The sequence below is a fragment of the Cupressus sempervirens genome, chromosome 8 (assembly GCF_028749045.1).
Source record: "Cupressus sempervirens isolate cs-2001-9-10 chromosome 8, ASM2874904v1, whole genome shotgun sequence".
Classification (NCBI taxonomy): Eukaryota; Viridiplantae; Streptophyta; class Pinopsida; order Cupressales; family Cupressaceae; genus Cupressus; species Cupressus sempervirens.
The window spans coordinates 12529762-12601850 of NC_143125.1; positions in this window are offsets into that span (position 1 = coordinate 12529762).

Sequence of the window (72089 nt, forward strand, 5' to 3'; positions counted from 1 at the left end):
CTTCTTTACATACATGTTTGACTGACATGGATTGTCTCATTTTATCTCCTTCCTTCCGACTTTGGCAGTGGCTATGATTACTCTGTTTCCATTTCTTGCCACATATCTTTAACTCCTTACCATTTGATTTAAATAGCCTGTACCAATTTTGGTATAATCCTTCTTTATGTGTTGATCAACACTTCCTATCCTTCATCAACAATTTTCCCTTGGGTAAGGTTTTATGTGGATGAATAAGGTTAGAGTCTGCTGAGCCAATGAAATGTAAGAGAACTTATCAGAAATAATTTCCCTAGATGCATTCATAGTAAAGTCAAGTCTTCTGTAACCAATTTCCAATGTATTCCAACATATATTCTTTTCTATTGTTCTCTTCTCTGCATTTGCTGATTATTTCTAATAGAGAGACAACAAGGGTATCAAATACAATCCCTTAAGAAATATTAATAAGACATCTTTAATATCAATGTACTACGATTCCTATCTTCTGCTATGTCTTTTGGCCCATCTTGTATTTATCTCTCAAATTCGAATCTAAGATTTTTGTAGTCTATTCTTAATCATTTTTTGAATCTTGGGTGGGGAAAATCTCATCATGTCTGGTCTCCCTGAGTCCCTTTTGATTCTTATTCAGTTCTATGTCTTCTCTACTTGTGATTTGTAATACCCCACCTGGAGATCCTTGGAAACAAGGATGAAATACAAGCCAAGAATTTTTTTTTTAACAAGTATGAATGCACATGACATCATCATACAAGGATCACAATGATCGCAACGGAAGACTTCACCACAATTCCAACAACCAACGAATCTCCAAATGCCACTACCAAACTGTCACACACAAAAAAAGCCAACAATGACAAATGCACATGATGAGGGCTTAAGAAATGACTACTCATCAACACAACACCAAGTTGGGGTAGAATGTAGAAACCTAAAATTTGGCTAAGTTTGAAATCCTGAAGCCCTGAAAATTGGCTAAGTCTGGATTTCTAAAGCCCTAAAATTTCATAGAATCTTTAACTTATCTCTGACAGGTCTAAAACCCATCTCAAAAGATTCATCGCATATATTAAAATATATCTTAAGTATAAGAAATTAAACGATATATTTTAAACCCCAAGAAACTGAATACAGAAACACACACAATGGAAAACAAAAAACAACACCAAGGGATTAAAGAACACCTAAGAGGGTACCTCGAACCATCCCTCAAAAGTTTGGATCCGACCAAAAAGTGCCCGTGTAGGTTTCATAAAAATTGTGTGACACTTTATCAGCACTGTGCGATACTTTACTAGTGTTGTATGACATTTCTCTAGAAGGAGGGCAACACAATTAGGGGTTGGGTGATACTTCTCCAAAGGGCATGCGATACTAGAAGTGTATTGTATGACATTTCTTCTAAGGGTGTGAGATACTTTAAAGTATCGTACGACATTCCTCAAATGGGCATGCGACACTATATTGTATCGCACCATGCTAACACACAGTCACCCAAGGAAAAAGAAAGAAAACTCAAAGGACAAACAAAAAGCTAAAACACAGATAAAAACCTCCACACTGGGGAGTACCAGATCCACGTAGATCGAGGAGTGAACACTCAAGTGCATAAGTAACAAGATGCCAAGATTAAGAAGGAGATACATCTATCCATCTAAAACTACAGTAGAAAAGAATGTACTGAAAGCAACATCACAGCGAACATAAGCAACATTGCAATGCACAGAGATAATATCACAATTATAAAACAACAAAATTAAGTACATGGTTCCTCCCAATTGTCAATAGCATCATAAGACCATCATGGATCCTAGCCATCCCCCACACATAACATCCCAAGCCACCGATCAGATCGTCAGTACTGTCATAATAAGGACGTCACTACTAAAACATGCAACAATAAAAGCATAAAGAATCTAACATGCTAGTAGAAAAGCATAAGATAATCCTACAATAGATAACATCACCTATCACATGCTAAACATCAATAAGCAATAGATATGCTACTACAAAAATTCACATCATCTAATCATATGCTAAACATCATAATATGGGAATGTGTCAAGTAAACTAACATCATCTAAACATGATATCCAAGAATTCCAATGAAAGCATGAATCACAAGAAAGCATACTCTAGAACTCGAAGTATCAAGTGAAAACATCCAACAATGGTCACACTAGGACAAAAGATCATCTCTGTACACCGGTCCCTAGTAGTGGTGAAGGTAGCTACACCTCCCAACCACATGGAACCCATAGGTCCACACCCACCATGCTGATGGAGATAATGATCCAACCACAAACACACATAAAGCACAACATCCAAGGCTAACACTCATGCTAGACAGTATGATGGCTACAACCAAGAACCTAAGACAATGCAAGGAGTACAGGTACTGGTCAGACACTCAATAGGCTACCAAGTAGGAGCTAACATCATGGAGAGTTGCTTGGCATCAAAAAGCCCAAGCTCAGATCATGTGTCCTTAAACTTAAATGGGTGCTCACACATTGTGTCCTCGAACTTAATCGGGTGCTCACACATTTTATTATCTTAAGTTTTATTACCATTCACACATTTTTTTTAATTATCACTTATTTAAAACTTCCTCTGCCAACCCTATGGGACTAAGGTCACCAGGCTGCTAGATAGAAGCCCCCTCCATGTGCTACCCTACCCTACCCATGCTCATCCTACAACAAGTGCCCATGGGCATGCATACTCCCATCCCAACCCTAATGATTATAACTTCCAGAAGTACCATGGAAGATTAGGCCTCGACAAATGTATGTGCACGTACTTGTGTGTGGCACACCACCATCACAAATATCATAACACAAGGATAGGATGAGATCACAATGCAAAACAAAAAACCCAGTCAAAAGTAACTCAAGAGGATAGATTCTACTGGAATCCCAAAGCCAATAAAACCATACATCATAAAATCACTCAACCAGCCTTAATCCAAGAGTATGGATTCTACACGAATCTCAATGATGCAACAACACCAAACATCATGAACTCACTCAATTGGCCTCAATCCAAGATTATGGATTCTACATGAATCCTAGTGCTCATAAAAAAAAAGAAAAGATCTAAAAGAGACAATAACACCAAATATAAAATCACTCAACTGAACACAATGTTGGGAGTATGGATGCAAGATGCATCCCAATGCAACATAAAAGTGCAATAGTGGTTTGACTGATATCCAAATGGATCATCAAGGTCCACGACCCACATTGTGCCAAGAAAACTCGAGAAAATAGGGCGGTACGCAAAATGAGGTAAAAACCCAAAAATTTGAAAAAAATGCAAAATTAAAACCCATTTGGCCTTTGGGCACAAAAACTCCAAAAATCCAAAAATAATCAAATTCAGACACCGTATGCAAAAAAAACTAGCATAACGGCATAAAACCCCAAACCCTCATCTCAAAAAATAAGGAAATGTTCATACCTGCCCAATTGGGTAGAACTAACATACAAAAATGAAGGGGAACACTAGTTTTCAGCCTCCAAACAAATGGCTACCAAAAATAGAAGCAAAAATAATAAAACAGGAAAGCCCTACCTCATAGACAATAGGGCAAAACAAGAATTTGAACCATAAAATAAATATCCCACAGAAGTAGTTAAAAATTGCGGCAATCCAAAGTTTCCCGGAGCTGGATCCAACGAGCCCAACTTCGCGACGATCCCACACTCATAGCTCCCACAACGAACAAAACAGTAAATCCTCATGAAGAGGATTTTGGGTTTTACTCTCCAACTTTCTAATTCAAAAGTGAGAAGTGAGGAATTAAATTCTTTTTTGGATATTTATTCACTTTTCGAGTGAATAATCGATTAGGGAAAATAACCAGCCAACCTAGTTAAACCTCGAATCGACCCAAATGAAAACAAGCTATTCCTATAAATAGGAATTCATCTATGGCAATGCTGCCAGAAATTAAAATAAATTAATTAAAAAGCTCAAAAACCCAAAAACACTTAAATTTCTTCACAACTATCATGACAATGCGAAACTCTAAATGCACAGACATGCTCACTGGTCAAATCACATAATGCAAATGAGTTTAGATTTAATAATCACCGAAAGGTTTAAATTAAACATTTAATTAAGGATACGTTGACCATACAAGGATGAAATTGGTAAAATATGAAAGGCTAAATCACTAACTCCATGTACCACTGCCACAGATATAAATCTTGCACACTAAACAACAAGATCAAGTGCAATTGCATATAATAACATAGTCGAAGCAATAAATGCATTAAATAACCTAATTTAACCATTTATTTAATTATATTAAAATAATTTATTTACATCACTCACATTCGCATAAAACATAACAATGCAAGAATGAAGTAAATAACCATAGCATTAAATCCACCACCTAACATAATCAGAGGTATGTCCAAATACCAGATAACTAGATACCATCATAAAACACACTGTCATCTCAAAATGGCATCATCATGCAATATGATCAACTAAACATCATAGTAGTGTAAAATTTATGATACTGAAATCAAAGTATAACACCTGATCCTTGGGTCGTCTCAAATGTAAAATATTACATAAGTAACAGGTATCTCATAGATCAAAATATAACAAGATAAATGTCTGTAACACATAACCAAAGAATCCAACATGAACAATCCATTTCTAATTACTTAAGCATTAAATAATGATTGTTTAAAGAATCAACAAAAGGCACTTAAAACACATAAGCAAACATAGTCATAAACATGACTAATCACTACTATAGGAACCTAATCCAGTGTACCATGGTAAAAAGTACACAGTGCAATCTCTACACACATCTCAAGGTAATCATGAAACAACCTCATGATACCACATAGATCTTGGTAACCACTAGCACAAACCTCAGTGAACCAAAAATCACATCATAATCTCATAAATTAGTCAAAGCATAAAAAAAGCAACTGATACAGAAACATAAATCCAAACACCTCAATGGTGTAGACCACTCATGGTCACAATCATGACCCATCACAACAAAAGATTAGCAAGGTTGCATCCATTGGGATGACTTTTAGAAGTCAAATGGGAGAGGCACTACATGATTTCCCACTGCTATGATTATATATTTTCTACTTGTTTTCCCAAATAGTCTTTAGTTGTGAATGAAACATCGACTTGCTGTCTATTGATATTTCTTGCCTCTATTCTCATGTATTTTGTTTTTGTAATAATCCCTATTTGTTCCTTATTCTGAATGGTACCCTTGCATTAGTGAGGTCTTATCACCAAATTGTAGCTTTCATAAATCAACATATATTAATTCTCCCTATAGAAGAGGTTAAGTTTGATATTTTTCCAATTGTATTTTTCTTTCTATCACTTTATCAGGCAAATTTGGGAGGGAACATGTAAATTTTTTCATCACTATTGAATCATGCCTTTGAAGATGGTAATCACTAGTTATCGTTGAAGTCATGTTCAAATATTATTTTGCCCAAGCATGAATGACGTTGATTTGCAATATCAATTCAATCAAATTTGGTGCATCCTAAGATTCCCATATTTCTGGTGATCATTGCCTCTCTTTTTTTGTCCATTTCTAAGTACTTATGCCCTAACTCCTCTATCTGGCTTTAGTCATTGCTCAAGTCTACCCACATTCTAAGTCAGATGCTTCAGTTGGAGAACTATATATCTGCCTAGATTGAGTGCAAACCCTTTTAGCAACTTTTCTTCTATCTATTTTTGCATATAATTACATTTGTAGTTGGCTCTGATACCATGTTAAAGTAACTAAGATCATTTCTACAAATGTACTTTCATTGCCATTGTAATTGATGATTTCCAAATGCAAATTTGGATCTCATATATGTATAATGTGAGAGGAGGAGACATGTCTCTATAATTAATCACCATTTAGTTTATAAATAACTATATGCATAACTCATCTTATATATATAATATTAATATATTAACCATATATGTAATATAATATAATAATATTATATTATTATTTAATAATATATAATGCATAATATATAATACATATTATATTACATATATCATATATATATTATATATATAAGAATCAACAATAGCAATTTATCTAAAAAACATAAACACAGATTAATATATCAAATAATCAATTTCATACTTCTATTGACACTAAAACATTAACAAAAAGGGCATGGTATGACCAAATATTATAATGCAAGTATTACTTGATTTGAGTAAAATAACATTCTACAAAATGGAAAAAGTACAAATAAATGATAATTGGACTAAAACATTAGACATCTACAAAAATGACAACAACATGGATAGTATGAGTCCTAATGATTTTAAATCTCAAAGCGAATCTGAAATTGACAATCCTAGTGACACACTACAACATGGGTACATAGATTCTAGGAGTATCCACAACATGCAGGACAAAATTATTGAAATCACTCCTACCCAAGACTCTTATCCAGTTGGAATCTTCAAAGATAAATATGCAAAGGAGATGAATTTTCTAACACTTTTCTTCGATGAACCATGGAATTCTAACATTATCCATAAATTTAATTATCAAAAAATTACACAATGGGAGCTATTACATTATCATCAGGATTTAGCACTCCATAAAATAAAAAAAATTTCAAAACAATAAATATATCGATACAACAAGTTTTATCAACAATGTGAGTTTGAATTAGAAAAGGACAATTAAAAGGCAGGAAGTTGGTTTCAAAGGATGTTAAACAAAAACCAAACTTGGAGAAAATATTAAAATTCAATATTGGATATATTGATTTCAAAAGAATAAGAATAGACCCTAGACTATATGAACCAATTGAAAAAAATGTCTTTGCAATAATATGACAACTTGGACTGCCTACATTTTTTCTCACTTTCACTAGTGCTAAACAAAAATGGGATCCTTTAATGACAATTCTTTGATTCTTACACAAATTGCACCAAGAAAGACTACAAAAAAATTAAATAGGTGAATGCATAGGCATTGATGATGACTTATTAGTCAAGAAAGACCCAATTACATGTGCAAGATATTATCAACATAAGATGAATGCATTAAGAAAACTAATACTCATTGAAACTTCTTTCTTTCGAAAAGTTAGAGATTATTTTGCAGTCATAGAATTCCAAAATAGGGGTAACAAACATGACCACTTGCTTATTTGGGTTGAAAATGTACCAATTTATGGGAGAGACAGCAACAAGGAGATTGCAAACTTTTTTAACAAGCACATAACATGCAGTACTAACCACTTACAAGCACATCTAGCTCTTTTGCACAAACACCACCATACCAGACAATGCAAGAAATCAAGGAAAAATAAATATAGATTTAATTTTCTCATTCCTCCACTACCATATAATATATTTTAGACCAACTGTCTGATAAGGAAACCATGCTAATGACCAATGCTTCAAACATTATGGCACTTTTGGAAAATGGACAATATGACAACTCTTTCACTTTTGAAATGTTTCTAGACGAAATGCAAACAACAAAAAGACACTATATTCTCTCTCTAAGATCAACATTGGAAAATGCCACTCTTTTCCTCGAAAGGAAACCTTCAAAAATATGGAACAATAGTTTTTGTAAAAATATCCCTAAGCTATGGAGAGCCGACACAAATGCTCAGTTTGTGTTGAATACATATGCTACGGAGATGTATTGTAGCTCATACATGGAAAAGATTGAAAAGTCTATGACATGTGCTTTCAAAACAATAGGAGATGATCACCAAAGAGAAAATACAAATGTAATAATGATGATATTTAAACTAGGTAATGCTTTGTTAAACTTGTAACAAATGTCAGCTCAACAACCTACTCATTTAGCTCTATCACTTACCCTCAACAAAAGTTCACAGAGATGTATTTTCATTGATACATGACTAGATGATGAACACATCTTTATACTGAAATCACCTACAAAACTAAAACAAGAACAAAATGAATTAGAAAATGCAATTGTGAAATCCATAATAGAGTACTACAAAAGCTGACCAGAAAGTATCATTGACATATGTTTAGCAAAATATAATAAAAAGGGAATTCATAATAAGAAAAAGAAAAAAGAAAGTATAATACGCTTTACCAGTTACAATAAACATAATGATGTAGAAAACTATTGTAGAGAGCAACTACTTCGTTTTGTACCATATATAGGAAATGAAACTCATCTTAAACAAAATTTCAAATCTTGGGAATCAAATTTTACATATCACAAGGAAAAAATAAAAAAGAACCATTCCAAATTCTTGTACAAGACCAATAATGCATGGGTGACATTGATAAAGAGGCCAATGAGATCAACATGTGAATATTATATAACAATGGCAATAATGAAACAATGAATACATACAAGATAGATGATCAATATGACATTGTAGGAACAACATATGACAAAGTACTAAACACATCATATTCAAGATTCAAAATAGCAAAGCACCCAGAAATACTTGACAATGTGGAATACTTCAAAATTAGACAATTGTTAAACAAGGAACAACAAACAATAGTAAAAGACATTGTTATGAAGAAAACTAAAAACAACAAAGCTCCAATTAACCTATTTCTAACTAGATCAGGTGCAAGTACTGGTAAAACCTTTACAACAAAGTCCATATATCAAGCACTAGTATGCATATACAACAACACTATAGATAATGATCCTGACAAACAAAAAGGAATACTTACAACATACATAAGGAAAGCGGCATATATTATTAGCAATGTGACTATACATTTAGCATTTCATATTCCTTTAACAAATTAGAATTCCTACCACTGAATAGTGACACACTGGACAAAATGTCAAAGCATTACAATCAACTTAAAGCTATTTTGGTTGATGAGATATCTTTAGTAGGTTCAACTTTCTTGCATTATATAGATAAATGTCTATGAGAAATTATGCATACTCGAATTACTTATTTTAGAAACCTAGACACTTTTTTTGTGGTGACCTATATATGGCCCAACTAGTTTTAGATGCTAATGTGTTTGAAGATAGGCCTACAAATAAAGATTTAATGCCCTACAACTTTTGGAAAGACAATGTCAAATGTTACACTTTAGAAATGATAATGTGTCAAAAAGATGAAACCTTTGTTCAAATTCTAAACAAAGTTTGCAAGGCAATTCAAAAAACATAGGATATAAATTACCTCAATCAAAACTGCCTACGACCATTTCCAAATGATCCAACAGTCCCTTTTTTGTTCTATAGGAGAAGCGATGTAGGTGCTCACAACAACAAAATGATAGCAATTGTGTCTAGATAAGTTATTGTTTAAAGGCCATAGATGAATATGAGGACAACATAGGTGGAATATGACTCTATCCCCATACAACAACTCGACCAACTAAAATAAAAGTGAAACCAAATATGCTTATAGAGTTATATTCAAGAAACAATAATACTAGTGATTGTTTAGTCAATGGTTCTGATGGAATCTTCAAACATTACACAAAACATGACATGTTGGATATTGTCCGGATTAAATTTAATGATCCTAATATTGGATACCAACAAAAAATAAAATATGCATCTTACTACAACTAATCTATTCAAAAGATTGGATTCCTATTCTATGAATTGCAAAACCAATACAAAAAAATTCAATGAGTAAGAAGATAACTATTAGAAAATAATTCCCTATACAACTAGCATGTGCATGCACAATTCACAGATCACAAGTACTAACAATGGAAATATTAGCATTTGATCCAACAGCTATAATGCAACATGGAATAACATACATAGCATTATCACGTACAAAAACAATAGAAAATCTATTTCTGGTAAAACCTTTGTTGCAAAAACATTTCAGAGTAAAGCCAAAAATAAATATAGAAATGGAACACTTACAATCAAATGCACAATTAAAACTTGATAGTCAAGCTACATGCCCACAATCCATAATACATTTGATCTTGTGCACATTAAATACACGAAGTTTGCATGCTTATTTAAATGATAATGAAATTATATCAACTGACATAATATGCTTACAAGAAGTACATATGAATCCATCTCAACAGGATGTCCTATTTCCAGACCTTAGTACACATTTCATCCACAGAATACATGGGATAATGACATTGATACATAATAAAATCATGGTAAATAAAAAATCATAACAAATTTTAGAATATGTAAAGGCATTACCAATAGTTGTATCAAAATCAACCAATTGTATCAACATATGTAATATCTATGCGAGGCCAAATACTCTCTTCAATGAAATTAACAATGCCTTGGATGAAATAACAAGATCAATTGACCCAAATCTAATCACTTATATTTCTAGAGATTTTAACATTGACATGACATGATCATTAAACAAAAACACAAAATACTTAAAAACAAAAATTCAAAATCTTCACTTTAACTTCCTCCTCAATGAGACAGAAAACATCAATAAGCCACTTATTGATCACATCTGGTCTAATACAACATTAAATGTATGTTTTGTCCATAAATCAAAAGCATATTGGATAGAACATTTTACAACATTCTTACAACTACATTTACCAATATGAACTAGTTGTTTCATATACTCACACTTACTTTGACTAATTACAAAACAAATAGATAATATTTCTAATTTAATGTACCTACAAAACATTACATTGCTAAAACATTTTACAAATTATGTGAATATCTTGAAAGAAAGCATTTACTCATTCCACACTATAAATGATTTCGACAAAAAAAAACTTTTTTCAGCAAGTTCAACAATCTACTTGGAAATTAAAAAATATAATTATTTATTTCTACAAATCCAAAAACTATTCATATGTTTAAACAATATATGTTGACATTATCCTATGTACCATTGCAACTAACTAACCACAGTGAACAATGAAAGCAACAAAAATAGAAGGAAAGGCTTCACAAGTTAGGCAAGAACAATCAACAAAAAGGTAATCTATATATACTTTCATGTATTCTTTCAATGCTCATTTTTACATGAAATGGGCCCTAACATAAATGCAACCATAGGAAAAAAGTCAAAACTATTGGCCATCACAATTGAATAACTAAATATAATAAAGACAGGAACCGCATTTGAAGGTGATGTTTTAGCAATTTACAAAGTCAATCTTGACAAGGTCAATAATACATGTGAAGTGCTAAGGGCAGATCTAACAGACCACAAGGAAAAAATTACAATATCTTTGACTGTTAATAGAAACTCTATACAACAACATGAAAGCAAAATAGTACCAGGGATGGGTCTCTTCATAATAGGTTTTGACATTACACCAAGATCAAAATTCGATAGAGGTGACTGTCATTGTATTCTTCTTCTGATAGAGGCAAGCATAGTATAAACAATCAATTGCATATGCAAAAAATATAATTTCATTCCAAGCACTACAATCAAAAGCCTCCTAACTAGCACAAGCAATTTCCCCATTGGAACAATAGGTGCATTAGTCATTGGGACACAAAAATAAGGCAATGTCAAAATTCTTGAAATAAAGGATGGTATGTCTGAGGAGGATGGAGCCCAAGTAAAATAATATCCATCTTACGACTACTCTTATAACTATTGCAAACACACATGTACATTGAAATGTTTATTTCTTATGTTACATTAAAAATCTTTTTTTGGTATGCTTGTTGTAGCTAGAAATACATCCCAATTTTCACCATCATTATATTTCAGTAGAAGAACAACTGGCCAAGAATGAGACACCAACACTACTTTTCAAGAATATTGTTACAAAGTATAATAGAAGAAGAAGACACCGAATAGGGATATCCGCATTCATCTACAACTTAACTGATGAAATAACCCTAAAAATGCTACATGAAATAATGCAAAAGACCACTGAGGTAATGTTGAGTAATTTTTAACATATAAACATCTCTGCACTGCAGTGTAAGCATAACTTACAAAATAAACTTTGCAACAGCTTCATGGAGTATTGGAAATAGCAAATCCATTCTCCAGCCCATTTAGTGCCTTTTGTCCAAAATTCCACCACAAATTTGAAGGTTACAGGGTACTAGATGAAGAATCTGTCCATTGTTCTAGATGTAACAAGGATGTCAACTATGTGTACAAGCTCCATCTAAAGACAATGCTAACTTTTTGAAAATAAAAAGTCAATCCAATACTCTATTAATGTCTCAACACTAATATTTACCATTCACATATGTACTTCTACTAAAATAATATCTACCACTTGAGACAATAAGAAAAGTTCAAATTCACATGTACCATCCATAGAATTGATCCTAAAGACTTTATACATTTTACTATTGTATAAAATTCATATTATTTTTTTCTATTGGCAAGAACTAGATGCTTTGCATCCTTGTTATGTTTATATAAGAAAGCTTAATAAAAAATGTTATTAACAATGTTAAAAATGTGTAGTACTTAAAAAAATGGCAGTACTAAAGTTAATGAAATGAATGTAGGGCTAAGTGGTGCTTAAAGATAATGAACCAAAAGAAGCACTAAAAAATGTGCTAATGGATAGTGAAAATAGAGGCGTGAGTTGACAGGAAAGGAGGGAGTGAAGGGAATGAGCTAGGTAAACTTGTGGATGGAGTGAAATCTCACACGAACATAGCCACAAAAACCCAAAAATGAGGAAGCAACTAAAGAGGAGTTTTGCTTGGAGCATGAGCTCAATATCCAAAGCAAGGGAATGAGAATCACTACATGTAGGAACTAAGTATTGCTCCTAACATTAATATTATTGTAATGTTTCCAAGAATGCTGAAAGGTGTGAACAAAAATGTTATTGTGCTACAGGTTGTGGACTGAGATATAGACAAAATAACATACTCACGCAGGGGAAAAGATAGAGCTAAATAAGTACGTTGGTCATTGGGTGTGGAGCATGAGGGAAGAAAATAAAATCTCTATTTGAAAGCTTTGAAAATATAATTATGTGTTGAGCACCAATATGATGGATTATTTGATTAGTTGCTCAACAAAAATAGAGTCTTTGCACCAAAAAAAACTTTGAAATATGATACATAGATTATTTGTATTTTAAATTTGTTTTAATTGAAGGAAAAATATATAAAACATTTGCAACAATAAATAATAAAATATGAACTAATTAATATTGACAATGAAATAGATTTCTTGCAAGAGCAAAGTTAAATAAAATAACAATATAGCAATATGTGATAATATTAGTTTTTTTTTATAATAAGAGCTTCAAATAAAATCAAAGATCTATAAATAGAATGTTGGAGAATGAGAAAAGTTTCTCTTGTTTTTACCATAAGCCTTTCAAATCAAGAGAAAAAAATGGGTTTTTTTCCAAGAAAATAAACCTTTGACAACAAACCTTCCAAAGGGGGTAGGGTGAAATAAGAAAAATAATAAAACCTACACACACAAAGTGTTGGAATAAGCTTAAAAACAATAAACTCTTATGTCAAGAGTGTCTCCAAATAGGTGAGCTCCAAAGAATGACAACCTTCAACACTATAAACTCAAAACAAGGATTTGCCACCAAGCATCTGCAAAATAAAATATTGAGAAGCCAAAAAATAAAGAGTAAAGAATTTTTTTAAAAATCAATTTATCAATTACTTCATGTTTAGACCTAAAATTCCTAATGTAAAATTTTTTTCCTAGGGTTTGAGTGCCTCTTCCTCTCTTCTGTAGCTCTAAAGAGAATAAATTATCCTTAGCTCTTGTATAGTTAGGAGTTCTACCACAACGAGATCTCTCTCCTTGATCTTAAGTATCATCCTTTGAATGCATATAATAATTCCATCCATGGCCTCTCCACTAGGATCTGAATAAGAATCATTGAACCTAAACCAAGGGTTGAGGAAGTATCAAAATGCATGAATGGGTTGGTGGAGCATATTGTCTATTTCCTATAAATAATTTCCTAAATGTGATCATATTTGACTAAGGTGATTTTAGCCATTGTTGACTCATAAAAATCTACTTCAAAGAAGTCAATGCACTAATATCTATTTGCAACATCAAGAAGATAATTGTAAACCTTGTGACATTAGATCTCACCAAATGTCTCCCGTGAGTGTGATCCTGCATTGAATGTAGAACCCAAGGGTGATTATAGATATATTTTATGATTTTATATCCATCTTTCATATGTGGAGTCACCTAATTAAGTCCTCTTATGTATGAGCCAAAAGAAGCTCAAGGACATGTGCTACACAAGGTGTCTAAAAAATAGTGGGGTGCTTATTTTGGGGAATTCTATTTGTTGCCACATATGGTTTTGCATTATTTGTGATTATGTGTATTACATTTTGTACTCCCATCTCCATGCCAATGAGGATGCATTTTCACCCTATTGGAGGCATCAATTGATTTTGAGAAAACCACATTGTCCTTGCATTGAAACCACAAAATTAATGGTGTAGTTTATTTTTTCATTTGTCCTCCTATAAAAAAGAATGATCATCCATATTTTGTCTATTCTTTTTTATGTTATTCCATCATTGTTCCTGCCCTATCAATAGTATTTATGAGCAAGCTACAAAAACAAAGTGGAATTAAGTCTTAGTACAAAATATTAATTTAGTAAATACGAAAAAGTTTTTTTTTTAATTAAAAATTAAATATGAGTTTTTTGTTTAATAGTTTGTCTTCTTGATATTTTGGTTTATACCTTGACTCAGATTAATGTGCCTGAAGTGGTGGAAAACAAAGTAGTTAACAACAGAATGGGTCAATTTAGCAATCTATTAGAGACACCTAAATTGAAAGCTATAGTTCCCTTGTAGTGCAACTATTTGCAATGAATTTGTTTTTAGTAGATCAATTAAATTTTTGGGTTATGCTCTTAACCAAAGAGCAAAAGATGTATGACTAAATTGCCCAACACTTAACACAATCGAGGCAAGTTTCAAATTGTGACTCGTAATCACCATAGGTATGAATGCATATGAATCATTGTTAAGCTCATCTAAGCCCCTAGAATGCAATCTATTCTACCTTCTGAATGTAAGATGCAATAATACAAGACTATCTACCAAAGCACACTGCATAGGAAGGAGAATATGGTCAACTAGACAATACCCAAATTGCCCAAGTTACTGAGTTTTGACAATACCGAAATTGCTTCCTACTGAGTCCCTTTCATTAACCAAAACCTAGACTTCTCACACATTAATGAAATGCATATGAACTAACTTTCATAGAATATCTAGGAATTAGAATAATACTATAAATGGGAAGTAAAGCTTGTAACAATTAAAAAGAAAGAAAGAAAAACCTAGTTTATTTGCAATCTTACAACTTTCATCAACAACACATTTCATTCCAAGCACCATACAAGAACTAAATGAACAACAAAATCATAATACAGATGCAGAGTCTCACACTATAGTCCTAGCTACGGGGTTCTCCCACATAATGAATTTTTCAATCTTATTTATTTCTAAAAAAATTACATTTATAGGCCTCTTAGGAATGGCTAGTTACATTAATGATTACGCCATAGAGTATCTCTAAGTCATTCTAATAATAGGACTGGCAAAAGGGTCATTAGTTACAAAACTTTAGCCTTCGAGAAGAATGCCAAAAATGGCTACAGTACTAGAATTTTAGAAAGAGGAGAGGTGACATTTGTCAAAGAGAGTGTCAGAGCATCAATTTTTCTTTGGAGTCATAGCATTAGCTCTATATGCTCTCATTTCTTCAATTATATTATTCAATTCATTGACACTTGGGATGATAATGTTATTAGCTCGAATGATCTAATAATCATGCATCTTTGTCAACTCTTCAACTCTAGCAATCTTTGATTGGAGCTTCTTCAATGCATGCCTTAGAATGTAATTTTCCACTAAAAGTTTCTAGATCTTCAACATCTAGAAGTTTGATGGATCAGTGGCTTCTTCTATAAATACTAGAAATTTAGCTTTGATTCGCTTAATGTCAACCAATTAACCATTATTGGTGACATATGATTCAGTATGCAACACCTTTATATGTTCAAATATCTTATTCATGACCATCTGCACTAAATCATGTGTATCCTTTAGCTCATTTCCAAATCTCATTGAGCTCTCAACTATGAATAACACTGATTACTTCTAATGAAGCAATAGTTCTTGGCCTATTTTAAGAATCCCATTGATCATAGCACCAATAGTTTTCATATCAATTACCTCCTGCAATAAGGCCAATTACTCTGTCAAATTCTCCAATTCTTTGCACATTACGGTTTGATGATTAGACATTACTTCTCTCAATTTGTTAGTTTCTACCAATAGGTTTCCAAGGTTCTCAATGAGAGGAGGAACTTGGGCCTTCAATTGATCAATCCGTGCATGACCAATTTGACTGAGTTGCCTCTCCTTTTGTAGCTTTAGTAGAAGATTATTTTTTATCTTATGCACTTGGGTCAAATGTGCTTTTAGAGGTGCTTCCAAGTGTAGCCTTGATGTACTCCATCAGTTCTTTATTTAAGGCTTTGATTACCTCATTTTCTACCCTTAATTCTTCTAGTCTATCTTTTATCTTCTCATTCATTGATTTCCATATGTTGACCATGGAATCATGCACAAGAATATCAATGTCAACAGTTATGATCTAGAAATAACTAATATTCAGCTCATGAAACTTTCCCTCCTTTTGAGGTTCTACAACCTCCTTTAGCATGTGACCAGTAGAAGAATCAGTGGCCAATGTTGCTATAGTCTTCTAGTTCTTCACCTTCTTTGATTTTGGCTGAGACAAGGTTGCATGCATTATGAGGTCCTTGGAAGGGGCAACTTCCTCATACCTTCTTTTATTTAAATCAATGCTCTCTTCTAACCCTGACTCAATTTAAAGAACATTGATTACTAACTATAAGGTTGTGGGATCAAAGAGTTCCCTTGCCATTGGGGATGTTACCTTTCTCTGAGTGGCAATGGGGAAAGAAGTTACCTTGGTAATTTAGAGGACTAGAGTCTCACCTTGTTGAGATACATCTTTCTCTTGACCATCCAAGGAATGATTTTCACCATCAAGATTAATGATAGCAACAAGGGAGGGGGACTTAGCCACTGACTTCTCTTTTGCCTTCTCTTTGTTCTTCTTACCATCCTCTTTGACCTTTCCCGTATCTGACAGAGATCCTCCTCCATAAGTTGGAGTAATTTGGATATTCTTTTAAGGAGGTTACTCCCCTCCTCTATCAACAAATTGTGATGAACCAGTTGATGTTGAGGTAGCAATAGTCATGGATGTAGCAGTAGTTGACTAAGAAGTTCCAGAAGATACTCCACCAATAGAGCTTGTACTTCTCAATTTTTTCTTCCTTGCTCTTGTCCATTCCACCCACTTATCAGTCCTTTTGATAATCCCACACATTATGACCCACATTGTGTCGACAATAGGACCTTTAGGTGGAGTTGCCACAATGTGATGCCCCCCTCAGGAACCCAAAAGAAATAAACCTAATATGTTACAAAGTTTACTGAACTATTTTTTTTTGAAGTTAAAAAAATTAAAGTAACAATAATGCAGAAGCAATATATACATACATATCAAATACACATAAGAAATTATAAATACAATTTCAATTCCTCAAGGGTTCCTTCATATTAGTCACATTTAAGAAAACTTTATTAATCACTTAAGTCTCAATTATAATGTCCATAATCATAAAATGAATAAACACATACATAATTATATAAGAAAATGTAGAAGTACAACTAACAATATAAAAGCACATCTGATGAATAGCATCCATTGCACATGTTATAAGGTATGTGAAAACGGATACAAGTACATCAATATACAATATAATATCTCGTAGGGTCTCAAAACATACGATACATAGATACATCAAATGAATAGAAATCTTCAAGATAAGAGGAAGAATGATAATAGTACCACTGTATCAAGGAGCATCCAACATTTGCCAATCTGAGGGGGACCCAAATGGTAAGAATGGACGACGTGGTCACCTAATCAGGCTCCCACTCCCATTGTGTAGGAGAGATAATGTATGATCCATACATAGATAATCAATTCATAAAAAATCCTAGGCAAGGAATCCTGATAGTCGAATTTACCTCAAGGGCACACAAACTACTAAAAAAGAAAGATAATCAAAATCAAAAGGACACTCATTCCAATACTAACATCTCCTACCAAGTCAACATACAAATACCAAGACCAAAAATATGCAACCACCTCAAAATCAATGTCAAATGTCACAAGCACAATGACCAATAGATAACAACTGTCATCAATAAAGTAAACTACTAATCACTAACTCCAACAATAAAATACCACCAATGAATAACTGATCATTCATTAATAAAATTCAACTGTCAACAATAAATGACATCCAATCAATAAGTAACAACTCACAGAAAATACACCATCAAAAGTAATATCTTACAAGTACACCACTAGAGGCAAATATGTAAAAATATGAAGGAGACTTAGGCTACATACTATGGAGTGTCATCACATGAGCCAACTCTAAAGTTACCCTAGTAGTCTCTCAAGACCCTAGTCCCCTAGTGACTCTATGCAGAACTAGAATACCCTCTCGTGAAGACAAGAAAACTAGTCACACTTTGCAATGTATCATCTCCATCTCATCCTTAGTCTATATAAGCACTCAAGGTATGGATGAGGAAAAATCTCTAACTTATTTTTTTTAATGTATCTCAAGGAAAAAGGCTAGGCAAGATATTTTAATTACTATGTTATCACTTGTTACACAATTTACAATAAGCTACTTTGGCAACCACTTTGGACCCCAAACCCATTGCAAGCCACTCCCATAGACATGAACCTAGACTACCTTCTCAAAAATCACAAACCATAATAGTGTAATATTGATCAAATTTTGTTCCTTAACAAGCAACCCAAAAAATAACATTGGTTCTCAAAATTGAAGTTCTCATAAATGCTTAATAGCATAAAGCTTATAAAACATAAATCCCAATTCAATTCATAAAGTTCATCATGACATCTAGTCAAATAATCATAAAATAAATCTCAAAAATGCCTCTAGTGCACATCCTAACTTGGTCAACTAAACAACCCACAAAGAAAAACTATCAAGAAAATAAACATCACAAGACTATAAATAGAATATTAGAAAACACATAGTTTTCTGCTACATGATTTAATTCCACCAATTTCTCTTATTTAGTTTGGGTCATAAGGATGTGTTTAGAAATTAAGGAAGAATATACATGTTAGTATAAATTGTTATGTTAAGAGGCACTTGAAAGGAAGAAGAAGCAAGAGGTACTTAGGTATGAGTACAGACAGAGGCAAGCATTAGTAAAAATTAAGGATATATTTCTAAATGCTTTCACTTTACAAGAACCTGATGAGACAAAGCCCATAATGGAGCAACTAGCCAATATAGTGGACCAGGTACAAAGTGAAGACCAAGAGACCAATGTAAAACTAATGGAATGGTCTGAAAAGAAATTTCAAGGGAAAGTAAACAAGAAAATTGCAAATGAAATAGCACTGCCACAAGTTGAACTGGCCAAGAAAATTGAAAAGGTCAAACAAGTACTTGAGAATATATTCTCATTGTACAAAAAGTTGTGTAACTTCTCATATTTCACACAAGAGACCAGCTAGAGGATAATGAGCTTGGAGAGGAATCTGAATATTTCAAGCATGTAGCTACCTAAGGATCCAGCTCAAAGTGAGAAGCATTTTTCTCAAACACTTCGTACTCAGAAGGAATTGGCCATGTTAACAATAGAAGAGAGCACCATCAAGGCCAAATTGCTATAGCTTCAATCTTCCATCACCCCACACTTGGAAATCCTTCATAAGGAACAAGCCTATGTAAAAAATGTTCTAAAGAAAGACCCTAATTTGTCTACTTTAGATGGTCTTGTTCATCTTGCTACAGAGACTACCATCCAGAAAAAATCTCTTAAAATTTCTTTGAGTCATTGGGATGGTTCTCTCAGGATGATTATGGAGGTAACTAGTACATTTTTGGCAAAATTTGGTCTTAACCCTTAGAACCCTTTGACATAAGTGTAAAAAAGGGGGAGATAAAGATTATGGGGGAGATGAGATAAAGGAGGAGATATAATGTTATATCAGCATTCAGCATGAGACATATACTGCACAAAACTTTGGTTGCCAAGAAAGCATAGATAATGGCACAATCAACTTAGGGGGAGTTACAATAATTTTGTGATATCTATTGTAAGTTACAAAATTTTGATCAAGTTTTTTTATTATCGAGAAGATTATTAAATGTACTCTTAAAGTTAGATAAATAATTCTTAGTTAAGTGTTTTTGATACTCATGTCAAAGGGGGAGATTGTTAGTCTTAGAATGGTTTTGACATTTGAGTGCCAACACACTTAACCACTTTCTACATTGAAGTCGAGCACACTATGCATGCCAAGCCACAACATGTGCTGAGCCAAAAAATCCAACAGGTGCCGAGAAACCTTCAGGTGCCGAGTGAAGATCAAGTGCCAAGTGACTTCAGGTGCCGAGCATGATACAGGAGCCGAGTGATATTTAAGTGCCGAGTCACAGATGATGCCGAGCAAAATAGAAATGCAATAGGAGTCAAGTGAGATAGTTTTGTTACATGTGTCGAGCATCAAAAATTAATAAATGTTGAGTAACACAAAATGCGTATATGAGTTTGAAAAGGCACAAACTCAGATGTAAACCATTTTTATGGCCGACATATGATGAATCTCGAAGGATCTAAGTGATAAGATTGAATCTTTTATACTTCCTATGCAATCTACATGTAGCCAATAAGAAAAATGGAGAAGGCATGCAACCAATAACAAAAGTGCAAGAATGAGCGAGAAACAAAGATTTAATATGGATCGTAGATCCACACCTAACCCTAAGTCTTCAAATTTTTTTATAAGGAAGATGAAATCTCATTATATTTGAGATGGATGAAGGAGTATGGAAAAACTATAGTGGAGTTTAGAGTGAAGAGTAAAAAGACTTAGAGGAAGAAAGCAATAGATAAAAAATTAGTTGATCAAAACAAAGAAAGGGATACGAACAAATATCAGATCTCAGAGGATCATGAGCAGAGAAAGTAGATCAAGTCCCTATATTCAGCAATCAAGAATTGTAAGCTATTAGGTTTATTATACCTAATACTCTTTAGCCATTGTGTTAGAAAGCAAACCCTATGTTGATAGGTTAGCTTAATAGCTATTTTTTAGAGCCTTTAAAAAGGTGATTAAATCTTTTAATAGGGTAACACTTCATGAAAAGTGTTTGTTAACCCTTTAACCAGGTCACTATTGACACAGTGTAAAGCCTTTAACAGGGCAGACCATCAGAACTAGTTAAACATTATTGCTGCAGTAATTTTGTGGGTATCATCCCCACCCCAGTTTTACCTTCTTATTCTTGGAGGGTTTCTAGGTCATTGAAATCTCAAGTGTTATGTGGTGATGCATGTTTTTTTTTCATGGTTGTTTGATATATTTACATACATGCAATTTAATTTCAGTTAAAAGTTTTAATGGTTAAAGTGTAATACTTCTAATTCACCCCTCCCTCTGAGAAGGATTCTTCCCATTTGAATATTCCAACACCTTTTGATTGCCATCATGTGATTTTCTTTTGGTTTTGTTGAGAATCTTGCTACAATTCCTACTGCAAGGGCAATGTCTGGTCTTGTGTGCACTACATATTGTAACTTTCCAATCATAGATCTATACAATGTGTAATCCACTTCCTTTGATTCATCATCCTTGGTAAGTTTTAATCCAATACACATAGGAGTCCCAACTAGTTTGCAATCTTCCATACCAAACTTTTTCAGTATCTCCTTGATGTATTTAGATTGAGTGATGCAGATGGCATTCTTACTCTATTGAATTTGAAGACCAACAAAGAATTTGATTTCACCAAACATTGACATTTCAAATTCTTTGTTCATTTGTTCTAAAAATTCTTTGCAAAGATCATCATTTCTTGTGAACAAAGTATCATCTACGAATATTTCTGCCAAAACAATCTTATTATCTGGTCCTTCGTTTATGTATAAAGTATTGTTGTCATTAGTTCTTTGAAAACCAATATGAATAAGATAGTTATGCAATCTTTCATACCATGCTCTAGGGGCTTGTTTCAAACCATATAATGCTTTATGCAATTCGCAGACCATGTCCTTCTTGTCTGGATAAAAAAAAACCTTCAGTCTGTTCAATGTAAACCTCTTCATCCAATATGCCATTGAGAAATGCTAACTTGACATCCATCTGATAAACTTTGAATCCTTTGAATGCAACATATACAAGTAAGGTTCTGACACCTTCCAATCTTGCAACAAGAGAAAAATTTTCTCCATAGTCTACACCTTCTTCTTGAGAGTATCCTTTGCATACCAGTCTAGCTTTGTTCCTTGATACCTTACCATCTTCATTTAGTTTGTTTCTGAGTACCCACTTTGTTCCAATCACATTTTTGTCTTTGGGTCTTGGTACAAGAGTCCATGTTTTGTTTTTCTCTATTTGTTCTATCTCTTCATTCATAGCTTCAATCCAGCTTTCATTGTCTAGTGCATCTTTGCCATTTCTAGGTTCAAAATTAGCAAGTAAACAAGTGCTTTTCAACTTACTTCTTATCATTGTTCCTTCTGATTTATCTCCAATGATCTGATCTAGTGCATGATGCTTTCTGACATACTTGGCTAACATAGGCTCCTTGCCTTTTGAATGACTTGCATTTTTATCCTTCTATTTCTCAACTTCTAGTTCTAATTCTAGTTGGTCGAGCTTGATAGATGCTAACTCAGTAGCTTCTATTTGCAACTTGGGTTCTTGTAGCTCGGTAGGTACTAACTCAGTTTGAACTTCTTGTGACTTGATTAATGAAGACTCTGGAGTTGAGGACTCCTAATTAATAGGTATGTATGGCATTGTATCAAGTTCCATTAAAAAAAATCTTCTGTAGTCTTCAGGTTTCTTTTTGATTTCTTCTTTTGTTCTTTCTACAAACTCATCAACTTTCACATGTGTACTTTCTATGACTTTGCGAGTAGATAAGTTCAAACATCTATATGCTTTTCTTTTTCAAGGGTATCCCAAAAATATTCCTTCATCACTTTTTACCTCAAATTTACCTTTTCTAGATTCTTTCAAAATGTAATATTTTCTTCCAAATACTTTTAGATAACTTACATTGGGTTTGTAGCCAGACCACAACTCATAGAGTGTTTTGAATGAGTCTTTTTTCAGCTGTACTTGGTTCAAGGTATGAACTGCAGTGCTAATAGCTTCCTTCTAGTATTTGATAGCAATGCCTTTCTCAATCATTAAGGTTCTTACACAATCCATGAAAGATCTATTCCTTCTTTCTGCTATTCCATTTTGTTTAGGAGTTCTAGGTGTTGAAACTTGTCTTTTGATTCCCTTTTCAATGCAAAAGTTATTGAACTCATGTGAAATGAATTCACCACCTCTGTTAGACATTAAGCATTTTAGTCTTTTCCCTGTTTCCTTTTCTACTCTGGCCAAATACCATTTGAACTTTTCAAATGCTTCTGATTTCTCTCTTAGGTACATGACAATCATCATTCTTGAATAATCATCATTAAATAGAATGAAGAATTTTTCACCAGAATAAATTTCAATGCCAATAGGTCCACACAAATCAGTATACACAATTTCTAGAACTTCTTCAGTTTGATAGTTCTTTCTTTTAAAACTAGTCTTTCCCATTTTACCAATTTGACAATTCTTGCATAGACCAACCTCAGGTTTCTTTATGTTAGGAATACCTCTTACTTTCTTGAATTTACTGATCTTTATCAATTTGTCAAATTTTACATGACATAAACTCCTATGCCATAACCAACTTTCTTCAATTTGAGCAATGAAACATGAACATTCACCAAGTTCAAGATAAAATAAGATACCTTTTGTTTGAGTGCTTGATCCAATCAGCTTTCCTTTTCCATCTAGCAATCTTGCTTTTCTATGCATAAATTATACTTTGTATCCATTATTGAGTAGCTATGCCACACTCAACAAATTATGCTTTAGTCCTTCTACCCAATATGCATTATCACATACAAGTTCCTTGGTTAGTGAGATTCTTCCTTTTCCTCTTATACAACAAGGTTCATTGTTACCAAATCTTGTACTTCCACCATCATAGTCTTCAAAGTATTCAAACTTAGTTTTATCACTAGTCATGTGATGAGAGAAACCACTATCTATGATCCATGTATCATTTATGCTCATATGAGAAATGAGTGCCATTTCTTCATCATTATTAGACTCATCTTTCACAGCAATGTAGAAAATTTCATTTTCTTCTTCATCATTAGAATCATTAGAATCTTTAGCCATGAAACATGTTTTCTTACCTTTATCCTTGAATGATTTGAAGTCTTTCTTGCCATTGTACTTGTGACCTTTCTTCTCATCTTTGTTCTGCTTATTTAGGCACCTAGCTACAATATGTCCAATTTCTTCACAAGAAAAATAGATTAGAGGAACCTTACCTTTGTATTTTCCTTTGCCTCTTGAATATTTTCTTGCTAGTAGAGCTTCAACCGTCTCAAGATCATTGTCTAAACTTTTTCTAATTCTTCATCACTATCTGATTGTGCATCCTTCATTTTTTTCCCTTTTTCTTTGAGTGAAAGCTTGGCTTCAAATGCTAATTCATTGTTCTTGGCAGCTGGAACATAATTGTCATAGTTGTCTAGCTCAAATGCAGTCAATCTTCCAACTATGGCCTCTAAATTTATTTTATGATTTGCCTCACATCTTCTTTCTTGAATTGCAAAGACTTTGATTGCATAAATGGGAAGTAGAATTCTAAGAACTTTACTTATAACTGTCTCATCATTGATATCTCCTCCAAATGCTTTGATTGCACTAACACATGGTTTAACTCTTTCAACATACTTTGCAATGTTTTCATCCTCTCTCATCCTCATTTGATCAAATTGTCCTCTCAAACTTTCTTCTTTGGCTCTTCTCACATTATCATCTCCTCCATAGATCTCTTTCAACTTGTTCCACATTTCAAAGGCAGTTTTGCAATCCTTGATGTTATCAAATTCTTCATAACTTAGAGTAGATGCTATATCTACCATCATGTTGTTGTGGGTCTTCTTTTCAGCAATATCATTGACAGATAATGTACCACAAGGTTCTTCATATTTTTCATCGAGGTACTTTAGCCCTGTATCACCAATAGAAGCCAGATGAAGCCTCATCAATCCTTGCCAGGCTGAGAAGTTGTCCCTATTAAGTCTTAGAATTTTCCTTTTGTAAGACATCCTGATCTTTAGCTTAGATCCTTGAAATCTTTTCTTATAAGCACCAAAAACTCTGATACCAATTGTTGGGATTAAAGATAGAGTAACTGAGAGGGGGGCTTAATCAGTTACTAACAAAAATTAACCCACAGATCCCTTAGATGTCTTAAAGATCTAGTTACTGTTGATACTCGGTAAAGAAATGTTGTAACTCGGTAAATTAAAATATTACTTATCTTCAAGCATTCATGCATGTAATTGAAAACAAAAATGAACACAAGAGACACTAGATTTAACGTGGAAACCCAATATGGGAAAAACCACCAAGTAACTAGTCACCAATTTTTCACTCTTCTGAAGTGAGCCCTATTAGGAGCTAACCCTATTAAAGGTTGCAATACACACTGTTAGGTGTGACCCTAATAGAGGATTTAATCACCCTATTAGGAGTGGCCTTGCTAGAGGTCTTTAGAAAAATTCAACTGAACTATCACCTTGTTAGATGATTTAAAAAATGGCTATTAAACCAACTCTGTTAAGAGATTTGAAATCACTGCTACAATGGTTAGAAAGCAACAATGAATTGACCTAAACAAGATGCAACTAAATTTACTAGCTATAGGTCTCTGTTTAGCATCATTAGATCCTCCTTGATCAAGTATAGCTTTGTTGCTCCTCAATGATCTTTGATCACCCTTCAAATTTTCTTCCATAGTAATTAGTCTTCATATCACATTAATTCCACACACACTTCCACTTCACACTTAGAATTCAGAACTTGACCTCTTAATTATACCATTCAGATTGTCAAGTCAGCCCATTTACATGTTACATTTACTAATAAACCATACATCAGTCAGCTACAAATATTACTCTAAACAAATAAATGTTATTTCATAAAATAATGAAATCCTTTACTAGCCGACCCTGCTCAGTAAATATTGCTTCCAAAAATTTTCTAAGTTAACCTTCTTGACTCAGTTAACATTGCAATATTTGTAAAATCATTTGGCTGCCAAGTTTACTTGGTAAGAACTAAATTCTTTCATGAGAGCTCGATAAGAACTGCTTCTGTTACATTTCCTTTGATGACCGAGTGAGCTTGGTAAGAACTATTTCTGCCACATTTCCTCTTATGACTGAGTTAGCTCGGTAAGAACTTTTTACTCGATAGATACTGCAAGTTTTGTTTACTAACCTCCTAGGTTCAGTAGATTTTGTCCTTTTTCCTCGCTAACCATCTGAGCTCAGTAGACTTTGTCCTTTGCCTTGTTGACCTTTTGAACTCGATAGACACTTTCCTTTGCCTTGCTGACCTTTTGAGCTTGGTAGACTCTATCTGATGACTAATATGACATTTTTTTGACATCAAAGACAACACACAATTGAACAATTGTATCCAAAATTTTCATGAGTTAATTCCATTCAAAAGTTATTATCTAACCAAATGACCATGTCAATAGTCTATATTTTCATCAATGACAGTATCTATAACTTCATTCTATGCTCACTTTCCTATATATCAAAGGTGAAAGGAAAATGTATATTAAAACTAGAGAGTGAAGGGTTACCCACACAAAGTGGATCCTAGTGGAGATTACACAAGAAAAACTTGGAAGGGAAAAGGAAAATTAATAGAAGATATTTCCAATAACAATTTGGATTCAATAAAACAAGGTATTGCTATAATTCCTCCAAGATACATACATGTATATCTTAAAGGAAAGGAAGTAGAAAAATTAGTTCCAAAACTTAAGGATTTTGGAATGTTTGTTAAATGATGAGGGAGTTGAAAAACATTTTAAAATATTGAAAAATGGTAAAGCAAGTATTGGGGAATCAAATTACTATTGAAACCTCTACCATATTGATTCACTATATTTACCAGTCAATTGATCATAAAGCTAATATAGGCTCTTTCACAATTAGAAAATTTGGAAAGAATAATAAGCATCGCGTCATTTTCTATCCTGAAGCCAACTTATGATTACATATAGCCAAAATGAAAATTTCACTTGATTGTCCATTACCAGGCATTTCTGTCTATACATGAAAGCATGTCAACTTGATTAAATCAGATTAAGTTTAGTAAGCAATTCCCAGAGAAAAAAAAAAAAATTTTAGGGAATGGTTCATAAGTCTAATAGAGAACTAATCCTTATATGATGTACCAAGGGCCCCTATATTGACCATTTCAAATTTTTTTCCCTCATTGATGCGCAAACACAATATTACCTTCTTAGCAAAAATGATGTTAAAATCCATCTCAACAATCATTTTTCAGTAATGGTCTTAGATCATTTTTCAGTAAAGAAAATTAATAGTAGATATTTCCAATAACAATTATCTAAAGTTCAACAAGTATATTGGAATTGATGAGAGTCATAAAGGATAAACTTAAAAGCATGTCCAAGTCCACTAGTGTACAAATCTGATATCATAATTGTCACCTCCACCAAATCTGGGAGCACAAAAGGAAACTAACAACCACCGATGCCTCAAAATCTACATAAGGGACCTCAACCCCATGAATTATGTTGTCCAAAATTAGAACACAAGGTAACCCACATAATCAACTGATAACATAAAAGAGAGATAGAAAGTGCTTATTTCTCCCCAAAAGCCTCCCATATATCACTCAAAATCCCCAAATATTTGCATTTAAAGATAACTTTCAAAAAATAATTTATGAAACATCATTTTACTAAACATTTTACAATAATGATAAAATGAAAAACAAACCCTCCCCAAAGACCTATCCACACACACTCTTATTTGCATCACCCTTATAACTCTATGTGAAAAATAATTACCCACCTAGCATTAATGCATCTTTGGCATTAAAAATATTCCCCCTTATGCAGTAAAAATGGCACACTCCTTTAACATTTTAACATAGTCCCCTAAATTAAAAAGACATACCCTGTAAAAAGAAACATTACACTTATGCAAAAGTTGATTCATAATATTTTAAAGATGAAAATATGTTTCAAAGGCATGCAAATATGATGCCCTAGATGGAAGATGATGCTCAAACTAGAACTCATTTAGGAGATTTCTATTCTAGAGTAGCTTGGATTAACTTTATGATTTGGGAACATGTTGAAGGATAAGGTAGGTTTTCATCTCTTACTTGATCATTTTTCTCTTTAGGTTTGAAAATCTTGTATGGCTTTTTAGGTTCAGTTTGTAATGGATTTCTTCATTCTTTAGATTCATGCATGGTTCTTATTGTTATTGATTTATTTTTGGAAAGGGGTGTGGCCTATATTTAACTTTACATGTTTTTTAAAATTTTTTTAACAAGATATATTTAACATCTTCTAAAGGCCCATGGTCTCCATGAGCTAGGGCATCATTTTGGTCTGTTACCAAACTATTGTAGGCTTTTGTATCAAGGTGGTCAAATGCTAGTGAATGGTGATTTTGAAGCAAATGAAGATGACGAAGATGGTGTGCTCAAATACTAGTGAATTTGGGATTTGTCTGCTATCATGCTATAGCATAATCAATCAAAATTTAATGACTTAGTTTCCCTAGCATACTCCCAACTCATCATTGAAAACCCTTACCTTGAATGAAATTGAAAATATCTTTATTCTGCCACTGAAGCCTCCCACCCACACTTTTACACATGAATAAATGAAATTTTTCTTTTCTTTTTTATATCTCGACAACATCAAAATTTTGACAATAAAATTAATTGTCATCAAAATTTTGAATACCAACTTAAGGATCATCAAAATTTTGACATTATTGAGATCACATTTTAAAAAAAATGAATTTGACAAGCCAAATTGGCCCATCGTAAAAAATTTAGGTAAAAAATGCAACCCAAATGTACTAGTGTTTTCTAGTATCTTCTAAGGCTACATATACATCCTCACCTACTATATGCCAATATTTCTGGAAGAAAAATGCTTGAAAACCTTTTGGTCCTGGGGACTTATTAGGATTCATACTGAATGAGAAATTTTTAATTTCTTCTTTCATGAATGCTTTATTTAATATATTATTATCTATTATGGTGATTAGTTTAGGTATATAGTCTAGCTTCATATTTTGGGCTGCAAGATTTGAATGTTCATAATTATTTAAAGTGTTTGTATAATATTTAACAAAAATTTCCACTATTTGTGAAGGATTAACTATTATAGTGCCTAGAATATTTTACTTTTTGATATTTGGTTGATGTTTTTATTCCCACTTGTACTATTATGGAAGAATTTGGTGTTGCGATCTCCTTTCTGAAGCCATGTTTCACATGATTTTTGTCTCCAATATATTTCTTCTTTATTCAAGATGTCTAAGTGTTAGTTCTTTCTCTTTTTCAAAATTTTCATTATATATTCCTTGTTGAATAAAAATTTTATTTAGGTTTTCTATTTTTTCTAAAAGATGTTTTAAAGTATTTTTTTATTACATTTTAAAATGTTCAGTTTTAGAAGTTTCAATTTGTAGATGAAGCAAAACATTCTAGATCCTTTCACCACTTCTTCTTTCCACCAATTGTTAATGTTTTCAATGATGATTTCATCTATAAACCACATATTTTCACATTTGAATGGATTTCTTGTGGGTTTAAGAGGTACAAAGATATCTAGATTGACAAGGAAGTGATTCGAACCGACGTAGGGTAGAATTGATGATTGAAAGGTATAATCAAAATTCTATAACTTCCCTTTGAAGATAAATCTATCTAGTCTTTTTGCTATCTAGTAGAAGTCTCTATGCTTGTTGAACCATGTGAACTATCCATTCATAGGGGGAATATTTATGAGATGATCTTGTTGAAACCATTCTTTGAAATCTAACATAGTTTGAGACATGGTTTGGGATCCCCTACTTTTTTCTTTTAGATCTAGAATGGCATTAAAGTCACCTCCCACCTAGACATTTTCTACATGAAAGAGGTCCATAAAGTTTCTAATTTCATTCCACAACCTTTCCTTTTCTACCGTCTATACTAAACTATATACATTTAAGATTATGAATTGGATATTTGATTTGTAGCTTTTAAGTCTACCCTCCATCCAATTTTTATTTTGTGATAAGCTTGGTAAGTCTATTTTTTATGGGTCCCAAATTAGAGACATTCCTCCTAAAGCTCCTTCTGATTCTTTCAAAATAGTCTTCCAAATGCTAAGTTCTTTTGTTAACTTCTCATCTTCCTATTTATTTAGTTTAGTCTCTTGCATCATTATTAATTATGAGTTAAATATGGTTAAGCTGCACTTGAGTAAGTGCTTTTCATTAGGGGCATTTAGTCCTCTAACATTCCAAGATGTTATATTCATTACTTTGTGGGAAAGTTCTTCCCCTTCCCACTTTTCAAAGTGTCCTAAATTTTTCAATGGTTTTTTGTATTGCCAAATTCTATTCTTAGTTCTGCTAAAGATTTTTTGCCTCTTTTTTTTTTTTTTCTCTTGTTCCCCACATTTTGGTAGGGGCTTCCCATCTAATGTTTGAGCTATCCCTAATTTTGTCAAATTGATTTGTGCTTGTTGAATAGTTTCTCCACCTAATTCTACCATAATTTCCAATTCTTCCAATCTAACTTCTCCCAGTAATCTCTCTTGTATGACTCTTTTTCTCTATCATCTCTAACTCATCCTCACCCATCTCTCTACTTAAAGTTTCCTTTATCAATTCCTTTCCTTTCTCCATTAATTCCACTACTACAAATTCTTCCCAGAATTCCTCGGAGAGCCTTTCTTCTTTATCTACCCTATCCAAATTCCCAAGGTTGTCTATCCATAATACATTTAGCATTGTTGCTACTTCCCTGGGAATTTCATTAGCTCTTTTCAAATATTCCTTTTGCTAATCTATTGAGGTATTTATTTCCATTTCATTAGTTGGATCTGAAGTGAAAAAGGTTATAAATTTTGGTTGTACTATTGCTTTACATAAATCTTTCTCTATTTGTAGTCTATTTCCTATTGATGCAAATGGATTTTTTTCCATTCTCTATTGTTTGTCAAAACTTGTGCTTTCTTTTGTCAAAATACCCAGGGCTATCTTATGAATCCTTCTTTCCTCTTTGTGTTTCATTTTTCAATTATATTTTATATGTGTTATCTACATGGTTGATTTCTGTATCTCTATTTACCGTGTCTATTTGCAATACCAAATTCTTATTGATATCAAGTGAAAGAGATTCCGAGTCTGAAATTCTATTTTTTTTTTTTCTTCTAGCTAAGTTGAGCTTCTCTGTGATTAGTTCCTTGGACCCTCCATTAACTTTTTGGTTCTCTTGGTTCCTGTCTACTTTTGTTGGAAGGTGTGTGTCTCTAATTGCTGGTTATTCTATGAAGGAGCATTAGTGTGAATTAATCTTGCTCCGGACTTTATTTTTTATTCTTCTATTTTTTTTTTATGAGTCCATGTCTACCATGCAATCTTCTTGATTTTGGTTATGAGCCTTTTCCTAAATTTCTATCTGATCTTCAATATCATTTTGAATTAGGATAAATTCATTAATAAGTTGATTGTATGTTTTCAGACTTTCTTTAATATCCTCAATTGAGATATTATGTTCCACACTTTTTTCACATATCTGAATCTTTTTGATATACTCCTCATATTTAGAGCCAATTAACCTGAAGTTCTTCTCCAAATTTTGATCATTAATTTTTGCCCTACTATTGTCATTGACTCTTGATCTTTTTTCTAAGATAGGCTCAGGTGGACAAGAGAAATTTTGTTCTAATTCCCTAATTTCCTCTCTATCTTGAGTTTCTCCTTCTTCTATTTGCTCTTTTCCTTGCATAATCATACCCTATATTGTATACACCTTTCTATTGCATTGTCCCATTTGATAACCTTCCCCTGTAGTTCATGTCAAATGATTCTCAATGTTTTCTTCATTTTGTGTTGAGATTAACTTATCAAAATTTGCATTTCTTTTTGTTGGTAAGAGTTTGGGTTTTGATAGATATGTTGTTAATGAAATGTTAATCAGATACAAATCTTTGATTTTATCTTCATATTTTTTGTATTGCGGATCATTAATTGATTTGTTTTTTATAATTCTAATAACTCCATTTGCTTCATATTCTGGGTAGAGATTGACTAAAATTTCACTTGAGCTATGGTTTTTTTATCCACTTCCATCCCTAAAAGAATTCATAATGTCGAACCTAATCTTACTAGAGTTTGAGTGTGTAGAATTTCCATGGGGATGTTTTTAATAAATTAACCATTTTGAAAATCTAGGCTGGTTAATTGATGTCTCAGTAAAATTTGGTGACCATATAATGAAATTAACCAAAAAACCTTTAAAGAAGCATGGTTGAGTAGATAATATTTTCTTTTTAACTAATTCAAACTCATAATGAATGTACATCAATCTATGAGATAAAGGAATTATACTCACCTGTTCTAGATTAAATATGTGAAACTAGTCCCACAGTCTTTCTTCTTTACCATCCAAGGCATCCCAATATGCATATAGGCCTTTTGTTTGGCATTAATGTCATTATCCTTCTAGAATTTTTTTGTTGATTATAATGATGTTTTGTTTTTTGACCTAACAAATTATGATCTATTTAAGCTAGGGTTTTATAAATGTGGTGCAAGGTTTTTGTGGTGTGGAGGAAGATATGGCTTAGGGGAAGAGTGCAAGGGTTTGGGTATATCTAAAGTTTCCTTGATAGTATGATTTTGATATCTCCTTTGAACCTAAATTTTTTTTGATGAAGCTAAATTTGTGCTAGGGTTTTGGTTAATAGAAAAAATGCTCTTCCATGGTTTTGGGTTGGGACTTATAGGTATACTATTTGCTGCCAAAATTGCTACAAGTTTTTGCTGATTTTGTTCAAGAGGGTGATTAGATCTAATTCCTAAGTGTGCTGAATGTACCATGAGAGAGGATTTTTGAGAAGGATACCTAATGTGATCGAAGTTTTTTTTAACCTTGGATGTTGATGAGATCTTGTGCTCGAGCGCTTGGGCTAGATCTATGTATTTCTATTTGTTTGTTTATATTGACTCTACCATTTTTGTTTATCCCCTTTTGATGATTGATTTGGTTTTCGAGTGCCCTAGATCTTCGATTGAATCCTTTATTTTTCTTCCTATTATGCACCATTTTTGAACCAGGACTCTGATTTGTATGATGTGTGTTTGTTTTGGCCACCCTTCGTCTCTAAATATCCTCGCTCCTTTCTTTGTGCAATTTCAAGAATGTTGCGATTTTGCCTTTGTTGCTTGGCATGATTGGTTTCATCTGCTTTATATCTAGGTATTCTTGCTTGTTGTCATTCTAGATGTTACTCAGGGGTTCAAAATGATTGCCAATTTTTCAGGGTAAGATGGGGTTTGAAGGCAAAACTGTTTGATTTCTGATTGTTGGCAAAATTTCTATTACGTAGATCCATTTTTTAGCTTTATTATTTTATTATTCAATAATTAAAAAAATTATTTAAAATTTTGTCACTGCTCCATTTTCTTTCTTATTGACAATGAATCCATTTTAAATTGATTTCTAAATATAATTTTTTTTTGTAACTATCATAAAATTAATTTTCTATTTTTGGTTAGAAGCAAGAAGTTGGGTCTCGAAACAACGAAAATTTGTAGATTGAAATCTTACTTCTTTAGAAATGGGCACCTGTTTTAAAAGAAATGGGTGCCTGTATTAGGCTTGGTTTCCCAATCCAAATTTCAAAAAATGGGCACTCATTAATTTTTAAAAATGGGCACCCATTTTCAAAAAAATAAAAAAATTAAATTTTTGAAAATGGATGCCTATTTTTTAAAAAAAAATTGGGGGCATTTAAAATGCATTTTCAAATGTTGATTTTTGTTTTAAAAAAGCCACCCATTTTTTGAATTTTAAAATAACGGGTGCTCGTTTCTTAAAACATGAGGCCTGCTTTTTTCTATAGCCTTGGTTTTTTGGTTTAGGTTAGGCTTGGCAGGACCAAGCATATGCATTGACCTCTCAAGATTTGGCTAAGGCATTAAACTAGTGAATTTGAGTCTTTTCAAAATTTCTAGAGGGTCTTCCCGATCAAATTTTTTCACGAAATAAAAATTCATTAGATATCTCATTCTCCTGATTATACAAATACAAATTTTATAGTGTTACGATTTATTTTTCTATTTTTTCATTATTTTTAATCAAAGGTGGTACCTAAACATAAAATACTGAGGTTCACTAAACCTTTAATAACATTTTTAGTTTATGGTCTTTCTTAAATTAATTTATACCTCATCAATCTACATACAATTATTTCGAAGTTGAAAAAAATATTTTTTGAAAAAGGTAAGATTTGATCAAATTATGGTGTCCGTACACGAGAAGTTTTAAAAAATAACTCAATTAAAAAGTAATTAAAAAAAATAAGAGAAAATATTCTCATCAATCTTTGGTGTGTTAGGTAACTTCCTATAAAAGGATTCACAAAAGCTCATTAATTTATGTCAAATTATGGCATCCATACACGAGTGTGGTATGGTCCTGAAACATATATTTTGAAAAGTGATTTTTTAAAGATGCATACCAAAAAAGATTTCTATCACATGGGTAGACAAATAAATTACATATTCACAAAGTAGACTCTAAGTCCTACAATTTGCATTACTAATGTTTTATAGTATTCAATCTTTAAGTGCTTCAAATTTTGACATCAATTGACAGGAAATTCCACAAATAAGAAAAACACTTCTACTTTTTGCCCAAAAGTGAGACCCAATTTTTTGCACTTACCATTCTATTTGTTAATAATTATGATTTCCAAATGACATTGCATATTTTAATTTGGCTAAACCTAGAGGCATATACAATGGTAGCAAAAGAAGCCAGCATGAGAATATGCTAACAAATATTCCCATGTAACGAAAAACAGATTGCATGAGAGTTAGAACAATTGGAAATTAAAATTAAAATTCATCACCAGCTGTCACATAGAGTTTAATTTTCAATCGATATGGTATTAGAATTTTTTGATATTTGCAGCACGAATAATATTTTGCTGGACATACCAATTCGTTTATTAGCCAATAGGCTTTCCTTGTGAGGTTGCTTGAAACCAAAATTTGGCTCACATTGAAAAATAGCTACCCATAAATTGTTTGCCAATCATAGTTTGCAGTGAGTTGTACATCAAATCTTGAACTGCAAGAATAATATCTAATCTCCATTTATTATATTTCTATAATCTTCAACAACTCTCACGTAATCTCTTTGTCACATGATTTTTGAGATATTTTGTTGAAGAGGTCACATGTTAACAGCAATGGTCCGTTTGAAACATCTATTAGAATACCTAAAAGTTAACATAGCAAGGATGAAAATTAATTTTAATTACAAATAAATACACAAAAAATTAATAGCACTTTTCTACTAAGTATTGAGATTTTATGTTGCGAGAATATAGAAATTTATGATGAGTGGTTTGCAGACTCAAATATGAAGCCAAAAGACGAATGACACAAACAAAACAATGCCTGATTTAGATGCTTTCATAGCATAAATCTTTGCCAACAAATTAAAGGTTGGAGTTTTCTTAGGAAAAAATTGAGAAGCTAGGAGCAACGGCACTGGCCCAAGGAGACAGAAATTCCTCTGGCCTTCTACAACTTAAGCCCCATGTTCATCCCCAAGTTGCTTCAGTTTTCAAGGTTTTGTTAATTTCTCAACTTTTACGGCCTGTGGATTAGCAAATTATGAAGAAAGTTATTAGAAGAATGTGTATATTTATACTAACCCCTTTTACAGATCTTAGCATATGTTGACATGTAGCTATAGATCGCTCAGATAAAGCCAAATCCAAAGAGATAATTTACCTCAATGAGTAATAGTTTTTTATCCCTTCTTTAGTTTATATTCCACCACAACCTATAACATGAATTGTGCAAGTCCAAACCTTGGCTGTAACATCAATCCACTTAATTAAGATTTAAAAAGTGAAGTGAAAACCTACAGGATAGCATGACATTGTGATGAGTCTCATGAGTTGAGTGGCCTATGTTATTCGGTTGTGATTCCCTCTATAGAGAAAAGGCCATTATTTTTGAAACCCCAATTTGATGTGTTCTTTACAAATTTGTGTCAATTGGAAATACGATGAGCTCAGATTTTGAAGAGTTCTAAATATAGCTCATAAACTATGCTTGTATGGTATCCCCAAAGAGACATTCCCCTGAAATAAAAGGGAGCAAATATCAGTTGCCGAAGTTAATCAAAAGGGTATAATAAGAATGATTTCTACTCAAATACACATATTTGGAAGAGGTTTACAACATACCTATTTATCCTCTCTCATAACAAGATTCTTTCCCAGTGATAGGAGATCCTTCACTACTTCATTGTACATTTGAAGATAAGAGATTCAGACAATGTGTTCACCATTGGAGCTCAATTGAATTATAACAACTTGATAGTTCTTTCATAGGGGTAGGGCATTTGAATTTTTACTACTGTGGAAATAGAACCTTGGTTCACATGCCAATGGAAGGAAAAGAAGTTGGACGGGAAAATCCTAAAAGACACACCATGCCATTTTCTTGTCTCGGAGGACATTGCCACGTGAACATTCTCTAGCATGTGGCTGCTACCATGTGACTTGCTAGATGTTTGAGATAATCATGCCTTATACTCACTCATAGATTGATTGAAACCTTTCCCAATTGATGGAGTGATATCCATGCCTTATATTCACTCACAAATGAATGGAAATAATTCCCACCCTATGGTTGATGGAGTCTATCATCCACACCCCTACAAACGACTGATCACATCTTACTCTCAGTTTGAACTATCTTTCTACCTTAGTGAACTTGATTGGCCATTTCTTCTTTGCAATAATTAGGACTTGGAAAACAAGACGAAGTCATGGTGAATAAATCTATATTAGATTCCTTTCGCTCTCAATCATATGACCTATTTGCTTGCTTATGTTCTAAGCATTTGCTATCTGCCAATGGTGTTGATTGTCTCCAAAAATGGTAAGGACTTTAACCAGCAAGTGAATGGACTTTGAATTAGGAGAAGACCTCACTTATAAATCAAAGTCACCCATCAGAAAACTTCTTTATAAAGAGGTAACTTTTGCACCCATTTCATCAAACCTAGACTGTAAGTAAAACACAACAATATGCTATGCCAAAATTATTGACATGGACTTGGAGCTATATAACAGATAGAACAATCCATTTCTGTCAACACTCACCATGCTGAATCAATTTGAAATCTAGCAAAGAGCATAGCAAAATAGAGTGCACATTGTTAGACCCAACTTAGTGGCAAAATTAATAGTGTGTTGGTTCTACTTGTTCTGGGATATTATAGCCTACCACAACAAATTTCACTAAACACCTGAGTGACAACCACAATCTCATATTTATAACAATAAACCAAAAAATTGCAGCAACCATTCATACATGAAGCCCTTCTATGAATTTGTTTCAACTTAAGCATCTAACAAGGCTCCTAAATTTTTTTCTCATATCACAAAGCCATATTCAGTTTCCCAAGATTCTACAACCATAACATTACATAAAGCAATGTCCTTCCAAGGCATTTTGTCAAACAGTTTTACCGCCTTGTGCATGCTTCCAAATTTTACTTACAACAAACTAATAACATGTAGTTGAAAACGTGGAAGGTTTCAACCAGCTAAACACACGCACTTACAAAATGTGGAAGGTTTTTTTGGTAAGGTTTCACTCTTTACGGGGATGTGGGTCCCTTTTCTTGCTTCCAATTTTACCCAATAGTATTGGCCAATGTCTTATATGACCAAATATTTTTTTAAAAAAATATTCGTCATAGGAGGTCACCATCTTAATCAATGGTTTTGGATTGGTAGTGTATGGCACTGTAAGCCAGCCCAACATTGTGATTTTTCTTAGTAACCAAAATTGATCTTATTTAAAATGTATTTAAAAATATGTATAATAGATAAAAATTTTATATTAATCAGGCAAAAGCCTATAACGCAACGGTAACTTCCGAGCCTCTCATGTGGGAGGTCTTGGGTTTGAATCTACCTTCGCTTAACATATAATAATAATTAATTCCAACAAATAATAATAATAGTCTGTGAACAATGACTCTATTCTTGCCAGTTGCAATTACTCATAATCAATTGTTTCAAGTATTTAAGTATAGTAATATATAGTCACAGATTTCATTTCATCTCTTTGTTGAGTTTCACATGGTCAAATATTTGCCTCTCTGTGTTGAATTACATAACATGTCTTCTCTTCCATAAAAAACATTTGAATAAGGTGTACACATCTCAAATAGTACTAGGATGACCGACCTCTTCCAAAGTCAAGGTGTTTCACCTTTTTGAGTAAAGTGTTCCATTCATTCTCTACCTACAACTTCTTCACTATATTTATCTCTTGTCTCTATCTCTCTCAACCACTATTATTTTGCTCCTTTTTCCTTCCCTCCTCTATCCTCATTTCCACTTCATCCCATTTCAAAATATGACTTCTTTAGCTAGGAACTTCAACATATTGTGTCTCTTTATGTGATATCTATCACTATCAAATCTTAAAGTGGAAGGGTTATATCTAGTTAGATCACAACAATAACTTCAATCTTAGCTTCTACAGGTTACCATTTATGTTAGTTCATAGTATTACTTTCATTTGAAACATGTACTTTTCTTAGTCATACACATTAACTCTATCATTTACTCTAATCTATCATTTGCTTCAATCCTTGCTCCTCTACCTTCGTCTATCTTTCTTACACACTGTCTACTCTTTTACATCTCTCACACTCCTCTAGTTGGGATTTTTTAGTGAGTGGAAAGAATTTGTGATGGAATCTTGTAGAAGTAGAAGCAGTTTGTGTTGGGAAATGAAGAAATTAATTGGGAGCAACAGCCATCTAGAAGTAGTAGAGGGGTTATATCTGGAGAGATCATTCCCTCATGCCATCAACCCAAGAATGATGTGAATACATGAGAAATATACCCCCTTAACACAAAGAATAGTTCATGTCTTGAATGAGACATGGGGCAATGGAAAGAAGGGTTCAATGGAGAATAACACATATAAGTTGGATCCTTATAGAAATGAGGCCAAGTTCTATGTGCTACCATTTTTGTCCATCCCTGGTCATGAATCCTTGCTTCCTGTCAAACCAATCAAAGAATGAAGAAGTTATCACTGGGGTGAGTATGGTTGGGTAAGGTAGGTTTGGAAAGCTAAAGTAAAAGCCAAAATCCATGGGATAAAATAGACAATATAAACACTATAGCCCATCCCACAATGATCCCCTGATTTGTCGATCAAATGGATTTATATTCTAAGATTTAATGACAATGACTTCAAAAAATTATAAGGATAATTAAAATAATAATTTCTAATATCTTTTAACAAATTTAAAATTGGTAAAGAATATTCATTGTATGAGAAATTTAAAAATAATATTCCTTAGCATAAGATCAAATAATATTTTAATTTTGCCACAATAATTTATGATTACTCTAAAATAAATTATTGTTTTATCATAATTTTATAAAATTTGATTTACTATAATTTGTATTATTTCTTTTTGGATTATAGAGTCTTTTAATGCTACTTAAAGGTGTTGTGCAGTCATAATTTTCAACTAGTAGAGATAATGAGCTTGACTTTGTACCTTCTTCTATTGAAGAAAGAACCTCATCTAAACTCAACAACTCTTACTAGTTTTCTCTCAATGTGTGTCAAGTTATGAGCTTAGTTTCTCTTATATTTATTTTGATTGTGTTTGCCAATACAATATTTTCTGATGTGTTGGAATCAATTTGAATGGTACAAGCCACCCTTCCACAATATTACATTTCTCTAAATATTTCTTTTATAACTACGACCTATCGACATACCTCTTGCACCTTCTTCTGGTACAAGTGCTAGTATTATCTTTTCATTCTATTTCGTGTGACGATTGACTTATTCTGTAACAGATGGGACCATAACTAATTTTATTTTATTATCTCCATTATATATTTATATCACATGTCAATCATTGTCACAATGCAACAGATATAATTGCACAAGCTATATCTAACATATGGCATGCAACAAATTAAAGGCTAGTCTGTCATGCGTTTCAATTTTCTGAAGTGAAACCATCACAAAATCTTCTATTTATAAATGCGGAGAGCTACTTTCTATTGAACATTGGATAGAACAATATCTTCAACTGGGATATGGTAATATTGTTTATGCATTTTCATTTTGTGGGACTATTTTTGGTATTGAAACAATTATCATTTGAAGAAGAGGCAAGGAAACATCTTGGTCATCAATCTGCATAAACAGAACCAGGCTAAGTCATTTTTTGACGCCTCAAGTAAGTAAGTGTTCTCTAATCTTATGAAAATTCAGATAAATCTGATGCATAACATATCTATTATCATGTAAACATTTTCTTCATCCTCTCAATGTCAAAAGAGTTTATCTTGATCTCAGCTATCAAGAGTTATTCCTTCTTTTGCTTTCTGAAGTTAACCGACGATGTGTTGTTCCTTGTATAATCATTGTTGTTTGAATCAAGCCTCTAATTTGCATTCAAATCTGAATAGATGTTTTCATTCTGGACCAACTATGAATAGCCTATTTGCATATATTTTATTCAATCAAAATGATCTTTCCTCATTCTTCAAGTAGCCCATTAAAATACCTTTTAGGCTAGGCGAGTTCCATACTGCCAAATGTATTTCATACCTTCAGGCAACCTTTAATTTAAAAATTTAAATAGTTAAATATTCAAACTGATCAAAGCTTAAATGGCCTCACATTAATCACATTTTCTAATTCACTTTCTCTTATTTTTTGTACGAATTGGCGTTGATTTTTATTCATATTTTGTTCAGCCCGTTTTTAGTATAGCTGGGCAATTGTTTAGCTTCCAAACTAGCTGAAAACATTTTAAAAATCACCAAAATGGCTCCCAAGGCATGATATATGGTTTGGGAATGTTCTGGAAAATAAAACTTGTCATTCAAAGATGATGTTCATGTTTTGGAAAACAAAACTTGGCATTCAAAGATGATATTCAAACCCAAATATTTGCTAAAACATTTTAGATGTGAGTAATAATTTGTTGTTGTTCATGTTTTGGAAAACAAAACTTGTCATTCAAAGATGATATTCAAACCCAAATATTTGCTAAAACATTTTAGATGTGAGTAATAATTTGTTGTTGTGAGGCTTCATCTTTTTCAGCAAATGGTCCTTGAATCATGTTTTCAAGACTCGTTGCCAAACATGTCAATACTCATGTTTTTGAGGAAAGTAGAAAACCATAACTATAGTGACTTTTTATATTGTTGTACAAGTTGTTTTACAATGATTTTTAAATAATTAATTGAAATATCAATTTTGTTCTAATCATGTTTAAGGAAGATAAAATAGAGAATCTAATTAGCATGAAAGTTGAAATGTGTTCCTTTGAAGAGGAGTATCAGGGTGCTTGGTTTGAGGGCACAATAATAAGAATTGTGGCAAATGGAGATGATCAAACATTTTATTTTTAGCATGATCATTTTGTTATAAATGAGTGGACTAAAGAACCACTTGTACAACATGTTGCTATACACTATATTAGACCCCTACTACTTGTTATATCATTACTGAGTTGTATCAATGTGGGGGACTCCGTTGAAGTGGGAGAAAATGATTGTTGGTGGCAAGGGACTATCGAGGCTATATTTCAAACCCCAATTAGCTGTAAAGATTTATGTGAAGTGTATTTTCCTGATGCTATAACTTTGAAACCATATTCATGTTCAAACTTGCATCTAGGGTTGGATTGGGTAGAAAGAAAGTGGAGGTCCCAACAATGGAATTGATTTTTTTTTTGAGCTTTCTATTTTCCGTTGTATGACCTTATAGAGGACGATATCATTTAAAGTGTATCATTATTTTTGTATTGTAAGTAAGAGAAGGCTTTTTTTATTTTACCAATATGTAAATGCTCTTTATCAATAAAAGTCTCTTTTATGTTGTTACAAATTTGTACCAGTCTTTCTTTTGTGCATTATGAGTTTGTTTGTAAATTTTTATATCATTGCTATTTTTTTTTCCATAAATTTATCTTATTTTCAACAAATAAATATAAATATAATGATCATATTTAACTACATATTTTATTTATATTATTTAATTTCATGTTTCAATATCAATGCATCACCTATATACATACATTTATTTAGCATAAATATTTACTTTAAATAATATAATGCATTAGTTCACCAAAAAACTATGTTCTTTAACTATTTTGCTAACTTCACTCTATTTTCATATAATTAGCTATGGTGAGACTGAGGTTGAACTTTCAATTAGAGGAAGAGAGAATAGAATACCAAAGAGAATGTAATAGATGATACCAGAGAGACTACTATAGATGCCAAAGAGATCAAATGATAGAAATTTAGAGAGAGGAACAAAGGACAATGTGTAACCAAGTTGATAGATAGAGACATGTTAGATGAAGGCCTCAAGAAACAATAGAAGAATTAGAAATTCAATATAGAGATGGAAGAAATGTTGAAAGAAATAGGTGATGTTGAAATAGTTCAGGAATCCTTCTTCAAAATGAAGCACAACATGAGCGTCAAGCGAATGATGCCCAACCAACTGAAAGCGACAACCAACAACCTAATGCAAATATTCAATTGGATGTTGAACATGGAAATTCTAGCTCAATACAATGAGTTTTTGTGATCCCACAACATGAAAATATTTTGAGAATGAATGATGATGTTGAAGGTGAAGGATTTGAGCAATACAAATCCACAAAACCCAAAGAATACCTACATGCAAGAACCTGACATAGAGAAGAAAAACAAAGAAGAGGCAAGGGTTTTGCTCTGAAAATATGAGAACTATATTATTAGACCAAAAAGATGAGAGATAATTACAAAAGATCAGTCCTTATAGAAAGAGATGAAAAAATCTAAAAGGTAAACCCTAAGAGGTAAAAGCCATTTAATAATTATTAATTAATTATTAAATAGAAATGCAAGGTGCATAAAGGAAATTTTTAAGAAGGGAGTAAAGATATTTAATAAATTAAATGAAATTAACCTTTAACTCTAACACCCCCCACCCACGCACACACCTCCCCCCCCCCCCCCCCCCCCTTCCTTGAGATGAGCAACAATGCAGCTACAAACAATGTAGAAAAAATAAGGAAGCTACATTATAATGTTGAAGAAAACTTGGGTCTCGATAACAAGGCCTGATGAGGTACCAAATCACAACCAAATCTCTATGAAATAGAAAAATAGAGAAAACCCAAAGGGAAAAAATCTACTCCAAGAAGAGATTAAAAATGATGCATAAATGAAATATCTCAAGAGACTCTCTCGAGACCATAAGTACAATAGAACCCTTTTATGATAGAAGCTTGAAACTCTATAGCCCCCTAGAATGGAAGAACTCCTATGCCGATGAACATACCAACGTGGCTCCAATCTAAAGGAAACAAAGGTAGTAGACAAGGAGGGTAAAACACATGAATGTAAGGTGTATTTGGAAGTCCTAGCTGATGCTCAAAGGCGAATACATGAGAATCCTAAAATAGAATCTCCAATGGAGGTGGGATAACAGGTGTGTTGAATATGTCATCTGAAAGGAGATATGCGTCCTCTGATATATCCTCAACAACCACAATAAGTGGATTGATGTCTGGACCTATAATTGTCAAAAATGATGAAGAATAATCCTATGCAATAGATGGACTTTGAATAGGAGGTGGAGGTGTAGAAGTCACAATACTAGTCTTAGGAACAACACATACGTTCAAGCGACCTAACTTCACCTAAGTAGTCTTTCATGAAGAATGATAGTAAGTCTTTGAAAGTGGAGATGGTGGACCAAAATGAGAGAAAGAGCATAGGTAGGAAGAGTGATCAACAATCCCTGTAGAAACAATATTGCATGTTTCACTATCTCTAGTGTGCACTGAATCTTGTGCAAACTCAATTGTCTTCCCTATCTCAATGTGTGTAATTTGATAAATAGAGAGAAGGTTAAGGAAAAATATGGAACACAAAGTACATCAAGAAATATACCATCATCAATGATAATAGAACCTTTCCCACATACAGTCATAACAGTGTTGTTCCCATCAAAATGTGTGGAGTAGGAGAAGCCTCAAAAGAAGAGAAAAAATTTTGAGAAGATGCCATATGGTGTGAAGCACCTAAATTTAGTAACCATATAGAAGAATATAGAGTATTAGTTGCACATAGTGCATGACCCATTCCTATATATTTACCATCTGATTGAAATGGTGATAATGAAGATGATTCGTGAGAAGTAGAAGGAATATCAATGTTGCTCTTCTGAAGTAAAGTAGTCAAATCTAAAATATGTTTGGTATAACCATCTAAATTCCTCTCGTAACAATGTGACTCATCATGATTATTCTTACTACAATAAACACACTTCAGCCTTTCTGGCTTTGGTTTATGCCCTTTAGGAGGAGATGGCCCTAATGAACTGTGATGGCTAGAATTAATCAAAGACTTTGTAGAATGTGATTTATGTGTCTTCTCCTTCATCTTAGAAGATGGTTGAGCTATCAATGCATAAGTTTATGAGCTTGTGAGAGAATCCAACTGAGATAGATTAGCTTTCTCTCGAGTCAAATGATCACAAGAAACCTCAAAGGATGGCATGGTAAATCTATTACCCAGAGCATCTTTGGTGGAACAGAAGGTAGAATATTTTTGTTGAAAGTTTCCATGAAGCTTAGAAAGAATCAAGTAAATGCACTCAGTGTTAGCCTTGATTTTCCCACAACCCTATAGTATATTTCTCTATTTTTTGAACTTCATCAAGAAGTCCTTAATGGAAGGAAAATAATCTAGTGTAAGAGAGGCAATATTTTCCTCATTCTAAAGAGCCCTAAACTTGTTCACTATATGAAACAAGCCATCAAGATTGGTCCATGTATCTAGAGGGGTATTGTACCCATCAAGATGAAATTCTAGACTATCTGTAAAGCAATCGACCCCATTACCTCATCCATCGTGTTCTTGTGTTGCATACCTCAAAAAGCCTCTATAGAATTGACTGTACTACATCTAAATTGTTAATCTCATTATGGTTTTGAAAAAGTAGTGACAAAACACTTAGTTATCATCTAGCATAGTTGGTTCGTCATCACTACAATTGAGTCATTACTTAGGCTGAGTGCATAGTGCATGTCGAGTGAACATGGTGAGCTGAGTGATTAGTGTGAATTGAGTGATCAAAGTATGTCAAGAATAAGTTTCTAGAAAATACATGTCAAGTGATATGATAGTTAGTGCCAAGTACTATTAGGTGTCGAGTAGTCAGTATGTGCCAAATCACTTTGGTGTCAAGAAATTAGTTAATGTCAAGAAGATAGTGTAGTCAAGTGATTTAAGAGTTGAGCAAACAACACAAGAGTACAATTAAGGTTGAGCATCAAAATCCTATTGATGCCAAGTAACCAGTCAATGACATAGATCTTTGTAATGGTACAAAACTATTTTTGGCCAACATAATCTCAAATTTTTGATATCAAGAGTTAAGGATGGATTCATATCACACATCCCTATGCAACTCATGAAACCAATCAGAAAAAGGGAAGTATTAGGTAACAATATAAATTAACTAAAGTTATTGATTATTACCTAAGATCGTCTCTATGATGCATATTTAAAGAGGCAGACCCTGAGAGGGAGTAGAGTGCAAAGAGAGATACTAAGGAGAGTATCATGCACAAAAGAGGCATGGAGAAGATGTTGAAGTGAAGGTTAAGAATTATGAAACCAATTGATGAGAGAAGAACTAGTTGTGAATACAAGCAAATAAAGGTTAGAGAAGATACATTCAATCAAAAGGATCAAGAAACAAACTATAAAGAGCAGACTTGACATCTAGCAAAAGGGTTCTAACCAAAGGATCATGTACTAAATCTTATTGACAGGTGATATAGGGTAAATCTCTTAACAAAGTAGTCTTAAAAAACTTTTGTAAATCTCCTAAGAGAGTTCTTACTAAATTGTTAGTTTAAATCCTTTATTCAAAGTGAGACCCAACAGTCTTTGTAAGCCTTTAACAAGGTAGACCTCTCATAGGGTAGATCATAGTTTATGATCAAAACTTTGTAGCCATAATTGGCCACACTTTATTGCTACAGTAGTGAATATTTGTGGGCATCATCCCCACCCTAGTTTTACCTTCTCCTTGGAAGATTTTTGGGTAACCAATTTTTTTTGTGTTATGTATTGATTTACATTATGCTATGGATGTGATGCATGTTACATATTTAAGTTTATATGCTAAGTTGAGAGATGGATGGATAGTGAAATGTTTTTAAGGTAGAAGTTTTAAGTGTTGATTCACCCCCACCACCCCACCCACCCCACACCCCTTGCTCTTAAAACTTACTTTCCCATTTATATTTCCAACAATTGGTATCAGAGCCTTGTTCTCTAGAAAGTATAGTTTGACAACTTGAGAGGAAAGATCTTGAAGATGGAAGTCTACAAATTGGGAAAGACTATTGAGAACTAGAAGATTGACATACAACTTTTCCTACATCAATTGAAGAAAGAAAGAGATGAATTGCAACAATCATTGAAGAGAAGAAAGGATTTGGCCATTCATCAAAATGAAAATCAATATTAAGAAGAACTACATGATTTTTTGAAGGAAAGGACTCCAAAGAATTTGATGCAACAATTGTAGATCTGATGAAAAAGAATAATGCCCCAAATAAAGAAGTCAAGAATCTAAAAAGAGAACAAGAAACTCAATCAGTTATGTTGTGTGAGATAATTGAACTAAAAAAGAAAGTTGCAAAAGAGAAAGTCATGATTGAGGAAAATAAAATAATACTATCAAATGGACTTGAGGAGAAGACACCAAATGTGCAAAAAATGGCAAACATGCAACTAGACATAATGAATTAATTGATGATTGAAAATCATGAACTAAATAGGAAGGACATTGAGATTGCAACAATGAAATCACATAATGATTTACTACAAAATGAATTAAGAGTAAAGAAGGAATTAATTGAAAGGTTTAATAAACCTAGTAAATCCATAAAGTACTTTGAAAAGATTATGAATGCATCAAGAACAAGTGATGATATTGCTAGATTGGGATATTCTACTATTGAGGAAGGAGAATCATCTAAAAGTGGCGAACAAATAAATAATAAGGGAAAGACCAAAAAATCCATGTGTCATCAAAGTGGAAAATTAGGTCATACAACAAATTTCTATAGAAGTAATACTGGCAATCAAACCCCTAGGCGAAAAAATAGAGGACACTACTATAACTGCAAGAAGCAAGGACATCAAGCACATGAATGTAGGACAATGACCATCAACACTAAGAAATAAGAAGGATATTATTATAAATATTAGAAGTATGGACATAAAGCATATGAATGTAGATCTAAATCTAAGTGGACATTAAACAAGAAAACAAAGGTACATCATCATGAAAATTCTTATAATTAGGATTACAACACAAGGTATAGTTGTCACTATTGTGGAGAATATGATCATGTTGCTATAAATTTCATAAGGACCCACTTTAGAAATAATTACAAAAAGTGGTTAAATGGAGAGATTGTATGCTTTAGTTGTCTTAAGATTGGCCATGTAAGAAAAAACTACCCAACTCAGTCACATATACTAAGCAGTGAATTCAACAAAGGCAAAGCAAAGGTAGATGTTGAAAAGACAAAGATGTAGATGAACAAGACATAGAGAAAGAAGGGAGATTGTAATACATCAAGTCAAGATGAGGTCACTTTATCCAATCGATTAGGTGATCACATCACCCCCAACTAGGAAATCAAAGGTATATGTGAAACTGAAATCTAAAATGATATATTTTGCATCAATTCCAAGCATTTGTGAAATGAAAAGATTTACCAGCATGAATTAACATGCAATGAAGTGATTAGAAGAAAGAGACAATCTATCATTATGATACTTTTTGTGTTATTACTGAGTACTAATGAAATAATTATAGTAACTTCTGAGTATTGGAGGAATCATAGTGGTTGCCAAGTTAGCTATGCTCATTGAGCACATTGAAAATCCTAAGGCAGTCGAACTTATAGCTGTATAAGCATTAAGCATTAAATGCAAGGTTTTAAAGTTTATATAGTCTATTTTCAAGTCATTTTCATTTACCAAATGATCAAAGAGAACCAAGGAAAATTTTGAAGAGGATTCCAATGATTGTAAACAAGATTCAACTACTACTCAACAACTTTCATTGAATGAAAAGGTATTTCACTAGTATCGAGTTACATTGTTTCTCATTTTGAAAACCCTAGCAAGTAAAAATGATAGCAAGCTCTTCAACATTAGAGAGGAAGTTAAAAAGATTATGAATGTTCAATTGATCAATGATGATGTACGAGAACCTCCTAAATTTCATGCTATACTTGAAATTGCATATATGGGAGACCCATCATGAGCTTTATCAACAATCCTAGTCAAAGTTCTAATGATTCACGATGTAAGGTGTTGTTATATGTGTAAGGTGGGAGAGGTTGGAGACCTAGATATTAGAGAGACATATGAGAAGTTGTGTGAGAATGAAATTCTAAAGGAAGAGAACATAATTGTAGAACAAAAAGGATTAACATGTGCCCTAAATTTTCTATAGAATTTCAAGATGGAGTGGATTAAAATTGTGTTGAGCCGAATTCATTAAAAGAACCTATGGTTGGAAGATGGTACTATCAAGAACTCAAAGTGAATCATTCATAAGGTAATAGGGTATCCTACCCTAGACTGAACCAAGACCATAAGGAGTGATGCCAAGGAAGTAATTGAGAAGTCTACAAAAGCAGTATGGAAAAAGAGGGGAATGTCAATTGATACAATCACAGACCCAATAATTTCATTTGAAGTGCATGTGATTGCACATAAGTTTTACCAGTCTAGCCAGCTCAATAGTGTTCCATGAAGTGCAGTTGATCTAGGTTATAAAATTGTCAAGAGAGATCATAGCTATGACCTAGCCAAGCTATAGCTTCAACAATTATTAGAAAACCTAGAATCTATCAGGAAAGAAAAGAATTATTCATGTAAGTTTGGTTCACTTATTGTTTGTATGTTCTCCTATGTGCAAAATGCATTTCCTACATTTGGAAAAGTAGTATGGAAGACTAGTCAATTAGTTACACATCAAATAGGGTAATTAATTAGTAAAATAGGAGAGAATTTTGATTTAGTTATGACTAGTTACTTTGATTATTTTAAGAAGCCTATGATGCAAAGATTAAGAATTCGTGTATCTCTACTGGAGAAAATTTATACTTATGTTTGTTGGTGACTATACATATGTTCAGGCAACTATTGCAAGGGTTAGATGATTGAGACAATTACCTTATGAGGTAAATGTTGATGAAGCATCAACAACCAACACTACATTTTGGGTAGAAGAAATTGAAAAGGATGCTACATCATTTGACAATTATGAAGAAGCCAAGTCAAGGATTATGATAAACTTGTAAACTTCCACTATCATAAGAAAAGAAAAACAAGATGGTGGAGGAACTGAAAGACAAGTTTGGTGAAGGTGAAGAAGAAGAAGAAGTAGAAGAAGAAGTTCAAGGATCTCTATAGATAACACAAGGGCAAGGTGAAGATAAAGTTTTAGAGGATGAAGAGGAAGCTGATCAAGAACCCAAAGAAAAAGGAAAGAAGAGGAAGGTACAACAAAAGAAAGTGCAGAAGCCAAAGAAGACAACAAAAAATAAAGTACAAAAGCTAGTTGCACCTTTTAAAAGTTAAGCACAAGGGCTACCAAAAAACAAAAAACAACCAACTAAAGGAAAACAGAAGGATGGTACTACAGAGCTGAGCCAACCTAAAAAAGAAACTAAGGAGATAGTATAAAACTCAAGATGAAATAGATGAAGAAAAGATAGAGTAAAATGACATTAGCCAATTTAAAGTGGTAAACCACAATCCCTCATCTGATATAGATAATATATGTGAGAATGTAAAGAATAATGCAGATTTATTTGGATTTCCACATATTGATTTTGATAAGTTAGATAAAGGAGATAAAAATAACATTGAAGAAGTTATTTATGATATTATGGCTACTTTTAAGACTACTCCATTAGAGATTTCTAATTCATTACCTAAATGTTTATATAAGAGAGTTGAGAAAAAATGGAAATACAACATGCAAACTAAAAAATAGATTAGAGAGGCTACTTTAGCTCAAGTTATGCCTACTCTTGATAAGAAAATGATTAAGAAGGCTATAGAGAAGTAAAAAGGGAGATTCTCTCTTAAATACAAAGCTTTTCATATTTTGAGGAAACAAGTTGAAGAGGTAGTAACCCAAAGTACACTACTTTAAAAAATAATCTATGGGTTATCCACAAAGATAGTGGAAGAGAAAGAAAGGATAGTGGGAGAGAAGGAAGATATAATAGACCAGAAGGAGGAGATAGAGAAGGATAACACACAAAAGGCTACAAATGTTAATATGTCACACACCAGTCTTCCATAAGAAGAGAAAGAGAGTCAACATGACTTTGTCACTATTGAGGACATTATTGATAACATCAGACATAATTTAAATCCACTCAGTGATGATGATATCAAAAAATTGCAACAAGAATCCACCAATACAACTATTCCATGCACAAATCCTATATTGGCAAGGATTTATGAATCTCAAAAGGTTGAGATTGCATCCATAGAGGAACAAGAACAACAAGATACATCTATTGTGCACCCACTTGTTGTCAAAGTCAAGGAGAAAAAATCACATGATCAGTCATAGGATAAGGTTTTGGAGAAGAAAGATGATCTTACTAATGTACCATTTGCAATGCTAACATCTACCATTGAGATAAATTCTAGTAATTAATAAAGAGGGAAGTGAAGAGAATAAGGGTAAGGAAGCTAGTCATGTACCCAATTCACCAAAAACGTATTGAAGATCATAAAGAAGATGAGAAATTAGAAGAGGATAATATGATTGTTGAGACCAAGGAGCAGGTATCAATATAGACACTAATTACCTTGCTAATGACTACACCATCTCTTAGCAACTAGAATCTTCAAGTACCAAGTACTCAAGCCAACCATTGTAAATATCAGTGTTGAGTACTAGCCCACAAATGAGTGTTGAAACTACATCACTAGATGATGTTAGTTTAGATGAAGTGATTGTTTTACCATAGTTCAATCCAACAACAATAACACTAGAAGAAATGGACATTCTCCAAGAGGCCCTACAAATAAAATCAAGGCAAGAGAAGCTCAAGAGAGAGCATAAGAAAAAATAGATTTTTGCATGATATCAAAGACATTTTTATCGTTGCTTTTGATATTTCAGGTCCATTGTCTATTAAGCCTATCATAGAACAACTTGTAAATATAGCTCATAGATAAAAGATGAAGATATAGAAACTAATGTAAAGTTATTAGAATAGTCTAAGAAGAAATTTTACACTAAGGTCATGGATAGGATATCCAGTTCTATTGAATTGAGACAAGTTGATTTGTAAACTAAGATGGATAGTGTGAAGAAAGTTGGATAACATATATTCTCTGTATAATATTATGCAACGTTGCTCTCTTTACTTAAGATACTCAACAAACAATTGATAGGTTGCAAGGAGATCTTAAGTCTACTAGATCTTCATTAAAGACATCTCCTAGCATTAGGCAATTACATTTTTAGAGATTATTGCTAACACATAGTAGGCTTGCTAAGTTGCAAGCAAAAGATGCAAACATAAGATCAAATTTGATCGACATTCAGTCCATGTTGTCCCCACACATGGAAGTTTTGCAAAAAGAACTAGCCTTTTCAAAAACATTGATGAAGAAAGATTCTCATCTTTCTACACAAGCAGGTCTAATTGACATGGCAGAAAATTTAGAAATTCAGATTCAATCTCTAGATGCAGCCAAAGATAATTGGGATTCTACACTTGGAATCATCATGCAAGTACACAAGCTAGTTTTGGACAAATATACTCTAGGTGTACAACCCTAAGTGACATAAGTGTCAAAAAGGGGGACTTTGAAGATTTTGTAAATTTTGAGAATTTATCAAGGCAAATATCTACTCAACGGGAGTTATAGAACATAATGAAGTATTTACTCAAGGGGAATAACAAGGTATGATAACATTTTTGCATATTTTGAGATTTTAAAATTTTGTATAGAGATCAAGAAAAGATTATACATTGTTTGACTGATAGATGAAGTATGACTATATGTGCTATGAAAAAGTATTTTTGTCACTCATGTCAAAGGGGGTGATTGTTAATCTAATTATGGTTTTGATAAAGTAGTGACAAAACACTTAGTCATCATTCAACATAGTTGGTTGGTCATCACTGTGATCAAGCCATTACTTAGGCCAAGTGTATAGTGCTTGTTGACTGAACAGAGTGAGTTAAGTGATCAGTGCAAGCTAAGTGATCAAATCATGTCAAGCATAAGTATTTAAATAATACATGTCGAGTGATACTAGTTAGTGCCGAGCACTAGTTGGTTTCAAGAATTTAGTATGTGTTGAGTCACTCTAGTGTTGACAAAATAGTTAATGTCAAACAGACAATGTGTGCCGAGTGATTCAGAAGCTAAGAAAACAACACAAGGGCACTGTTAAGGCCAAGCATCAGAAACCTATTAATGTTAAGTAACTAGTCAATGACATAGATTTTAGTAATGGCACAAACTTCTATGTAAACCATGTAACCAATCAAAAAAAAGAAGCATTAGGCAGCAATAGAAATCAACCAGAGTCTTTGATTATTACCTAAGATTATCTCCATGATGCCTATTTAAAGAGGTAGACCATAAGAGGGAGTAGATTATGAAGAGAGATTCTAAGGAGAGTATCATGTGCAAAAGAGTCATGGAGAAGATACTTAAGTGAAGGTTAAGCATTGCAGAACTAGTCAATGAGAGTAGAACTAATTGTGAAGACAAGCAGTGAAAGATTAGAGTAGATACATTTGATTAAAAAGATCAATAAAAAATTTATAAATTGGAGATTTGAAATCTAGGAGAAGGGTGCTAAAAGAGGATAAGGTATTGAATCATTTTGGTAGGTGATATAGGGTAAATCTCTTAATACAGTAGTCCTAACAAACTTTTGTAAATCTCCTAATAAAGTGCTTAGTTAATTGTGAGTATAAATCATTTAGTCAAGGTGAAACCTAATAGTCTTTGTAAGTCTTTAATAGGGCATACCTCTCATAAGGTAGATCATAGATTATGCTCAAAACTTTGTAGCCATAATTGGCCACACTTTATTGCTGCAGTAGAGAAGATTTGTGGGTGTCATCCCCACCCTAGTTTTACCTTCTCCTTGGAGGGTTTCTAGGTAACCAAAATAATTTGTGTTATATGTTGATTTACATTATGCTATGGATGTAATGGATGTTACATATTTCAGTTTTATATGCTAAGTTATGAGATGAATGAATGGTGAAATGTTTAAAGGTAGAAGTTTGAAGTGTTGATTCACCTCCTAATCTCAGAACTTACTTTCCCATTTATATTTCCAATACTAAACAAGATCACAACCCTTTTGACTAGAGAAGTCATGTCATCAAGGTCTTCCATGTGTGATAGTTATGAGGGATTAGAAGTTATAAACAAGAAGAGGTCTCGACCATTGTTTTAGAAGGTGTTGAATTGTTTTTGAAAAAGTTCTAGTTTACTGATGTAAATTATGAAAAACAAATAGAATACACCCCCCACAATGCAAAAAATTGAACCTCAGCTACAAGTAGGAATGCATAAAAAAGAAGAGAGAAAAAAAGATTCAATTTGAGAAACATGTGTACTTTTGAGAAATACTAATGAAAATAACAAAGAATCTGGATAGGGCTCGAGAAGAGCTTTCTGACACTTCTTTTGGATTGAAAAATGGAGCTTAAAAAAAAAAGTTATGCCCCACAAAGATAAAAATAATCATTTGATTTTGAATGAAAAATAGGTACCAAATGCATTAGGATCCATGTCAAAATGCATTGATTTTTGTGAAAAAGTACCTGGATTTGCATACCAAAAATCTTGATTTGTGTACTAAAAATCTCAATTTATGTGCCAAAAAATAATGGTATGCGAGACAAAAATATCGATATGCATGCTAAAAATCTTGATCTGCATGCCAAAAATCTCAAGTTTCATACTAAAAAATCTCAATCTGCATGCAAACAAATCTAGAAGCAATATTATTTTTCCTCAGATTCCAGTTGTGTCCAAATTCAACAAATGTTTTATGAAAATGGGGGTTTTGACACCCTCTGAATCCAACCGTATGGTCTGTTTGTCCTCAAAGTGCTCCAAAAATTAGAGGCCCCCCAATTTTCATAGAAAATACCTCAAAAATGGTAGATCTATTATGTCAAATCCTTGTTCTTTTTTTTTCTCCAGATACTGAACAAACTACAAAAGGTTAGACTCTAGTACCGTGAAGGAATTTGAGAAATACAAATCCAAAAACTTGAAGAACACCTGCATGTAAAAACCTATTACAGAGAAGAAAAAGCAAAGAAGAGGCAAGGGTTTTACTCTAAAAATATTAGAACTATATTATCAGACATAAAAGATGAGAGATAATTGCAAAAGATCAATCCTTATAGAAGGAGATCAAAAAACCTAAAAGGGAAACCCTAAGAGGTAAAAGCCATTTAATAATCGCTAATTAATTATTAAATGGAAATGAAAGGTGCATAAAGGGAAATCTTAAGAAGGGACTAAAGGTAATTTTATAAATTAAATTAAATTAACCTTTTATAATAATAGAAGGAACTATGGAAAATATTGCAATCCCAAATGGTCTTCATAGCAAGTTTAGAAGATTTCAAACGTAGTTTAGGAATCAAATAGATAGATTGAAGAATCCAAATATGTGTCATGTTTTTTAGGAATCATATCCTTTTATGAAAGTTAATCATACTTCTTAAGGTCCTGTATGTAACAGGTGTCGAAAGGAAAGAGGTGTCCATAGATTTTCTTCTCTAAACCATATGGATCCTAGGTCTCAACCATAAGCACTTGCAAATTTGACCCAAGATGAAGAGATGTTGATTGATTTGTTAGTCCTGTACTCAAGTTATACATACAACTGGTGGTCAATACAAATACAAGAGACACACTATATATTTTCCCAACATGTAGAAGAAGTATAAAAAGTTTTGCTGCATGCCATTGACAAGTTTCCCATAATTATAGTTTTTAGATGAGATCAAGATGGTACCTATTATAACTTTACTATAAATAGGGAGCATGTGTACAAAGAATTTGTTAGAGTAAATAATTATTATTTACACTTTACTTAAGTTTACTTAGGATAAATGCATTTATTTATTAGTTGTCATCTAGGAGTTGTTGACAACATGGGAGTTTGTTCCTACCTAGTCATACTTATCTTCTCACCTATGTGGAGGATAATCCACCTTTTGTGGACATATGTTGAGTTGTCATGCTTATCTCCTAATGCTTTCTAGCTCATTCTAGAAGCTTCCCAGAGGCCTTTATAAATAGGCTCTCCTAGTGTATTTGCATGTCATATTATACAACAATTTACTTTTTATCTGAGAGTACAATTTTCTTATTTTTAGACCAAACCCTTCCCTCTTCTTGTCTTTTTCTTCTCTGTGATAGGTTTTCTATGTGTAGGTCATTCGAGGGCTTATGGATTTGATTTTCATATTTGCTCAAATCCAACATGGTATCAGAGCTTTGAATTTATTGTAGCTTGTTCAATATTTGGAGAAAATGAAGAAAGAGGGTTTGACATAATAGATCTAACATTTTTTGGGCTTTTTTCTTTATTTTTTGGAGGTGCGATGACAAAAATTTAGAAAAAATAACTATAGAGGTGATTTTCAAATAACGATATCTCCTTCATACGGACTCATTTTTTTGAACAATTTTTTTTTGTTTTGGGGTAGAATTTTGTGAGCTACACATTGGTGCAGGAAGTTTGACACCTCTATTCCTGAATTTTTATGCAACTTGAAAATCTCATTTTTTGCACCTTCAAAGGCTTCATTTAGGGTCATATGGACACATATTTTAATGCTATTTTTAAAAAAAGTGCATGATTTATTGTCTACTTTCCAGATCTGGAAGTTTGGAGTAATATTGATCCTATTTTTTGTGTTGAAGTAGAGGCTTTAGTTTCCTCCCTCTCTGCATTGGGAATCCAGGTTCTTTTTTCATTTTTTGTGCTTTCTATAGTTGTTTCTTTGGCATTTGAGGAATATCTTTATATGTTGTGGGGGGGGAGCATTTTCTTTTCTATAATTTACTTTAGAATAGAGCCTTTTGCTTTCATCTTCTTCTCTAAATATTGGATCCTTTTGTGACCCAACTAATGCTGCACGACTATCACACTTGGAAAGCATAGATGACTAGGCTTCTCATGTCATGAGGTTTACGGTCATGTATAGATGAGAACCAACCTATTCTACAATGCCCTTTAGAGGTTTTTCAACATAGAAACAAAATGGATGAATCCATGTAATTGATTGCACTGAACATATCTAATAGTCTACTATTTCACTTGGATGGTTTGACCACTCCTTAGGCTATTTGGACCAAGTTTCATAACTTGTTTGGCACAGTGAATGAATTCTGGGCATTGCAGCTTGATGTAGAGTTGACTTCTTTGACACTTGAAAAATTTTCCACCATTGAGGACTTCTTGATGAAGTTCAAATTTTTGTGTATAGCTTTGCAGGGATGTGGGAAAAACAAAACATATAATGAGTGTATCTTTTTGATACTCTTAAAGTTACAAGGACAATATCAGATATTTTCTTCCACTTTCTACTCCACTATGGATGCTTTGGATAATAGACATCAGATGCCATCTTTTGAGACATTTTGTGATCAATTGACATGGGAAAAATCCAATATCACTCAAATGGATTCAATTGTAGGTTCATACTCATAGACCTTGCTTGCCAAGGATACATAGGAGCAAAAGCCAAAGTAGATATCTGATTCCTCCTCTTAACACTCTACTGGTCCATCTGCTTCTTCTAAGAAGAAGGAGAAAATAAATATTGAGACTCTTACTTGTTCCTATTTTTGGAAAGGATTTCATGACGAGGCACATTTTTTTTAGAAGAGATTTGATGGCTACAAGAAATCGATTGTAGATTTGCAAGCTCTTCTTCAAAAAAGAACTGTTTCATCTCCATCCTCTTCTACCTCACAAGGGTCTTCCTTTCAGTCTTCTTCAATATCTTTGACCTCTACATCAAATCTTGGAAAGGGTCATGCATTATGGGCATTCTTTGCATCCCCTTCAAAGGTCCCTTGGATACTAGATTTAGGTTCTTCTCACCATATGACATCTTCTCAAGGTGGCTTGTCTACTCTTGAGGCTTCTCCCATTCCTCATATTCTCATGGGGAATAACACTACCCTACTAGTTTGTGGAAATGTTTCAGTTCACATCCAAGATGATATATTTAATGATGTATTGTATGTTACATCTCTATCTACAAACCTTCTCTCAATTTCTCATATTAAATGTAGTGGATCAAGGAAGATAGTCAAGTTCACTACAAATTTAGTCTTCATTCAAGATCATGCCGTAGGAGGCCATATTGCTAAAGGGGTAGTTGATCCTTCCACTTGTCTCTACACCTTCTCGCACTTTGGTCCACCAACTCCATTATTGGAGCACGAATCTTCTCTTTTGCAGGAGCATCATGTGGTGCAATTGGGATACTTAAACCTTTGTATTATTCATAAGATCCCTATTTTGACTTCTACCCCACATCTAGTTGAGGCCTTTTCTCTTTAGTAGGATTCTTCTTTAGCTGTATCTGACCCTCTAGCTCCTTTCATTGAGCCTCCAAGTGCACCTATTGTGGATTCTATATTGGACATTCATGACAATGCCATCACACCTACCTTGGGGATTCCCTTTTAGGATCCTCATATTTTCTCCTTTGAGCATTAGCTAGGCCTTCCAATTTTTCCTCTCATTCAGGGGTTTCCTTATTTCCTCTACATTAGAGTTTCATTGGTTCGATTCTTTCTCCAAGGGCTCCATTATTTTGGGGGGGCTTTGGTGTCTTTTCTATCTCTCATGGGGGGTTGGTTGTACTTATGATTTTGAGAGAGTCTCTTGAGCTTCCTTCCTTCATGTTTTTTTAGTATGTTTGTACTTACCTCTTTTTTTGGGGGAGGGTTTTTCCCATGCAGTTTTTTCGCTTTTCCCATTTTAAGAGTTTGCATTTCTTTGCATTTGTACATGGGTACTTAACATGGAATTATTGTTGGGACCCATTCTACATTTCATCTTAGTTGTTGTGAGCTTAAGTGCATTCTCCTAAGTTGCACTTAAGGGGGGGTGTTAGAGTAAATAATTATTATTTACGCTTTACTTAAGTTTACTTAGGATAAATGCATTTATTTATTAGTTTTCATCTAGGAATTGTTGACAACATGGGAGTTTTTTCCTACCTAGTCATACTTATCTTCTCACCTACATGAGGATAATCCACCTATTGCAGATGTATGCTAAGTTGTCATGCTTATCTCCTAGTTCTTTCTAGTTCATTCTAGAAGCTTACTTGAGGCCTTTATAAATAGGCTCTCCTAGTGTATTTGCATATCATATTGTACAAAAATTTACTTTTTATCTGAGAATACAATTTTCTTATTTTTAGACCAAACCCTTGCCTCTTCTTATCTTTTTCTTCTTTGTGATAGCTTTTCTACATGCATGTGATTCAAGGGCTTGTGTATTTGACTTGCATATTTTCTCAAATCCAATAGAATTGAGGTACAAAGTAGAAAATGAACACTTTTATGTAGATGTTAGAATCGATGAAGGTGCTCTCAATGACTTGACTCAAAATTCTAATGACAATATTTTTAATAGGTTGAAGATAGTGCAGATGGAGTTTGATTTTGATATAAATGAGGTCATTTTCATTGGTCCACTCATGCATGCAAATGAAGGTAATATACTTAAGCATAATACATCTATGGCCTCTAGACCAACCAATGCTCAAAGAGAAATGGAATTAATTCATGCATGGGTTAAAAATCTTGATTTTGTTTAATTTGAATTAATTAAATGTCCACCTATAGGTGTCTCTCTTATCAATGAATATGTTATGTTGGGTTTGTTGGATATGGATTTCCCAACATTGTTTTCTTATGGAAGATGTGACTAGTTAGATCTAAGAATGAAGTGTTTTATCTTCATGAATTTGCTAAGCATTTGATTTAGTATAGGGATCATCAATTTGGTAACCATCCAAGGCTTAGGTATTTTACGAGAAACATAATAATGTGGCTGTGTGTGAAAAATGTGGGCAAATATGCAAACATACTTCTATGAATCCTTATACTTGAAATCCTTCAAAATAACACCATGAAAGTGCAAGATCTCAAGAATCAACTCATATCTTTCTATCATCAATCTCCAAAGACCTTCAAAGGTTTGTAGTGGTGGCTCTCATATAAACATTAGCCTTGGTCTTCACAAGTACATCCAACAAACAAAAGATTCAAATGATCATGAACAAGCAAGATATCTCCAAGTCTCCAAGAAAGCTTCAAAAAATGTCTATCATAATGGTAGCACAAGAAGTGATGATCTTCTCATAAGAATGCTCCAAGTCCTCAAGGAAATCACATGAAATCTCCAAATAATGGTGATGATAAAATTGCTTCTTCCAAAATGAAGGAAGGAGGTCTCCTTATATACCAAAGCCAAGAGGCATTCTCAAATTGGAGGGAAAATTAAAATTAAATGAAAGGTGTGACCACATAAGAGAATGTGCAATTAGCATTTAATTAAGAGATGTGGAGTGTAAAACTCCATAAAAATTATAAGATGAGGGGTTTTAACTTAATTTAAATGTAAAATAATCCCTTTTCTTATAAAATCAAGTGTGTGACATGTATTTAATTATTTCTTTTAAAATAATAATTGTTGCACATAAAATTAAGTGAGGAGGGGTTTTATTTAATTAAAAGGGAGCAAAATCTTGTAATTGAATAATACAAAAATAAGATGATCCAACCATTTATTTAAAATTAATTAAATAAATTAACTCCAATTTTATCAAGGAAATTGATGTAAAATAATAATGATTAATTGAATAATTCAAATGATTTAATTTGATCAAAGGAAATGGTGATGTAAATATCAATTCAAGCTTGAGATAAATTATGAAACTAGGGCACATAGTCAAGATGACTATTTTAGGATCCATGCATTTTCCCCTCTTTGACTAATGTGTGTCCACATACATGACAAGCACATTAAGTCAAAGAACTATTAAATAAAGTGTGTATAAAGATTTATTTATGTCAAAAATATATAAAGATTAAGCATCCAACTCTTGTTCCCTCAACATGCCATCTAGGGTCTTGCAGTGCTTGGAACACAATATGTCGTTGCGGGTCTTATAATTGTATGTCTACCCAAAGATTTTTTAGCAACTATAAAATTAATGAAAAATATATATAAAGGAAAAAGACAAATATCAACACCCAGAAAATGAAAAATCACGCATTGACTTGCCCTAGGTACAATAATCATCTGCCCCAAGCTAGGCAGAAAAAGATGACTAGATTTTGTTAGAGTAAGTTATTTATTACTCTAGTTACTTTAGCTCTCTTAGGTGCATATAATTAATATTTTATATTAATTATATTATGCAAACCTAGTTTCTTTTTCTCTCTAGAGTTTCATTCACCTTTAAAGGTTGAACCTTTGTACTTTTCTTTTTTCATAACTTGGAATACATTTTGCTCTCATATTGTTGAGAATTTCGAAGCTCTATTTTTTCCATTTTCTGGTTTCTCTTCATTGCAAGATATTTGCATGCAGGTGTTCTTGAGGATCTATAAAGTTGGTTTTCTCAACTTGTACATGGTATCAAAGTGGTCCTGTTGCTTCCTTGTCTAAAGATTCTTGAAAGCACAATTTGGAGTCAGAAACCCCAACTTTTTCAAAGTTTTTTCTTCAAAAGGGTGAAGGAAATTTTTTTAGGGCACTTTGGGCCCAAACAAACACTTCCATTGGATTCAAAAGGCTATTTGTAGTCAAAATACATAAAAAACTTGTTATTTTTGGCTTTTGGGTGTCTGGGAAAAATGTTTAGCCCCCTGGGAGGTCATACCAACATATTTTTCAAGAAAAAAATAAAAAATAAAAAAATGAGTTTTTGGGCTGCTCCACCCATTGGCCACCCCAGCACCACCCCGCAACCACTGAAGCACCACTCGCACCCAGATTGTGCTCAGCCACAGCCGGCGCATCACCTGCGGCTCAGCCACCACTTTGCCACCACCAATGGGCTGCCCACCGACTACCTCCACTAGTTGAGCCACTAGTGATCTTTGCCCAAGCTCTACGTCCACCAGTGGCACTACCGCTAGTTCTTTCTATCGGTTGATGTTAGCATTCCCTCAGTTGATGTCAGTATTCTGTCGATTGACATCATCATTTTGTCAGCTGATGTCACTTCCCAAATGTCATTCCTGACATCACTTTCTGGCTAGTGATGTCATCATTTCAACTGCTAACATCAACATTCCAGCCACTAGTTTTTTTTGGTGATGGCCCAGTGACGGCTGTATGGGTGTCAATTTTAAGCTGTATCTGTAATTTTCTAGAGAGCCTCTTTTTTGGAGCAGCAACTAGTTTTTTAGCCATAACTTGAGCATATGGACATATTTTTGTGATCTGAAAGAAGCACCAAAAAGCTAACTCAGATATGGAGACAATGGTGCTAGTTTTGTTTTATTTTGAGTTAGTTTGTGCTTCCAAATTTGGCATTGAAGTAGAGGCTTCTATTTTCCTCTTCTCTACATCTGAATTCTAGGTTTTTTTCTTAGTTTTTGTGTTTTTCAATAGTTATTACTTTGGTTTTGGGGGATATATTTATTCCTTGTGGCGGGGAGAATTTTTTATTCTATAATTTGCTTCAGAATAAGACCCTTCTACTTCTATCTTCTTCTTTTTCTCAATGTTAGATCCTTCTATGATCTGACTCACACTGTACAACTATCACACCTGGAAGAAACAAATGACTAGGCTTCTCATGTCAAGAGGCTTATGGTCATGTCTAGATGCAAACCAACCTATTCTATAGTGACCTTTTGAGGTTTTTCAGCATAGAAACAAAATGGATGAAGCCATGGGACTGATTGCACTGAACATCTCAAATAGTCTACTATTTCACTTGGATGGTTTGACCACTCTACTAGCTATTTGGACCAAATTCCACATGTTGTTTGGAATAGTGAATGAGTTTTGACCACTACAACTTGATGCAGAGTTGACTTCTTTAGCACTAGCCAACTTTCCCACTATTGAAGACTTCTTGATGAAGTTCAAATCTTTGCGTACAATCTTGCAGGAATGTGGTAAAAACAAAACTAATGATGAGTGTATTTTTTTAATACTCTCAAAGTTGCAAGGATAGTATTAGATAGTTTCTTCCACTTTCTACTCCACTATGGATGCCTTAGGTAACATACATCAAATGCTTTCTTTTGAGAGATTTTGTGATTGGTTGACATGAGAATAGGCTAAGATCCAATAGGTGGATGCCTCTAGCTCTTCCAGCCAAGCATTGGTTGCTTAGACTTCTTTGGGGAAATCAAAATAAAAAGCCAAACCGAAGAAATGTGCACCAAAAAATAATGCCAAACCTCCAACTAACCCTTCCAAGGGTAAATCTACTTCAAAGTCTACTAAGTCTACCTCCATGACTAAGAAAAAATCAACTGAGACTTGCAATTTTTTTGGAAAGGATGGACATCCAATTTCTAGGTGTTGGAAACATTTGGAGGCTTTAGAGGAAGCCATGCAGGAGCATCACATTTCAGCTCCTAAGTCTTCATCGCCACCTGTAGGGAAAGGTCATGCTCTTACTGCACAAGCTATGACTTTTGGGCCTACTTGGATTCTTGATTCTAGTGCCTCTCACCATATGGCAAACACTCAGCAATTGGTCATCTCACTTGCCCCTTGTCCTACTTCACAGATTGCTACTGGGAACTCATCACATCTTTCCGTCATGGGTTTTGGTTATGTTGCATTAGCTGGGGGCTCTCTTCAAGATGTTCTTCTTGTCCCTAATATATTGACAAACCTATTGTCTATCTATCAGATTTGCCACTTTGGCTCTAGTAAGACAGTTGAATTCTCACCACAAGATGTGGTTATTTGGGACTTACACAATTCTAAGATGATTGTGGCTACTGGGAGTGTTGATTCTGCATCTCACCTCTATAGAGTTGATGGATTTGAGTCTTCTGATGACACAATTTCATGTCTTGTTGCACATATAGATTTAGTAAGAAAACTTTGGCATGAGCATTTTGGCCATGTTAATTACAGATATCTTCAGCAGATGAGTACGTAGGCACTTGTTCTTGGGCTTCCCTAGATTTCCTACACAAATGGTGTTTGTTAGGGTTGTGCACTTGGAAAAAAACATAGGGATCCTTTTCCACATGGATGATCCACTTGTGCTTTGGTACCAGTGGAGTTGATTAATAGCAACCTCATGTCATTTCCCACTCCTTTTTTAGGTGCTAGATATGTGCTTACTTTCATTGATGACTTATCCAGATGTTCATGGGTGTACTTTTTGAAGTACAAGTTTGATATCTTTGATTCATTTTGAGTCTTTAAGAAATTTGTTGAGAAGCAGTCTTCATCATCAATTTTTAGTGCCCTACACTCCTCAATAGAATGGTGTGGCTGAATGAAAGAATAGAACGCTTCAGGAGATGGCTAATTGTATGATTCAGTCCAAGTCCATGGCTTTGTGTTTTTGGGTAGAGGTAGTTAATTGTGCCAACTATATTTAGAATCATATGCCTCATAAGGTAGTTTGAAATATGACTCCTGAGGAGGCTTGGTCTCATATCAAGCCTAATGTATCTTCATTCTGAGTTTTTGGTAGTGAAGCATGGGTGTTTATACTAGATGCTTAGAGGAGAGCCATGGAGCAGAAGAGCTGACACCTCATTTTTTTTGGCTACTGTGAAGATGTTAAGGCCTACAAGTTGTTTGATATTCATTCTAGAGAGGTCCTATTTTGACAGGATGTCTAGTTTAATGAGTGCCTTCCTGCAATAGATACCCTTCCTCCAAAGTCTACTTTACTTACCACCACTCCCTCATCCTTTCCAGTCTCTTTTCCAAATGATGAGGATGATGATAATGTTGATTCCCATTTATCTCCACCATAGGATCCTCCCTAGATTCCTAAATGAGCTTGAGTTATAATGGAGGTTGCAGGATCGCTAGTTGGTGACCCTACCACTTCTCATTACACCCGTTCACATACTGCGGGTTCTAGTCTTCTCAATCATACCATTTGTGATTATCCTTAGACTTTTTCAGTAATGACATGACATCTTAAGTGGGATAGTGCAATGAAGGAGGAGTATTCTTCTTTGATGAAGAATCATACTTGGGATATTTGTTCTCTACCTAAGGGAAGAAATGTAGTACGATGCAAATGGTTGTATCACACTAAGTTTGCTGCCGATGGTTCCATTTATAAGCACAAGGCCCATCTTGTTGTGAAGAGTTTTTCATAGGTTGAGGGTATTTATTACACTAAGACATTTGCCCCTATCACCAAGATGAACTCTATTCGCCTTGTCTTATCCCTCACAGCTTCACAGGAATGGCCTATTTTTCAGATGGATGTAAAGAATGCATTCTTGCATGATGATCTTATTGAGGAGATTTACATGGAGAAGCCTTAGGGATTTTTGCAAGATTCCTCCTTTGTTTGCAGACTTCAGTGCTCATTGCATGGTCTCAAATAGGCCCCTTGGGCTTGGTATGAGAAGATGGACTTTTTTTTTTTCTTTCTATAGGCTTCACCTGCTGCCATTATAATCCTATAGTCTATATTCAATGTCTTGAGCCTAAGGTTTTAATCCTTGTGCTATATGTTGATGATCTGCTTCTCATAGGTAGCTCATCCTCTATGATTGAGGATGTTTAGAGAGCATTGATGGAACAATTTGAGATGACTAATCTTGGTTTGCTACACTATTTTCTTAGTCTCTAGATTGTTCAGTCCCCTGTTGGAATGTTTTTTTACCAATAGAAGTATGCTCTTGACATGCTTCAATGCTTTGACCTGCTTGATTGCAATCCTACTCCTACACCTTTTCAGTCAGGTGTTACTTTTTCTACCTCTTTCCCTTTGCCTTTATTGGATCCTACATTGTACCAATAATTGGTTGGCAACTTGTTGTACGTGACACACACTTGTCCTGATCTCTCCTTTGTAGTGGGTCTTGTCTCTTGATTTTCACATGAGCTTCATGAGAGTCATTGGCAAGCTGCCATGCATATTTTGAGATATATTCAGGGCACATTGATGTATGGAATTCATTACATAGTAGGGATTCCTCACATTGTTGGCTACATGAACTTCGATTGGGCCAGTGATGTTGATGATTAGAAGTCTACTTTTGGCTTTTTTTTTTGTCTTGGCTTTCGATGGTCGTGCAAGAAGAAAAATGCTCATTCACTTTCATCTATAGAGGCTAAGTATTGAGTAGTGGTTCTTGCTAGTTAGGAGATTTTATGGCTTCGATAGCTAATGACTAAGTTTGGTTTTCCTCCTGATTGTCCCACTATTTTGTGGTGTGATAATTAGAGTACTATTCATATTTTCCACAATCCGGTGGAGCATCAATGCACTAAACACATTGAGCTTCATATGTATTTCATTTTTCATCTAATATAGGATGGTTTTCTCTCTTTGAAGTACATTTCCATTGATACATAGGTTGCTAACATCTTCACTAAGTCATTTGCATCACCTTGCTATCTTCGATTGCGGTCTATGCTCGGTGTTTTAGAAGTTGTCCCTGGGGGGTCATCTTGAGGCCTTCCTTCATGGTTTTTTCAGCATGTTTGTTCTATCTCTTTTTAGAGAGGGGTTTTTTCCCACTAGGTTTTCTCCTTTGTCTCCAATTTATAGAGATTTCCTTGTTTTGGGTACCTGATCAAACCTTGTTGCTGGGACCCATTTTCTTACTTTCATAGCTTTGCTAGGTTAGCTTCCTCCTAAGATTCACTTAAGGGGGGGGGGTGTTAGAGTAAGTTATTTATTACTCTAGTGACTTTAGCTCTATTAGGTGCATATAATTAATATTTTATATTAATTATATTGTACAAACCTAGTTTCTTTTTCCCTCTAGGGTTTCGTTCACCTTTAAAGGTTGAACCTTTGTACTTTTCTTTCTTCATAACTTGGAATACATTTTTTTCTCATATTATTGAGAATTTCCAAGTTCTTTTTTTTCATTTTCTAGTTTCTCTTCATTGCATGATATTTGCATGCATGTGTTCTTGATGATTTGTGAAGTTGGTTTTCTCAACTTCTATAGATTTTGAATCAACTTTGCAAACAATGAAGCTCAATAGAGTGTTCTTGCCCCCTTGGGATCAAAATCAAAATGAAGGAAAGACTAAGCAAGAACAAGATAGATATGATCAAATCAGAAAAAGGTTCAAGATGAAAGATAAGCAAGATATAGATCAAGAAACCAAGGTTAAATCACTAAGCATGAAAAGCATGCTGCAAATCAAAAGAAAGAAGGGGGGAAAATGAAATAAAAGAAGATGGAAAGAAGAAGAGGGAAAATGGCTCAAAAACCATCAACTATGCAAGATATGACATTTTGATTGAGATCACGAACAAGTGACATGTACTAAAAAGCACAATCATGATCAAAGCTGATAGGAAAGAAATGATGAAGGAGACCTCCAAAAGATAAAAAAACAAATAAAAACCTCCAAAATTACAAGGGGATAAAATGCATGTTCATTTCCATATGATGTTTCTATCCATTCTATGTACTTACTCATTTTGGCCAAGATTAAGATCCTAGTTTTAATCATCGAGCTAAGCTACACAACCTTCACTAGTCAAAACTATGAAAATATGAATGTAACTCTATTAGAAAGATCACACAATCATCACTAATCACCAAATTAATCTAAAGATATGAATGTTATTGGAAGCTTCCCACAATCATCACTAGTCACCAAAGAAACTATGATGATATGAATGGAATTTGGTAGTGTTGAGAAACACTATGAGTCTTGAGATCAAAACCACACAAGTGAGAAATCAACCAAAAAAGTGTCTCATGGTCCATAGTTCTCTAGCTATGCATCCCAGAGAAAACCATAGAGACACTCATTAATACTAATCAAATCACTCATAAAAAATAAATAAAAATAAACCACATGCCCCTAGTGCAAAAATGACCAAAGAGGGAATATAAAAAAACATACAAATAAAGTGTAGTAAACATGTATATATAGCAATGAAAAATCATCATACAAAGAAAGATCAAGACATAACTCAACATTAAGTATAAACTAAAGCATGATAATCAAGACAAGACTCTTAGGGTAGTGTTAAGAAACATTGTTTTGGTGTTTAAGATATTTAAGAAACACCATTGTTGATATTGAAAAATACCATTTCTTTTCTTTTTTCTTTTATATATTTTTTTAAATTTTTGGAATATATAACTTTTTTTGTATTTTCTCAAGACCCATAAATATGTACAATTGGCCCTAGTAAGAACGGACATTAGGGATAGAACTTTTTCAAATGAAGCACATTGATAGGATCAAGGAGCTGATCTCCCTCAGGAGTAGACAACAAATAGGCATGTGATCCAAAAACAACTATAATAATAAAAGGACCCAGCCAATTAGGCTCAAATTTTCCTTTTTGAGCACTATTTTCTGATTCTTAGGATACTCATGCAAAACAAGATCTCCCACTAAAAAATTTCTAGGGAAAAATTTCTTTTCATAAGTCTTAGACAATATTTTTTGATAAAATCTCATGTTATCAAAAGTAGTTTTTCTCTTCTCATCAAGTAACTCAAGTTCTTTTAATCTCATAACTCTATACTCTTCCTTTGTCACTAATCCATTAAGAGTAACTCTCAATGATGGAATCTCATCCTCTAAAGGCTCAATATTGTAAATATGAATAACATCCTTGCTGACAACTATAGAATTGGAGTCTATAAAGCTCCTCTCAATTTCTCTTGACTCATAAAGTTGTATAATAACTAGAGAATGCAACTCATGAGAAATATATGATTTTGAGATCTCATTAATTGTACTGGGTTGAGAATCATAAGCATGAATCACATCAATACCCAAATCAACTGTAGAAGGCTCTAAAAATAAATCCAATTCATACTTATTTGAATATGCTCTTTCATCATTGTTTTGTATATCTGAATCATTTTGAATTTCTGAAGAAGCTTCATTAAATGAACCATGTCCATCTCCCTAAAGAAGATTAGTAAAAGGGATCAAATCATCACATATATCTTGTTGATCAAGTATATACACTTCCTCCTCATCATCATCATAAACATCAAAGATAGGTCCATCATCATTTTCTTCTTCGTAAATCCAATATCTAACAACACTTCCTTCTTCCACTTCTTCCATAGGAAGTAAAGGTTCAACCAAAGAAACAACCTCAAATCCCTTCATTTCACTATTAAGTGTCTTATATTTTGTCACACATTCTTCATATTCTTCAACTATCTCATCTGAAACTCTATCCAAAGGCATATGTGATTCTAGTGAAATATTATTGATAGCCAAAGTATTAACTCCTAAAATACACATCTCAATTTCATTATGTGCAAATGTAACATACCGATGATATGTGGAAGGAATGACTTTTATTTTATGTATCCAAGGTCTACCCAATAAAATGTTATAAGAAAGGGTACTAGTATCAACCACATGAAATAGAATATCTCTCTCAACTAAATCTATCTAAAAAGGTAAAACAACCAATCCTTTAGATTGTCTTTCACTAACATCATAAGCTCTAATAGTAACCTTCTCTCTAGTATCAATATCTTGTTCTAAATATCCCAACTTTTGAAGTATGTTGAAAGGACAAATATTCAACTAGAAACCCCCATCTATCAACAGATGTCTAACAAGATTTCTTTGAATCATGACTTCAATATGTAAGGCAAGATTATGTAGATGATTCAAATCCTTATCATTTTCCTTAAATGTAACCATGTTGATAATATTGTCTGCATTAGAATATCCATAATTTTGATTAGAATAAGTATAATTCACTTGAGCTTTTCCATTCTTAGATGATTCACCCTTTTCATTCTTAGGAAATGGATCCTTATAAGCTTGATGATCATTATTAGTAGTATGACTGACACCATCAATTACTAACTTTCCATTATCAATCAAATTTTGAATATCGTGTTTTAACCTTTGACAATTTTTTGTAGTATGACTAGTTTTACTCTGATGATATTTACAATAGGCATTATCATCCCAACATGAACCCTTCATAGGAGGTGGTTTCCAATTCTCAATCAAAGTTAATAGCTTACCATCAACTAACTCTTCCAAAACATCCTGATAAGGTCTACTAATCTTTGTAAAAGTTCTTCTCCCTTGAGGATTTCTATACTGTATCTAGAATTTTCTCTATTATTTTGCTGAGAAGATGCTTGAAATTTCATAGCATAAAAATTATCTGATAACTTATAAACTGCTTGGTCATTAGACTTAGGTGCATCAACTATACCATCATTGACCACATGTTGATTCCATTTATAAGAATTACTCCTATTCTTATTTCCATTGTTGTCATTATTCCTGTTGCTATTATGTTTGATAATTCCTTGATTTTTTAAAACATCTTCCATATGGAAACTTGTTTCTACCATATTATGAAAAGTCTCAAATACCCATTTGCCAATTTTGTTTCTTGTTTTAGGAACCAAATTACTAACAAGAATATCAATTTTCTCTTTTTCTAGAATTTCTCTAGAGTAATGAGAACATAACTTTCTTCATCTTTGCAAAAAGGTAACAAAGGGTTCTCCTTGATCTTGTTTGAGGTTGCATAAATCCAACATAAAAACTAGTTTTTGAACATTGTAAGAGAAGTGTTGAATAAATTTTTGAACAAGGTCCTCAAAATTATTAAGTGGGGGAGTAATCTTAATGAACCATTCCATAGCTTGACCCTTTAAACTCCCAGGGAAAAATCTCATAGGATAAGCATCTTTATGTGCAAATTCAAAGCTCAAAATATTAAACTATCTCACATGATCACTAGGGTCTCTATTCCCATCATACTTATCATAATGAGAAATTTCTATTTTCTTAGGGAATTCAACCTCTATAATACTCCTCTCAAAAGGTAGAGGACAAACACTCTATAGAGAAAACGGATTCTTTGGTGTAATTTTATCCATTAAAATCTTCATATTTTTCTTAGTTTGTTCTTGAAATGAAGGTTTTGTCTCTTGATATTCTTATTCACATCAAAATCATAAGGTACTTGAACACCTTTTTTTTATTAAATCTATGAAGTATTTATCCATATTAATCTGAATATATTGATCCATGTACTTGTGAAATTTTGGTTCTTTCTCTAATAAATCATAATCCACACCATAACCATGTGTAGTAAATTGAGGGTGTTGTTGTGAATTCCTTAGAGCAGACATTTTCCTTTCTTAATATCTAGGAGGAGGAGATGGTTGTCTCCTATTTCCCTTAGAAGAATGTGTAGGTGACATATGTCTAGTAACTCTTAGAGGAGGAGAAGGAAGTGGAGAAATATTAACACCACTAAGAAAAAGTTTTTGACGTACTATTTCATGAGCTCTCTTTTCTACCTCATGTTGTATATATGCATCCATGTAAGCTTATTTTTCTTGTATAAGACATCTCTCCTCATCACCTTTAGGAGATATAGGAGGTGGAGAAAAATTACCTCTCTAAGAAAGAATATCATTAACCATTTTCTGAGCCATACCTTTATCCATTTTTCTAGCTTGGGCTTCCATATACATACTCACTTTACTAAACTAACCATTAGGGGTTCTTGGAGTTTTGTTGAGAAATTCTTGAGACCTAGCCAAACTTTCATTAATTTTTTGTGCTACTTGCTTATCTTGCTTCTCCAAGTATGCTATCTTGTCCAATTCATCTTTTCTTATTTTATCATCCATTGGATGAGAATATTAGGGTGATAATCCAAGAGGAGCAAGAAATGGAGAGTAGTGCTAATTTCCTTCAAAAAAATCATTTGCTAAGGTATTTCTATCAATATCTTCATGATTTATGCAAGATCCAAAAGGTTCAACCCCATGTTGTCTCAATAATCTATCATTTATCATGTCATCCATGCTTTTATCTTTGCTTCTAGTGAATAACATGTCTTGCTCAAAAAGTGAAGAGGGCCTAGATATGTTCAATTTACTAAGATTGTTAGGAGGAGTAAACTCAATTTTCATTTTCCCCTTAGGCATTTGATCAAAGATAGGTTCTTTTCCTTTACATTTTTGATGAGTTGGAACTAAGGGTAATTTACCAAAATTAACTTGAGGTTGTTTACTATGACTCACTTGAAACCTAGTCGTAATCGGCATGAGAGGGAAAACACTAGTAAATAGGAAGACTCCAAGAAGTGTTGGTATCACTCTTGGGTAGTAAAGTAATCACTTGTCTAATTAATAAGGTGTAATAATGTAATTTTCTATCACTCTCATTAACTTTATTAGCCAATAGAGGTCTCACAATTGGTTAACACAATATGTCATTGTTGGTCTCACAATTATGGAATTATCCAAGAGTTATAATGTTCTATAATAAAATGTAATAATATGAGATAAATGAATATCTTTAGACAAGTGAATACCCACAATCCAAGTATGAAATCAAAGAATCCCAAAGAAAACTTTTTCCACTGGGGAAATCTTTAACTTTGTAAGTTTTGATGTTGGTGACAAGATAAGACAAGACTTACTAA